The sequence below is a fragment of the Natrix helvetica genome, assembly GCF_964273705.1.
Source record: "Natrix helvetica genome assembly, chromosome: 2".
NCBI classification, from domain to species: Eukaryota; Metazoa; Chordata; class Lepidosauria; order Squamata; family Natricidae; genus Natrix; species Natrix helvetica.
In genome coordinates this window covers 75,379,350-75,451,438 of record NC_138552.1, presented here as the reverse complement: position 1 = coordinate 75,451,438, position 72,089 = coordinate 75,379,350, and the positions used below count along the sequence as shown (strand labels likewise).

At 42.7% G+C, this 72,089-nt stretch overlaps 1 protein-coding gene across 2 annotated transcripts; it reads right to left on the bottom strand.

Moving 5' to 3' along the window:
- Positions 1–37,703: 37,703 nt before the first annotated feature.
- VLDLR (very low density lipoprotein receptor) lies at positions 37,704–69,676 on the bottom strand. 2 transcript variants are annotated; one of them, XM_081942070.1, is made up of 19 exons: positions 69,455–69,676; positions 57,202–57,321; positions 54,324–54,446; positions 52,983–53,105; positions 51,717–52,097; positions 49,373–49,495; positions 47,837–47,959; positions 47,480–47,599; positions 47,269–47,394; positions 46,730–46,901; positions 45,140–45,364; positions 44,385–44,503; positions 43,835–43,974; positions 43,187–43,328; positions 42,163–42,312; positions 41,282–41,359; positions 40,097–40,177; positions 39,165–39,334; positions 37,704–38,304 (listed from the first exon to the last, which is right to left on the bottom strand). In XM_081942070.1, the coding sequence occupies exons 1-19, from the start codon at positions 69,531–69,533 to the stop codon at positions 38,269–38,271; spliced, it is 2,631 nt and encodes an 876-aa protein (XP_081798196.1). In that variant the 5' UTR covers positions 69,534–69,676; the 3' UTR covers positions 37,704–38,268. The 2 variants fall into 2 exon arrangements, with proteins under 2 accessions (XP_081798196.1, XP_081798197.1); XM_081942071.1 differs by lacking the exon at positions 41,282–41,359.
- Positions 69,677–72,089: the final 2,413 nt, after the last annotated feature.

The window sequence follows — 72,089 nt, the reverse complement described above, 5'->3', positions numbered from 1 at the left end:
TCTCACTCTTCATCTTGATGATGTGCGAACGGACAGGCAGGGGGGGGGGGAGGGAGCTGGAACTGCTTCTAAATGGCACTGTAGATTTGTGGAACCTCTTCTATAGAAGAGGTTAGAACTGGCAGGAACCCACCCCTGCCCTGAGGTCAGACACAACCCTGATGCAGCCTTCAATGAAATTGAGTTTGACCCACCCTGCCCTATAGCATTGGAAAAGCTGGTGGGAGAATATTGTTCAACTGCATTCCCACAGCTGTAGAGGGCTTTGCATAAAAAGAAATGGTTGGGATTAGGCAGTTTTCCTGTGCTTGGATTGGGCAAGCTGCGTTAGACAGATCTGAAGTAGAAAATCTACCCAGGGAAATGGCCTCAACAAGACAAGCACAATTAAGAGAGAAAGGCAACGGTACACAAACAGCAAAATGGACGGTGAAATATTGCACGAAGCAATATCAAGAGTTGCTCCTAAAATTTACACATGAGAATCAGAAGCTGTACTCATTAATGTATAGCACCAATAACTGTTCATGTACAATACTTTTCACATGGTAGGTCCTGGGACTCCATGCTATACACTCTTGATTGTATTTCACCAAGTAGGCTAGTCAGCAAAGCTAATGAGCGTAATTTATTCTGCAATCCTCTACGCACTTACCTAGTGGTAAGTTATTAATAATCATACATCCTTGGCCTAACACATCTCCATACAAAATTAGAAAGGCATTCCTTGAAGTCCTCTTTTTGGCTCAGTTATAGCTTCAGGAATCCTTCTAAAAACTCTTAACAATGTTTAAGCAATGTTTGGTGGCCAGGACATTTTAAATACATTTTATTTATTTAGTTTGTCAAACATGTATGAGATAACAGGTATAAGTATAAACATGGATATGAACACAGGAAATGCATACAAATAAATGGGGACAATAGGACAGGGACGAGAGGCACGCTGGTGCGCTTATGCACGCCCCTTTACAGGCCTCTTAGGAAAGGGGTGAGGTCCCCCTAGACAGTTTAAGGTTAAAGTTATGGGGAGTTGAGAATGTAACAACAGAGTCGGGTAGTGCATTCCAAGCATTGACCACTCTGTTGCTGAAGTCATATTTTCTGCTATAGAGATTGGATCGGTTTACTACGTTCAACCAGATTATCCTCTGAGATAATAAACTAACTCAAACACTTTTCTGCAGCACTGTTCATATTCAATACATTAGGAAACATTTGATCAGCATCCCAGCACCCCTCCTCCCCCAGACAGATCAGATCATCTGCTAAATTTCAAAACAATTGAGGCCTTAATGCACCAAAGTGCATATACAAAGGCTTTCTATATGAGATGATGCAAGAAAAGGTAGCAAATTTTTGCTGGCAAAAATAATTTGATTCACAGTTCTCATGGTGAAGAAGGTTATTTCCTTAAGAAGGACTGAAGAGCTACAATCCTGAGCTCATTTACTGAGAAACAAGACCTATTAAAATCAATAGAACTTTCTTAAAGTCACATGTATTGATTGAGCCACAGTGCAGAAATCAATTTGTATCGAAGCTGTTTTTTAATCAACTAAAAATCTTTTCTCCTGTTCCTTCAAGCTACAATATCCTTTATAACCAGTATAGCTAATACTTTTTTTGCAATATTCAATGAGGGTAAGCAGGATTTGGGATGAAGGAAGTCCTGCTGATATTTTACAGCAGGGAAACATACTGTACATTGCTCTTCACAAGAATTCATGCGGCCATCAGATTTATCTCCAAGGGAACTAGCAAGAATGACCAGGATGGCTGACAGGAAGAAAGGAGTAGCCGAGAGTAAGTGCATGAAGACTCTTAGAAGAAGCAAAATGTTATCCCGATAACATAATAACAGAATTGGAAGTCTAGTCCAACCTCCTGCTCAAGCAGGGGACCTTATATCACTCAGGGCAAAAGTCTATCTAGTCTCTTCTTTGCTTCTTGACCTACCTTCATGTACTTTGGAAAATCGGTTGACATCTCCCCCTTTTTTGTGACAGCTCTTTAGATATTGGAACACTGCTATCAGGTCACCTTTAGTCCTTCTTTTCATTAAACTAGACATACCCAATTCCACAAGCCATTAATCATAGGGTTTAGCCTCAAGTCCCCTAATCATCTTGGTTGCTCTTCTCTGCACTCTTTCTAGAGTGTCAACATCCTTTTTATATTGTGGTGACTAAAACTGGATGCAATATTCCCAGTGTGGTCTTACCAAGGCATTATAAACTAACACTGTTCTATTGAATAAAATTGGAAAGTTAAGAAAGTTTGTCTTCTCCTGCACTTGTTTAGTTTTAATTTTTTTAATTAATGGTATTTATAGACCATAGCAATGGTACAGAATGGTCTCCAAAATATCACCCAGCCCCACTCTACACCTTCATACACTTCAAGAGAGTTTCATAGGTATGCTGGCAATGCTCAATGTATTATTCTAGAACAGGGGTGTCAAACTCAATTTCATTGAGGACCCCATCAGAGTTGTGTTTGACTTCAGGGGGAGACAAGGGGGCATGGCCAGGGGGAATGGTCAGCTTGACGTCATTCATCAATGCTTCGTTTTTGATCATGATGGCCTCCTGCAGCCCACTGCCAGTGAAAACAGAGCTCAGGTGGGCCACATTGGTAGAGGCACTGTGGGCCGCTCCTTTGTTGTTTGCAGGGGAGGCCCACAGGCCAGATCTAAGTACCCTGTGGGTCAGATCTGGCCTGAAGTCTTTGAGTTTGACACCCCTGGTCTAGAAGCTGCCCCTCAACTGATAAGCAATCAAGAGGAATTTGGCAGTTCTTTTCCTAAAAGGCATACGTTTTTGTGAGTTGTAGTTCACTTAATCAGATTGTGTAGGAAAAAGCTGGTGTTTTGTAATAAAATGCATTAGTTAAAAAAGGTGCCACCAGATTTGTCCAGATAATTTTGCCACTAACGTGGCTCCCTTCTTCCGGTAACACCCCCATCTGATACTTTCCCTTTTCTTACTAACTCAAACAAACGGCTAATCCTCTAAGAAGACATTGTCCAAATAGCCTACTAATTCTTCCTTGACCTGACTGATTCCTAACACAAGTCTCACCTTCAACAGAATGTACCTGGGAAGACAAAAAAATAACCCTAAAAGGAAATAAATCTAGGAATGGCTTTAACCCGGGAGAAACAAGTGATCGAGATATACTGTTACACTTATCTGAAGTGTTCCATGAAAAGGCAGCATTGCTCCATTTCAGAAGGAAAATCTATTTGGCCACCTTGTGTTTCGGAGTATTTATGCCTTTGCTAATGAACTGCAAAAAAAGGGAAAAAAAGTTGTTATGTGGTGGGTTGCTTCTCTCTCTTAATTTGTTGTGCTGACTGTAAAATTCAATTACATTAACGGTTTGCTCTGTTTCTGAGATCTGAAGTACTCCAGCTAATTAATCACCCTAGAATTATACTGTACATAGAGCAATGAAACACTTAATGTGCTGATGAGACCCAACAGCTTTTTTCTCACCCAGGTTGACTGAGTAAATGTGGTGAGAGGAATTAATCGGGTGGGGAATTGAAATGTTCCTAGCTTTGAGGGGCAGGATGGAAGGGGAGGAGGAGAGCAATGGGGAAATTCTACTTCAAAATACCACTTGCGGTTTAGAATGGTAGAATGGCCCTGCTTTAGAGTTTTAAAACCTTTGGAGTAAATCAGTACTCGTCGTCCCTGACTTACAACTACTGGTATCTCTTTAGTGTCTGTTTGAAGATACAATGGCATTGAAAAAGTGACTTATGACTATTTTTCAAATTTATAACCACTGCAGCATCCCCATAGTTACATGATCAACATTTGGATGTTTGGCAACTGACATGTACTGTATTTTTCGGAGTATAAGATGCACCAAGATTTTGAAGAGGCAAATTTTTTAAAAAAGTATTTGCACTCTGCAGACCTCCCAAAAACAGCCCATTTTTCACGAAAATTGAGCCATTTTTTGTCCAAAAAAAAAGGGCATGCATAGCCTTTAGGAGGCTTAAAGAGTGCTCCTGGGCGCAGGGGGGGGGGCAAAAACGAGCAAAAATGGCCCATTTTCCGCTCATTTTTGCCCTCCTCAGCCCCAGGAGCACTCTGGAAGCCTCCTAAAGGCTATGCACGGCCATTTTTGCAAAGCGGGTGGGGTTTCAGGAGGCCAAAAATGCTGTATTCAGTGAATCAGATGCACCCAGATTTTCACCCTCTATTTTGTGGGGAAGAGGTGCATCTTATACTCTGAAAAATACAGTATTTGTGATGGTTGCAGTGTCCCAAGGCCATGGAATCAACCTTTTGCGGACCTCCTGATGAGCAAAGTCAATGGGAAATCCAGATTCACTTAACAACTGTGTTACTAACTTAACAACTACAGTCATTCACTTAACAACTGTGACACAAAAGGTTGTAAAACAAGGCAAAATTCACTTAATAACTGTCTCGCTTAGTCACAGGAATGTTGGGTTCAATTGCCGTCAAGGACTACCTATAAATCAGCATTATTATTGTTAGATATTCACTCTGTCTACCATGGTTTCCACCAAGGTCCTCTGTTCCGGCGGGAACAGAGGTTTAATCCTATTGGTTAAGAGGTCTGACAGCTCCCTATAAAAGGGCTGCTGTCAGACCAAGCAGTTGCTCGATTGTACATACTGTTACTTGTTAATAAAGAGCTATTGTTACGATAAGCCTGTGTCTGCCTTCTCAATACCCAATCTAACAATTATCATAGCTGATTTCTGTTATTCTCTTTTTTCTTGCTTCCCTCTGCTTGCTTCCTCTTCTTCCTCTCTTACAAATGATAAATGAACACATTATTATCATAGCGATTTTCTAAAGAGGAGACCACTACAATGACTTGACCAGTGACCAAGGGCTTACCAAACATCATTGTTTGAGAGCAAATTCTCTCTAGGTGGTTTCTTGGCTCTGTTAATTTTATTTGAGCCGAGTGAATGGCCCAATTTTGAGCAACAGAAGTACCACCTAGTTCTATATGAAGCAAGACTACCTCCGGTGCAAACCCTGCAAGAGAAAATGGAGAGAAATCACAAATGAGAATATTTGTGGATCTATTCAGGCTTGAGGTAAATGAAAGTAGATCCTGATTCCTCACAATTAATTTTTTTAGGGGTGGAAGAATATTCTAGAATTGTACACCTTGGAAAATGTTAAATGCTTTCCTTGAACTTCCAACCTAAGTCAACGTATGGTGTCATCCCTCTATTTATATGGTTCTAGCATACAGAAGCTATCAGAATCATCCCTACCTTAGACCCTAGACTAGAGCAAGGGTGGGCAACTATTTTACAACCTTAGGACTTCAACTCCCAGAATTCCTGAGCCAGCCATGTTGCCTTAGAGTCAGTGTTATTCTTCTGAAGTCATATTGGCAAATGACCTGGCTCAGCATAAGGCATTTTCTGATGGGCCTACTTGAAATATGCCTCTTGTTTCATTTTCACTGATATTTCAGACTTATAAATTGGTCTGCTTTTTATCAGGCTATGGTTTTCCCAGTTGCAATGAATGGCTGTGAAAGTTGGACCATAAGAAAGGCTGAGCTCCAAAGAATTGAGGCCTTTGAACTGGAGAAGACTCCGGCAAGTCCCTTGGACTACAAGGTGATCAAACCAGTCAGTCATAGAGGAGGTCAACCCTGACTGCTCTTTAGAAGGCCAGATCCTGAAGATGAAACTCAAAGACTTTGGCCACCAAATGAGAAGGAAAGACTCACTGGAGAAGAGCCTAATGCTGGGAAAGATGGAAGGCAAAAGAAGAAGGGAACAACAGAGTATGAGGTGGCTGGATGGAGTCACTGAAGCAGTAGGTATGAGTTTAAATGGACTCCGGGGGATGGTAGAGGACAGAAAGGCCTGGCGGAACATTGTCCATGGGGTCGCGATGGTTTGGACACGACTTTGCAACTAACAACAACAACCGTATGTAGCCAAGACACTGAAGTCTAAGAATCTCCAACTTATTTTCCATTTGATCATTATTTAAATGAGGAATCCATTTCTCTAGAATCGTTGAAATATTTGTTACGACAAACAAAGTTGCTGAATATGGAACAGACAGCAGATATAATCTGAAGCCAGACTTGCTACAGCGGCTTCTGAGGAACATTTGAAGAAAATGGGATATGTTCTGCATCCCTTAGGATATATGCGGTGACAAATGGCACCGTCATCTTTGAATCGCAGCGTTCTGAATTCAGCAGAGGCAAATTCTCAGGATCTACCTCTCATTCCACATGTCAAAATACCTGTTAGTTAATCTAACTAACACCTACGTGGAAGTTTGTTCAGCTCGGTTCTTGATTGCTTTAGAAACTGAATGATGCCTTTCAAATCAAAAGGATGCCCCACTTTTCTGGAAGCGTTGAAGAATTGAAATGCTTTCCCGGCACGCCCCCTGTTGAGAGACACCAAATGGATGTCTGCTCTCGTGGCTATAACACTGAGATTGTTAGAATTTAATGAACCGGAGAGGTTTATTCAAAGAGAAGGGAAGAAGCTCAGCAAATGCTCCTTTTAAGTGAAGGCTTAAAAGAAGCCAGGAAAAACAATGCTATATATGCAACATACTGTAGCTTGGTGGGACTGCATTGTTCAGTTTATTCACATATAAGTTACCCCAAATATCCCCACCAGGCACCCTTCCAGCTATTTAGCACTTCCATAGGGCACCAGACTACAAAAGGTCAAACCTGGGTTACGGAAGAAATAAAATTGTGATTGACGCTAAATTATTCAGGATGATGAATGAAACTTCAAGATGATCCCTCTGAATGAAGTGATGAAGCACAGGATTTTCATACTTCTTCGGACTTCGATCCACATCTGTGTGATTTCATATCCTCCTCTAGGATTTACCAGCTCAGCCAATTTATTTCAAGTGCAGATGCCAGATGTTTGAAAACAGAACAACATTTCAAGGTTTGTTTGAAATGCTGAAGTTCTGTGGAGCTTGTGGGCATTTGTCAGAATTCTAGCCTCCTTTCTCTCCCTCTCTCCCTCCCTCCCTCCCTCCCTCCCTCCCTCTTCCTTTTCCTTTCTCCTTTCTCCCTTTTACATTCTCCCTTTTCCTTTCTCCCTGCCCCTTCTCAAACAGAATAGTATTATTTCAACTACCTAGGATCTCTCTTAAGAGAGCATCTTAGGGAGATTCCCATCATAAATGGTGAGTTTTTTTGAAGATGGCTAGACAAAGACATGAAGCAAAACGGTGGATGGTGCATGCGTAAGTTATTTTATGTCCCTTTGTGTAAAATAGGGGTGAGGAATTATGATTGCTCCAAGACCTCTAGCAACTTAGAGAAAGGCAGTGTTTCTTGATTCTTATGCTCAATACTGAGGTCAGCAGAAGTGATATTAAATAAGTATAATGGCAATTTAAGTACAGCATAAGTTAACACTAATTGGGGCAAGAAAAATCACAGCTCCATATACTTAGAGTTGAGATCTGAAATAGCTCTGGGAATCCAGGAAGGAAACTTGGAGTATGTAAACAAATAAGCCACTTTTGAGAACTTATTCTTAGGAGGAATTATCAGTAATCAATAATAATAATAATAATAATAATAATAATAATAATAATAATAATAATAATAATAATAATAATAATAATAATAAATATTTATTTCTTAGCCACACCCTCTCCCGAAGGACTCGGGGCGGCGTACAACAAAACATAGGAAATAAATATATCGACATACATATAACAAAACATATACCAAGACATATATACGACATATACAAGGAGGAGGTGAACTGATAGATAAAAACAAGTAAAAACACAATGTTTAAAAACCCCTAAATAAATTGAATGCAATTAAAATACCCCAAATAAAAAACCCGTCAGGAGCGATATAGTTGGATCAAAGTTGAGCCAGGCCAGCAACTTGAAAAAGGTGGGTCTTGAGCTTTACACGAAAGGAGCGGAGGTCAGAGGTATTCCTAATATCCGGGGGGAGGTCATTCCACAGGGCTGGGCCCGCCACAGAGAAGGCTCTACTCCTAGGCGCCGCCCCTCGACACTGTCTGGTAGACGGCACCTGGAGGAGGCCCTCTCTGTGCGAGCGGATTGGTCGCAGGGATGTATGGGGCAGAATACGATCCCGCAAGTAACTAGGTCCTAAGCCATGGAGCGCTTTAAAGATTGTTATCAAAACCTTGAAACGCAATACATAAATATTACATAGAGCAATTAACCAATGGAAAGCTTGCCTTCAGAAGTTGTGGGAACTTCATCACTGGAAGTTTTCAAGAAGAGACTGGACTACCATCTGTCAGAAATGGTGTAGGATCTCCTGCTTGCTCGGGGTGGGGTGGGGTTGGACTAGATGACCTACAAGGTCCCATCCAACTCTGTTAATCTGTATCTGATCATGTGATGAGCCAGAGCTTAAACAGATGCAAATGAATGACCAAAATGATTATGGTTTTAAGAAAAGAATAATGAAAGGAGAATAGAATATATAGAACCACATTCTATTCTTTCAGTATTATAACTTAAAGTCTCACCATAGAATTGACGGCAAATGCAAAAGTGCCGTTTACAGACATATGAGAATATTTGGAGCTCAGGGTGTGGGATTCTTGGTGCCCTCTGTGCATGGTGGTTTTCTTGCAGACTTTTCATTACCTAGTTTCCTAAAAAAATGTCTCCAAGAAAATAACCAAGCTCAGAGAGCACCAAGGATCCCAAAGTGACATTTCACTAAAAAAAAAAAAAACCCACTCTCAAATAAATTTAGAATTAGCTGCTGTAAGCAGATGCAGTAAGTTGCTGCTTATGTTTTTGTAAGTTTGCTGTTTAATTGCTGAAGGGTCAGAAAACACATCTGCAGCCTGAAATGGCTCTTTAAAGATTCACTTTGTTGTTGAAACTAAATGGGGTTTATTCAGGACATTTTCTACATGATTTAAAAACCCTCACAGCCTAATATGCTTGTTTACATCTTGTGTTCAGGTATGAAAAGTACTGGTGGCTTCTCCTGATGAAAGGAAGAAACGGCAAGAGAGGTGGAAAATGACAAAGAATTTTAGGATAAATTGACAAAAGGTCTGAGATTTTTCCAGGTGGATCTGGTGTGGGATACCAGATTTGCAAAAAGAGAAAATCAGCATTACCAAACTTATTTCCATACATTTTGCCTTCATCCTGGATTTCTGGTCACTTCTCATTTATGTGATATGTGAGAGTAAGGTTCTACATTTAGGCAACAAAAATGGAATGCACAGGTACAATATAGGTGGTACCGTGCTCAATAGTAGTAACTGTGAGAGGGATCTTGGAGTTCTAGTGGACAACCATTTAAATATGAGTCAGCAGTGTGCAGCAGCTGCCAAAAAAGCCAACACAGTTCTAGGCTGCATCAACAGAGGGATAGAATCAAGATCACGCGAAATGTTAATACCACTTTATAATGCCTTGGTAAGGCTACACTTGGAATACTGCATTCAGTTCTGGTCGCCACGATGTAGAAAAGATGTGGAGACTCTAGAAAGAGTGCAGAGAAGAGCAACAAAGATGATTAGGGGGCTGGAGACTAAAACATATGAAGAACGGTTGCAGGAACTGGGTATGTTTAGCTTAAGAGAAAGAAGGACTAGGGGAGACATGATAGCAGTGTTCCAATATCTCAGGGGTTGCCACAAAGAAGAGGGAGTCAAACTATTCTCCAAGGCACCTGAGGGTAGAAAAAGAAGCAATGGGTGGAAACTAATCAAGGAGAGAAGCAACTTAGAACTGAGGAGAAATTTCCTGACAGTTAGAACAATTAATCAGTGGAACAGCTTGCCTCCAGAAGTTGTGAATGCCCCAACACTGGAAGTCTTTAAGAAGATGGTCCCTTCCAACTCTACTATTGTATTGTATTGTATTGTATTGTATTGCATTGTATTGTATTGTATTGTATTGTATTGTATTGTATTGTATTGTATTGATATATGCATAGATTCGATTCTGCAGTTGGGTTGAATGTTCATAAATTGGGAATATTACATCCGTTTTTCCTATTTATTTGATAAGCACATATTGGGTGAATATGGCTTCTGATTGCTTTCTACAGACTAGGCAATTTCACAGCTAATCATTCTATCTTCAGAATCTGTAAATATCAGGAACCAACAGCCCTTATATCCTATTTTTGGATATGAGAGAAGACAGCTGGATAATCATTAGTTAGATGATGATTTACTTTCTTTCATCTAATGTAGCATGCTTCGCTTTCTCCTCCTGTGGAAAAGCTATAATTTCCACCAAGTTTAAAAGCTACAATTTCCACCTGGCTTAGTGAACCATCTACCAAGAAAAAATATTGTTCTAAGCCTAACCCTACAGATCCTAAACATAAAAAATTAGTAACTGTTACACAGTGCTGCCTTACTTGAGCGGATGGCCAAGTTTGCTGCCATTCACTCAAGTAACAGCTACTATAAGGTTCAACTGAAGCGAATAGAGCTATGCAGCACTTCAGAATAATTTAGAAAAGGGTTTTGAAACACCTAGAAGCATGATCTGCAATCTGTTAAAGCAGCTGAATCTTAAAGCAGGGATTCTACTGGTGCCTCGGCATTTGATCTTGAAAAAAGATGTGGTTGCTTTTTAAGGGATTGTAGTGAGGTGCAGTATTATAGTTGCACCTTTGGGTATTTTGAAATGCCTTTTTGAAATCCTATCTGAAACACTGCAAAGCATGAATGCCCACCAGACCTAGCTTCTAAAACAGCATTCTGAGTGATTGTCTTCTTCCAATGGTTTCTATCCATCTCATTTGTTCCAGCAAGCTGAACATGTTATGGGTTCCATAAGCTACCAGAGTATTGGCAGGTGAAGACTAGAAGATGTGCCTTCTCTGCCCTCTGGAACATTCTTGCCTCAGAATTCAGGTTGATTCTAAGTCCATTGGCTTCTTGTAAGGCAAACTGAAGGCCCACGGGCCTGATCCAGCCCGCGGGGTGCTTGGATCTGGCCCAAGGGGCTGCCCTGGAAACAGTGAAGGACCACCCCCGCGTGCCTCTGCCAATAAAAATGGACCCCAGGAGGGCAACGCACGGCCCTTCCCAGCTTCATTTTCACTGGCAGAGTGCTCGGGCCACCACAGGTGCCAACATGATTTATGTCGAGCTGGCTGCCCCCCCCCCAGCCATGCCCCCCACCCCACTTCTTGAGGTCAAAGACAACCCTTATAAGGCCCTCAATGAAATCAAGTTTGACACTGTTGTAAGGCCTTGAAGACTTGGCTTTGTGTGAAGGGCTCTGCTTCAAGGCTACATTGGCAACTGTGATTACATTTTTTCATGGCTGTCATATCTATTTAATGTTGTACTATGTTGCAACAGTTTTTAATTGCTTCATAATTGTTCTCCACCCAGAGTCACTTCTTTGAGATCGGCGGCTGTAGAAATTGAATAAATAAATACATTTATTCAATTTCTCTGCATTTCCCTTCCAGACACAGATATTTGAACACAGAGGGGTGAATCCAGAATCCAACATTGGATCCTTCTTCTCTGATCTCTGATAGCATGTCAACAGGAGCTCTTTGGAATTGGGATATCCAAATAAAGCAAGCAGGCAAGAATTCAAGGAGGATCCTAAATCTTTTAATTCTTTGTCATATCATATTATAAGAAGACTTTTATCCCTAGCTTAAATTTTCTTCCACTTGAAATGACAGAAGGTATTCTTGTTGTTACAGTCAAATTAGTGTGGAGAGAAAATGCTGTTGCTGAAGCCAGCTGGACTTTAGTATTCATCTGAATTCTCAAATTTGGGACATCCAAATGGATAAATAGGATTGTTTTGCTAACTGAACAGCATTAAGGTTAATCTATTCCTAATGTTCATTATTTTATTTCCAAACTGGGTTCTATTCCCTTCTAATATAGCATAAAGAGGGGGGGGGAGGACAAATAAAGTACAAATTATAGTTTTGCATCACAGCAAATCTCACAATTCAGTGACATTTCTTTCATGAGTTGGTTTGAAGAACTAGTTGCCAATCCTTTCATTAAACTGGTCTTCAGTAAACTCTCAGGCCACCTCAGATTTAAACATGGAAGTTTAAGTAATCCATATGATACATACAATATAATAATTTCCCGAAGACTTAGCAGTGATCAGATAAAACAAACCAGGTTGTGCCATCTAGTGATGATGTACAGTCAAGGTTTGGAGACTCAAATGTATGAAGAGCTCAAATAGTGTAGGAGCTACATGACCCTACACACACATTGGAGAATATTTGCCAATTTTATGCTGCAGTACTTTTTTTTAGCTAATGCAAACCCCACATGATCCAAGTTTTATTAGAAAGTTAAAAAAAAGTTTTTTTTCTTTTTTAAAAAGCCAGTTTGATCTAGTGGTTAAGGCACCAGGCTAGAAACTGGAAGATTGTGAGTTTTGGTCCCGCCTTAGGCATGAATGATGGCTGGATGACTGAGAATCTCCACAGACAGATCCCTTGTCACTTTTTTCAGTGTAACTTCAAACTGTTACTAAATGAATGGTGGTTAAGCCGAAGACTACGTTTATACCCCCTGAGCACCTGATATGAAAGACTCCATCCAAAAGTAAAAATATAAATGGGTTAACAAATCTAGCAGGATGTTAGCCCATGTAGGCATAACTGGATGGGATGGGAGAGGCAGGAAATTATTATAAACTGCTCTGTGTCAATTATTTTAATCACTGGGTTGTGCACGAACAACTGAATGATTAAATCAAGCCTCTGACAAGTTAATCTGATCTTGTTTAATTGTACTTCCTCCACCCAAATATTGCACAATTTGCATGTGGTATGTAGGGATGATGGCGGCAATCCTCCTGTTCAATTTGATCACAGGCAGAAGGAGGAGGATCTGATACTGCTTACTGAATTGCTTATCGCTGTATCTCAAAGTTCTTGTAAACAATGAGAGAGAGATAGTAGGAACAAAAATAAAATCAGCTAAAGCCGATTATCTACATTTTGACTAGACTGGGTACACCTCTGGCTCCCAGATTGTTTTGGCAGATCGTTGTCTCCAGGTGATATTCTGACACTCAGGCAGATTTTTATGCACAGCCTTCTCCCCTTCCAGCTACCTCAGCTCGGTTTCATCCGTGTTATTTGTGTGTTTGAATTTTTCCCCTTTTCTAACAATTGAGCAGTGCTTTTATCCTTGTCCGAAGTGTTATAGAGTCTCCTGCTTCATTATTATTATTATTATTATTATTATTCATATTTATAGACCGCCCCCTCTCCCGAAAGGGACTCGGGGCGGTGTACAGTCACTAAAATACGTTATAAAATACATACAAAACAGTTAAATAATTAAATACGTAGGTGGAGGAGGTTGCAAGACTGTACATAGAATAATAAATATTAAATATAGTATATAGTGTATTAAAAACTTTTTAAAACCCCAAACCCAATTAAAATGAATAAATCCCCGGGAGGTAGAACTAAGAAAGTGCCAGGCCAGCTGATTGAAATAGGTGAGTCTTTAACTTTTGCCGGAAGGAACGGAGGTCGGTGGTAGTTCGAATGTCAGGGGGGAGGTCATTCCAGAGGGTTGGGCCCATCACAGAGAAGGATCTACTCCTAGGTGTCGCCCGCTGGCATTGACTAGCAGACGGCACCAGGAGGAGCCCCTCTCTGTGTGAGCGGATAGGTCGCAGGGACGTGTGTGGTAGGATGCGATCCTGCAGGTAACTAGGTCCACTGCCATGGAGCGCTTTAAAGATGGTGATCAATACCTTGAAACGCACCCGAAAGGCCACAGGTAGCCAGTGCAGCTCGCGCAGGAGAGGTGTTACGTGGGAGTAACGTGTACTTCCCATAATAACCCGCGCGGCTGCGTTCTGAACTAGCTGCAGTCTCCGGACGCGTCCCAAGGGAAGCCCCATGTAGAGAGCATTGCAGTAGTCCAGGCGAGACGTCACCAGCGCATGAGTGACCGTGCGCAGGGCACTCCGGTCCAGTAGGGGGCGCAATTGGCGCACCAGGCGAACCTGGTGGAACGCCCCCCTTGCCATGGCTGCCACATGGTCCTCCATTGACAGCCGGGCATCAAGGAGGACGCCCAAATTGCGCGCCCGCTCCACAGGGGACAATTGTTCGCCCCCTATGGCCAGCGATGGAGTCAGCTGGCTGAACCGAGGCGCCGGTAACCACAGCCACTCGGTCTTGGAGGGGTTGAGTTTAAGTCTGTTGTCCCCCATCCAGACCCCGACGGCTTCCAAACACCGGGACATCACTTCGACAGCCTCGTTGGGGTGGTTTGGGGTTGAAATATACAGCTGAGTATCATCAGCGTAAAGATGGTACTCAACCCCAAAACCACGGATGATCTCACCCAGCGGCTTCACATATGCGTTGAACAGGAGAGGCGAGAGGACCGACCCCTGTGGCACCCCACAAGTGAGTGGCCTCAGGGACGATCTCTGCCCCCCTGTCAACACACATTGCTTCCGGTCGGAGAGGTAGGAGCCGAACCACCGCAAAACGGTGCCTCCGACTCCCATCCCCTCCAACCGGCGCAATAGGATACCATGGTCGATGGTATCAAAAGCCGCCGAGAGGTCTAATAGGACCAGGATAGAGGAGCAACCCCTATCTCTGGCCCTCCAGAGATCATCGACCAACGCGACCAAGGCTGTCTCAGTGCTGTGCCCGGGTCGGAAGCCGGACTGGCGTGGGTCTAGATAGTCGGATTCGTCTAGGTGTCGCGGGAGCTGCTGCGCCACCACATTCTCGACAACCTTCGCCAGAAAGGGGAGGTTGGAGACTGGACGATAGTTAGCTAGCTCCATTGGGTCGAGCGCAGGCCTCTTGAGCAAGGGTCTCACCACCGCCTCTTTCAAGGCGGTTGGTAAGTATCCCTCACTCAGTGAGGCGCTCACCAGGCCCAGGAGCCAGCCTCGTGTCACCTCCCAGGCTGCCAGTACCAGCCAGGAGGGGCACGGGTCCGTTAAACAAGTGGTGGGTCGCAGCCGTCCACGCAGCCTGTCCAAATCCTCGGGGGCAACAGAGTCAAACTCCTTCAAGGTCCCATCCTATTTATTTTGTTATTCAGTTTATCTGTTCTATACACCTTGTTCAACACATGAAGCTCACTCCCTGGGAAGACAGATCAGGAGAGAGAGGGAGGGGGAGAGAGGGGGAGAGAGGGAGAGGGAGAAGGAAAGGGAGAGGGGGAGACAGAGGGGGTGACAGAGGGAGAGAGGGAAAGAGATAGAGATGGAGAGCGAAGGGGAGAGAGAGGGAGGGAGGGAGGGACGGAGGGAGAGAAAGGGGGGAAGAGGGAAGAAATCCCAGTTTTGGTACTCCAAGAGTTATCATGGGCCAAAAGTCACAATGCTGAGTCAAGTTTGAGCAATCTCAACTGACCTTTTGCGGCTTTTGCTGCGAGCAAAGCAAACACACACACCAAGCGGGTAAAGGACGCCCCAGAATGAAATGGCTACAAGAAAAGGTGCCATTATGGGAGTCCACAGAAAAACACCTGAGTAGTTTTGGCTGCAGGATTTTCTTTGGTATCTGTAGGACTCTTGAAGGAAAGAACCCCAGTTGTGAAAATGATTGATGCTGAGAAGTTTGTGGGAAGAGTTAACAGTTGACGGATTGAGTTTAGTCTGGGAAAAGGGATGCCCTCAAGAACACCTGGCTTGGAGTCATGCTGGCTATAACCTTTCACCTTCAGCGGATCCCCTTCACCTGACATAGTCCAGACATTTCCCAGAAAATTCTCTCTGCAATCAACTCCCAGAAGAATACAAGTAGGTGGGATTAAAGGAAGGAGACTTCAAGCTTCAATGGGAAGGTTGCTGCATTTGCTGAACAAATTGTTCCATTCGATGGCCAACAAGTGGGTGGAAATATGCATTTACAAGAAAAGTGTTGCCATTATTAGGTGGCTTTTGGAGCAAACCCTATAGGTGCAAATGGTATAGAAAAGCATACTTCGTTTGCGAACCTTTATTGTTTGTTCATTACGTTTTTATGCTGCCCATCTCCCTTGTAAGGCGACTCTGGGCCTTAATAATTAAAATATGAATTATTAAAATGTAAATTAAAAATGTAAAACTACACAAAACACCAACACTAAGAGACAGATGACAGATGACTCCCCTGTAAGCCGCCTCCAGCATTGAGTGTCCCCCTTGAGACTCCAAGCCAACTGGCAGAGCCAAATTTTAATACCTTTCCTGAAGGTCCAAAGGGCGGGGCCATTTCTCACCTCTGGTGGTGGAAGGTTGCACAAAGTTGGGGCCAAGGATGGGGCCACAGCAGAAAAGTCTCTTCTCCTTGTGTTGTGTACCGGTGAGCCTGGCCAGCAGAGGGCAGTCGAGAATAGGGATCCTCTGATTGGCCCAGGCGCACCAGCCAGCCGGCGGGAGAAATACTTTATCCCTATTGGTTCGTCGTCTGACAGCTCCTGGTATAAATAGCTGTCAGACGACTCGTTGTGTTGTTCCTGTCAGTTTATTCAATAAACAACAGTTGTATTATATTCGCCTCCGTCTCCTCATTCGAGAGGTTTCTACACTGGCGACGAGGACGGGCGACGTGGAACCCTATACAGTGCCGCAAATGGCTTCAAATGCTGCCTTTTCGCCGTTCCGGCCAGAGGCTGAGGCTTGGGAAGCGTTCCTCGAGAGGTTCGACTGCTTCCTCGTAGCGCACGATCTCGTCAGCCTCACCCAGGAACGAAAGCGCGGAATCTTCCTGAACTACTGCGGGAGGGAGATGTTCGCCACTGCAAGGGCTCTCGCTGCTCCCGATCCTGCCAATTCGCTGCCCTGGGACGAACTCCTGGCTCGCCTCAAGCAACACTACGAGCCCGCCCCGTCTCGTTTTGCCCGGCGGCAATATTTCCGCCGGTGCATTCAAAAGGAGGGCCAAACCATTGCCCAGTACGTGGCCGCTCTCCGCGCTGAGGCAAGTCTCTGTGAATTTAGTGACTTGGAAGACGCGTTGCTCGAACAATTTATCTATGGGCTACGAGACATAAAACTCCATCGCCGCATCCTAGCTCGCCCTGAGTTAACTCTAAAGATTGCGGTAGATGATGCCAGGGCTTATGAAATGGCTGATCAATCCACACCGGATTTCAGCCACCTCAGTCAGCACCCGCATGCCGCTTACTTGCCGCCATCTCCCTACGCGGCACCTTCTTCTGCCTACGCTCCATCTACCGCTTCTACCTTTCATGCTGAGGTAGACCAAACTGCCGATCGCCTTCAAACCCTCTCCACCCGGGATGGACGGCAGTGCCTCAGTTGTGGCGGCCGCCACCAACGCTCCCAGTGCAGGTTCCGGCAAGCCCTGTGCCACCAATGCGGCAGGAAAGGCCACCTCGCTGCAGTTTGCCGTTCCGGCCAACAGAACCGCCGCAGCCCTCTGCCGCAACCTCCTCCAGCCCGTCAGCCACCTTCTACGTCTTCCCGCCGTCAGCACTCCCTCTCCGTGGGGGACCCAGCTGAAGCCTACCCTGAATGGCTTGTAGACTCGGCCTCCTCAACTTTGGAGGGCCGAGGTAAGCTGCACCTCCTAATCTCCATTGAGGGGGTGCCCTGCCCTATGGAAGTGGACACAGGGTCGGCCCGATCCGTTATGTCATGGGCCACCCTTAACTCCTTACTGCCTTGGGTTAAACTTCACCATCTACAACCCCCTGATTGCCGCTTACGCGACTATCAGGGAAATGTCATAGACCTATTGGGCTGCCGACCCTTTAACATCTCTTTGGGTTCTCGCAAGGCAAAGCTTCCCTTGCTAATTGTAAAAAACCCCCTCGCTTCCCTTCTAGGACTGGACTGGTTTAAGGCCCTCGGCCTTTCTATTGCTGGGGTTAACTCACTTTCACCCCTCCCTCCTGTTACCCCGCCCTCTATCTCCTCCCTCCTTTCCGACTTCTCCGATGTTTTCTCCCCCTCTTTAGGCTGCTATACCGGCTCTCCTATCTCCCTCAACCTCGACCCGTCAGTTCCTCCAATCCGCTTGAAGGCCCGCCGACTTCCCTTTGCTTTAAAAGCAAAAGTCGACGCCGAACTGGACAAACTAATCGGCCAGGGCATCTTAGAACCCGTTGATTTCTCCCCCTGGGAGACTCCCATAGTCGTGCCTTTGAAGTCCGACGGATCTATTAGGATCTGCGCGGACTTCAAATCAACACTTAACAAAGCCCTCCAATCACACCCCTACCCTGTGCCGGTGGTGCAGCACGTCCTGCACACTCTGGGCCAGGGTCGCATATTCGCAAAGCTGGACCTCGCGCAGGCGTACCAGCAACTGCCTGTCGACGAGTCGACCGCGCTTGCGCAAACAATCGTCACACACCGCGGCGCTTTCAAATGTCGCCGCCTTCAGTTTGGCGTGAGCGTGGCCCCCGGCATTTTCCAGGGACTCATGGAGCGGTTGCTCCATGGCATTCCCGGGGTCACCCCCTATTTTGATGATGTTCTGATTGCCGCCCCCAACCAATCAGAACTCATCAAAACCCTACGTCTGGTCCTACAAAAATTCCGTTCCGCCGGCTTGCACCTCAAACCTTCAAAATGCCAGCTCGGCGTTCCCTCTGTCACCTTCCTCGGCTTCCTCATCGATGCCAACGGCATCCACCCTGACCCATCAAAGGTCGAAGCCATTCTCTCCGCCCCCACTCCTTCCAACAAAGTGGAGCTCCAAGCCTTCCTTGGCCTCCTTAATTTCTATTCCTCCTTTATTCCCCACAAAGCTTCCCTGGCCGAACCCCTTCACCGTTTACTAGACTCTTCCACCCCATGGGTCTGGTCCAGCCGCGAAGCGCATGCGCTCGCGGCTGTCAAGCGCTCACTCACTGCCCCACCAGTCCTCGCCCAGTATGACGAGCGTTTACCTCTAACCCTGGCCTGTGACGCTTCCCCCTTTGGGGTCGGGGCTGTTCTTAGCCATTCGTACCCTGATGGCTCTGAAGCGCCCATAGCTTTTTACTCCCGCACCTTATCCAGAACTGAGCGAAATTACAGCCAGCTGGATAAGGAGGCTCTTGCTGCCGTTGCGGGAGTAAAACGTTTTCATTATTACTTATATGGCCGCCCCTTCTCCCTGATCACCGATCACAAGCCCCTACTGGGCATTATTGCAGGGGACCGTCCCACACCCCCCATTCTATCCCCCCGCATGTCCCGTTGGGCAGAATTCCTATCGTCCTACTCCTACACATTGTCCTACCGGCCTGGCGGCCACATTGCTCACGCTGACGCGTTGAGCCGCTGCCCTCTGCCTCTTCCTGTCACTGATCCAGCCCCTGTCCACTCTATTAACCTCCTGGCCGACCTCTCCCTACCGATGTCCGTTTTGGACATCGCGCAGGCCTCCCGAACTGACCCCATCCTGCACCGTGCAATGACCGCTGTCTCCCGGGGCTGGTCTGCAGTCTCCAATGATCCCCAACTCTCCCCTTTTTTCCGCCGCCGCCTGGAGCTTTCCATCATGCAGGATTGCCTCCTGTGGGGAAACCGCGTGGTTGTCCCCTCTTCCCTGCGGCCAGCTGTCCTGTCTCGCCTCCATGACGGCCACCCTGGCATAGTCAGGATGAAAAGCCTCGGCCGCGGCTATGTCTGGTGGCCGTCCATGGATGCGGACATCGCCGCCTACGTCCAACGCTGCACCCCTTGCCAGCAGGTGCGCTCCGCGCCGCCTTCTTCCCCGCCTAGGGAGTGGGAACTCCCCATGGGCCCATGGAGCCGACTCCACGTCGACTTCATGGGGCCCATTGAGGGCCGCCTATTCTTCCTTCTGGTGGATGCCTGGTCGAAGTGGGTTGAGCTGTTTCCTATGCCCAGCTCAACCTCTTCGGCCACTATCCGCATCCTTGACTCCCTATTTAACACCCATGGTCTTCCGGACGTTATCGTTTCCGATAACGGTCCCCAATTTTCCTCCACCGAATTCCAGTCCTACCTTGCCTCCTTGGGCATCCGACATGCCCCGATTGCCCCCTACCACCCTGCGGGCAACGGCCTGGCCGAACGAGCGGTTCGCTCCGCTAAGGAAGCCCTGGCCCGTATGGCCACCCTTCCCTGGCCACTCCGCATCTCCACCTACCTCCGTTCCCAGCACTCCACCCCTTGCCCCGCTACGGGCAAAAGCCCAGCGGAACTATTGCTGGGTCGCCGTATTCGTTCCCTGCTAGACCGATTCCACCCTCTCTACCACCCTTCTTTTCCTGTCCTTCCTTCCCCTCCCAGGTCTTTTCTGGTGGGTGAGGGGGTATTCGCTCGCAACTACACCGGCGAGCCGAAGTGGCTACCTGGCAAAGTGACTGACATCACGGGGCCCTGTTCTTACAGGGTCCTCCTCGATGATGGCAGACATTGGCGGCGGCATATAAGCCAGTTGCGTCGGCGACCAGAGGGACCTGAACACAACACACCTGCAGAAAAGCAACCAGGCCCTAACGACGCCGCCTGCCGGCTCGACCGTCCAAACGCCACTAGCTCCGACCTCGCAACAGCCCCCCCCGGTGCGCTGGCTCACTTACCATTGGCCGTCGGTGCATTGCCGGGAGGAAGACCCATCCAGGACGCTGCCAGGCCTGTTCGCCACAAGAGCGGAGCCGACACTCCACCTTCCCTGGGCGAGGCGCCATCTTCTTTGAGACGCTCTCAGCGCGTGCGCAGGCGTCCGTCGTACTTAGACGATTACGCCTGCGCAATCCAGGGGAAAGGGGTGTTGTGTACCGGTGAGCCTGGCCAGCAGAGGGCAGTCGAGAATAGGGATCCTCTGATTGGCCCAGGCGCACCAGCCAGCCGGCGGGAGAAATACTTTATCCCTATTGGTTCGTCGTCTGACAGCTCCTGGTATAAATAGCTGTCAGACGACTCGTTGTGTTGTTCCTGTCAGTTTATTCAATAAACAACAGTTGTATTATATTCGCCTCCGTCTCCTCATTCGAGAGGTTTCTACACCTTGAACCCCGATATAGAACTGCAGTGAACTCAGGGGGCTTGAGAAAATGATGGCGAACAGAGAGCTATATCCCAAAATATCAAACAAGCAACTTTGAGGATGCTTCTTATCTTTCCCTGGATATAAATACAATTCCTATACCTGTGATGGCGAACCTATGGCACACGTGCCACAGGTGGCACGTGGAGCCCTCTCTGTGGGCAAGCGAGCCATCGCCCAGCTCAGCTCTACTACGCATGCGTTTGCGCCTTCCGCCGGCCAGTTGATTTTCAAGTCTCTGCCATGCAGGTGGGAGACGCGCGCGCATGCGCAGGGAGTGGGAGGATCATCCCTGCATGTGTGGGGGATGGGGGAGCATGGGGGTGCCCCGTTTTTGGTCCCAGGAGGCTTCAGGGAGGCCTGCTAGGGCAAAGATGGGGCATGGGGGTGTTGCATGCATGTGAGGGCGGGAGCATGATAGGGTCATGAGCGCATGGGCAGGGGTGAGGTCGCATTGCATTATGGGTGTGGGCACGCACGATTTTGGCACGTGATGAGAAACAGATTATTCATCACTGTCCTATACAGTAATTTTCCAACCACCACTATTGCAATATTCTGAGAGTTACCGTTCTAGTCCAGTAAAAGCCATTCTTAACCTTTTCATTACTCTCTGCTCACATCTATTCATTTGCTATTCCCTAATGCATGCTTTCACTTTATATCTTTCATTATACCCCTGATGTGGATGCTGCTCTGTCAGCAGTGAAGGTTTGCCCCAGAAATCTTCTAACTTGCTCCCCCCCACTCCAAAAAGGAACATTGAATATGTGCAAGTTGTGGTTAGCCAAAAGAGACTGGTGGAAAAAATCCTGTTATTTTACTTCCCCAGCCACAGTTAAACCTTGGAAACCTTGGTTTCATTAACCCATTTTGTTCTCTGCTGGAAGCTTAATGCCAGGACAAACTGCTGAAGCAATCACTCTGCAAAATGTGTGTGTGTGTGTGTGTATGTGTGTGTGTGTACGTACATGTACATATACATACACACATAGGTAGTCCTCAACTTATGACCACAATTAAGCCCAACATTTGTTGCTAAGCGAGACAGTTGTTAAGTGAATTTTTTTTGCTCCATTTTGCGGCCTTTCTTGCCACAGTTGTTAAGTGAATCACTGGAGTTGTTAAGTCAGTAACACAATTGTAAAGTGAATCTGGCTTCCTTATCGACGTTGCTCGTCAGAAGGACGCAAAAAGGGGATCACGTGACCTCAGGACATTGGGACTGTCATCAATGTGAGTCAATTAGCCAGCTTCTGAATTTGGATCACCTGACCATGGGGATTCTGCAACGGTCACAAGTGTGAAAAAACAGTCATAAGTCAGTGTGTGTGTGTGTGTGTGTGTGTGTGTGTTTCTATACATATTACACCATTTCAGGAATTGGAGTGATAGGCTCGGGTTGATTAGGTTATCGCTCCGTTTCTTGAAATAGTGTAAAAATGGGTTGATTTACAGGAAAGATAAAAACTCTGCCCAGACTGCATTTTATCAATATCTTTATGGCTTTACAATACACTATTGGGAGGTAATCAGGCTCTGATTATGCAAGAAAAAAGATTATCGGTAACTTAATTACTGGCTGGAGTGCCAATGCCACAGACAGATTGAGTGATTATATTCCTCTTGGTGCTCAGTTGCTTTTTAAAAATATTTTTATTATTATCGATGTATGCTAAATAAATAAAAATACATCAGTGACTATACAGTAAAGTAACCATATCTCACAGTAATGGGAAAAAGCAGAAAGGAGGGGGAGGGGGGGGCAGAGAAAGAAGGAAAAAGAAGAGAAAAAACCCCTATGTAATATCAATATACAGTATAAAATCTTAAAATATGTCATTAAATCTGCAGTATACCAAAAGGGATTCAGTTTTTGAAATATGTTTCTAGAATATATATTGATCCTGCAAATACAAGTAGTCCTCAACTTACAACAGTTTGTTTAGCGACCGTTCAAAGTTACGATGACACTGAACGAATGACTTAGGAACATTTTTCAGTTACAACTTTTGCAGCCTCCCGATGGTCATGCGATCAAAGTTCAGAGGCTTGGCAACTGACTCATATTTATGACCGTTGCTGTGCCCCAAGATCATGTAATCCCTTTTTTGCAAACTTCTGACAAGCAAAGTCAATGGGGAAGCCAGATTCACTTAACAACTGGGTTACTAACTTATCCACTGCATCAATTCGCTTAACAGCCGGGGCAAGAAAGGTCGTAAAAGGGACAAAACTCATTTAAGAAATATCTCACTTAATAATAACAAACGTTTGGGCTCAATTGTGGTCATAAGTCGAGAACTACCTGTACAGTATGTCATGACGCATGCCCATTTCATTGCTTTTAGGTGCTTTCAACTGTTCTTTGGTTATTGATTTTTTTTTTATTGGGGATGGATTGTTTCCTGCCTGGGGGCCAAAAGTGGTATTCAGCCAGTTCGGTTCAGGCGAACCGGTAGCGGCGGCTGCAGGAGGCTCCACCTACCCGCCCCAACATAATGCGCGAGCACTGCGCATGCCCAGAAGGCGATGCACAGACAAGGTGCATGCAAGCGAAGTGTGCGTGTGCACTCGCTCACTCACATTTGTGAAATGGTAGGGAAGGTAAGTGAATCTCACCTCTGCTGGGGGCACAATATTAATAAGTCATGTTTGTTTTGTGTGTTATGCAAAGGGTCCCAGCCTGCAGGCATCCCGGATAATTGCTCCTCTTCATCCAAGGTTGCATGAGGCAAGATGGTCAGAAGGATTCTTTATCATTGAATAAGATGGAAAGCTTGTGCGGTAAAACTGAACGGACATTTTAACAACTGATTTTATAATCCAAGGGGATGTGTTGTCATTCTTCGGACGGTGAGGATCTTATTTGCATCATATCTCTTTTGTAGAAATTTATACTCACAAGGTTTTAGGCCATCTGGGACACCATTATTCCAAAAAGCACACAGTTACCAGAAAGGAACTTGGTGAGATTGATTCAAGTTGAATTGTTTAGAGGTCAGCATTCTGGAGATCACAACCAACAATGTTCAAAAAAAGGAAGATATATATATTTCGTAGATTTTCACGGGTGTAGGTATGCATAAGCTCCGATCCCATTTTAAGCCCAAGCCTGAAGATGGCAAGTGAGATATTGCCGAAACGTTGCAAAGACAATCTCAATCTTACACGGGAAAAGACCCGAATACAACAAAACCAGCATATATATATATGTCTATGGCATAGACATGCCGTGTATATCTATGAGAGCAGCAAATACATGAATGTTATGCTGATAGTTATGACGTTAACCATGCAGGCTTGCAAGAGATCAAGATAGTGTCTCATCTCCAGAAACACAAGGGAATGTCCTCCGTCAAGGATATGGACGCCAAGATCTAAAACAAGAAATGAACATAAGCAAAGCATCCAGGAGAGAAATGCAGGGATTTCAAGGCAACAACTTTTAACACTATAGCATGCCTTTTCTTAGTAAATACATTGTGAAACCCAAACCTACAGATAAAGGTGAGCAACCTGTCCTATTCCAAATATTGCTGGTTCCAATGACCAATGACTCTCTCTCTCTCCCTCTCTCTCTCTCTCTCTCTCTCTCTCTTCTATCTATCTATCATCTATCTATCTATCTATCTATCTATCTATCTATCTATCTATCTATCTATCTATTCTTACCATCTATCATTGTCTGTCTGTCTGTCTATCTGTCTGTCTATCATCTATCAAACAATTAAGCATCAATATGTATATAAAATTAACAGCTGACAGATGATCAGAGTAAATAGTATATGGGATGTTTGGAATTGTTAGAGTGGTATACAGCAGAAGTCAGGGGGGTGGGTTTGTGTGGGAGGTGGGGGAGGGTTAGGGTGGAGGGCGGGGCAATATATATGTATGAATAAATTAGAAGATGGGATTAACGAAACATTGTTATGCTAGGAGAAATTTATATTAAGAGTTATAGATGTTAAATTAGCTTAGAAAATGGGATTAATGTGTTATTATTAATCTAAGAGAAATTTATATTGTGTTTGTTGGGAGGAGAGGGGCTACACTACGAGTAATTTACTTTAAGACGGGGGGAGGGGAGGGGGCAAAGTATTTGGTATAATATTTGAATGTGAATTTTTGCGGGGGGGTTGGGGGGGCATAGCATTTGTATGAGATTTACATTGTATGGCGGGGGGGGGTGAAAAGGGGGAAAATCTGTTTGTACAAAACTCTTTTAATAAAAAAAAAAAAGATAGTGTCTCATCTCCAGAAACACAAGGGAGTGTCCTCCGTCAAGGATATGGACGCCAAGATCTAAAACAAGAAATGAATACAAGCAAAGCATCCAGGAGAGAAATGCAGGGATTTCAAGGCAACAACTTTTAACACTATAGCATGCCTTTTCTTAGTAAATACATTGCGAAACCCAAACCGACAGATAAAGGTGAGCAACCTGTCCTATTCCAAATATTGCTGGTTCCAATGAGCAATGACTCCCCCCCTCTCTTCTTTCTTTCTTTCATCTATCTATCTATCTATCTATCTATCTATCTATCTATCTATCTATCTATCTATCTATCTATCTATCATCTATCTATCTATCTATCTATCTATCTATCTATCTATCATCTATCTATCTATCTATCTATCTATCTATCTATCCTTACCATCTATCATTGTCTGTCTGTCTGTCTGTCTATCTGTCTGTCTGTCTCTCTCTCTATCATCTATCAAACAATTAAACATCAATATGTATATAAAATTAACAGCTGTCAGGTGAGAGAGCATTTTAGGGTCCGGGGTATGTGTGTCAGCAAAAGGCAATGATGTAGTTTGGTCCTTCTACAGATGCAATAGGATTTAGTAAAAAGGCAGGGAGGCAACTTGTGCCAAATTTTCTTTACCCTGCAATCCCAACCAAGCTGTTGACTCCTTTAATCCTCCAGCTCTCCAGAAAAGATTTCTTAGAGAAATAGATGAGTCACTCTGAGTTAATGGTAGAGTACATCTACTTGCTCGAAATACTTGAAAATGTCTTGCTTCTTTGTCCAGGGGAGACTGACGGAAAAATAAGCAGCACTTGATAAAATATTGAACAGCTTCATATCGTATCACAGGGCTGCACACTCATCATGGCCTAGATAAATCTGAGAATGCAAATGTGCCACAAATATGCACCTTTAGTCCATCTAGACTGGTTCTTTTTTCTGGAAATGCTGTTCCCTCACCCACGCTATTCAACCGCTGGATGAAATTTCTTGAATTAGGGTTTAGATAAAGAACCTTTAATATTATACAATACAATAGTAGAGTTGGAAGGGACCTTGGAGGTCTTCTAGTCCAACCCCCTGACTAGGCAGGAAACCCTATACCGTTCCAGACAAATGGCTATCCAACATCTTCTTAAAGACTTCCAGTGTTGGGGCATTCACAACTTCTGGAGGCAAGCTGTTCCTCTGATTAATTGTTCTAACTGTCAGGAAGTTTCTCCTCAGTTCTAAGCTGCTTCTCTCCTTGATTAGTTTCCACCCATTTCCACCCATTGCTTCTTGTTCTTCTTAGTTTCCACCCATTGCTTCTTAGTTCTTCTTAGTTCTTAGTTCTTCTTAGTTTCCACCCATTGCTTCTTGTTCTTCTTGTTCCACCCATTGCTTCTTGTTCCACCCATTGCTTCTTGTTCTGTCTTCAGGTGCCTTGGAGAATAGCTTGACTCCCTCTTCTTTGTGGCAACCCCTGAGATATTGGAAGACTGCTATCAACACTGCTATCATATTTCAGCTGGCCAGTTAACTAACTACCCCACCCTTGCTAAGCCTCCAAGTGGAGTTGTTGGTGCTCTCTGAGCTTAGTGTTTTTCTTTTTTAAAGACATTTCATTACCAAAGTAGGCATACCAAATCTGTGGAGGGCTGAATTTGTCTAAATTTGTGAAAATTTTCACAAATGCAGATGGCAATCTCAACTATCGTTTCAACTGGGAAACCGTGAACATCCTAAAATCAAGCCAAGCCCAAGAACGTCAAAGATGGCACTCAGACAAATTGGCCATCAATAGGCACATAGAGATAAACAACATCTACATACCACTCAAAAGAGATAATCAAAAAGCCCAAGGGCAAACAAAAAGACCAAAACCCACCCTCACCAGCAATCAACACCCTTATGAACAGAGATCAACACCAAGATTAATAAGAAATCAAGTCAACAGATATCCTAGTGAAGAAACTAACAATGCAGACTAACAAACAGTAAACAACTGCCTAATCAAGGAACCACCAAGATACACTCCACCAATACTGGCAACTAGTATATAAAAATAAGAGCAAACCCCACTACCTTTTAGCGTTGATGTTGTTACCAAGCTTGTTAATGAAATGTCTGCAAGGAAACATTCAAACTCAGACAGTTCAACCATGAGATGCAAATATTCTCTTCTATCAAAGTCTCTAAGTCAGGGGTGTCCAAACTTGGGAACTTTAAGACTTGTGGACTTCAACTCCCAGAATTCCCCAGCCAGCCGGTGATATGCCCACAAGGAAATACATTGAAATGTTTTATTCCAAAAATGTGGCTTAATTTAATTGAAATAATAATAGTGATCAGTGTATTATCTTGATCCGTGTAACATATTCCTGCTGAGCTCAGGCCTTACATTAGCCCTAAATATACTAATGCAATTATGATGCAATCTATAGCTGCATAGCAGTCATGCCTAATATTCTGTTAAGTTCCTAACTGAATGAATGATAAATTGCACTCTAATTATACTGTCAAGAGCATGTCTGTTGATTATTAAAACAGTGACTTCAAACAACACTTAACATAATACAGTATTATCCCATAAAGCATTTTCAATGATTTCTTTATAATGGTTATTTACAAATGTCATTTATCAAAGGTCCCGTACATTTCTAATTAGTAGCTTCCTGCTTAAAGATTTTGTCTCTTTATTGGTTTCCTGTTTAGCCCAACTGGGATATTATCGTTACATCATCCTTAAGCAGTTTTCATTGCCATAAAGAATTTAATTACTTTTTAACTTCCCTGTCTTTTTGTGTTGTAACAAAATAGCAGCTTTTTGCTGTAAAGAGAATATAAAGAAAAGCAGCAACTAAGCCGTTCAATATTTTTATTATTGATTTTCTTTCTCAGGAAGAACAGACTGAGTAAGGGTAATGAAAAATCAGTAAAGGAGCGCTAGTGATGAAAAAGGAGTGAATATGACAAAAGAAAGCTTTTAACTAATTAAATAAAAATATTCCTTCAGTCGGCCATTAAAAACACCAACAGATTCTGATGCCGAAATTAATTTTTCAGTCGGGAACATAAAAACAAATCAGGTTTGAAACAGAATCAAAAATTATTTCACTTTCTTCGTGAATGATGTTGGGGACTCCAATAAAAAAGCATACTTTTTCTCAAGCAGGCATATCTAATATTACAGCTTTCAAACAATGAACCCACACAGGTGGGTCCATATAATTATGAGCTATATGGGTTGCAGAAATCTAGAACTCTTTGCTTTCTCTAATGTGGTTTAGATTTTCACAACCTGGTTCTGATAGCCCTAGATTCAAAATGGGGTCGAAATGCTCATACCGTGTTTCTTTTTTCTTTTGACTCCCGGAATGAGAGCTTGGCTTTATTTTCGGGGAGGTCTTATTTTTGAGGTGCAGGAGGCGGCAAGCATGGTCACCTCATGGCTGCTGCTATGTTACAATATTTTCAGGGAGGGCTTATTTTCAGGGAGGGCTTATTTTATTTATTTATTTATTATTAGCGTTTATATACCGCCCCCTCTCCCGAAAGGGACTCGGGGCGGTGTACAGTCCGTATTAAAATACAACAGATTAAAACGTAGAAATAACTATATAAATACATGTATAAGAGGAGGGTAAAATATGCCAAACTGTACAGCTAATAAATCAATCAATACAAAAGTTTAAAATATCAAGTTAAATTTAAAACAATATCCCTCTAAAAACCAGTAAGAATGTGTATGCCAGGAGGTAGACGTTAAAATTATGCCAAACCAGCCAGTCGGAACAGGTGTGTCTTCAGTTTCTGTCGGAAGGAGCGGAGGTCAGTAGTGGTTCTAATATCGGGGGGGAGGTCATTCCAGAGGGTTGGGCCCATCACAGAGAAGGCCCTACTCCTTGGTGTCGCCCGTTGGCATTGCCTCGTGGACAGCACCAGGAGAAGGCCCTCCCTGTGAGAGCGGATTGGCCGCAGGGATGTATGTGGGAGGATGCGATCCCGCAGGTAACTAGGCCCTATGCCATGGAGCGCTTTAAAGATGGTGATCAGAACCTTGAAACGCACCCGAAAGACCACAGGTAGCCAGTGCAGCTCGCGCAGGAGAGGTGTTACGTGGGAGTACCTAGTACTCCCCTGACTACCCGCGCGGCTGCGTTCTGGACTAGCTGCAGTCTTCGGGCGCGTCCCAAGGGAAGCCCCATGTAGAGAGCGTTACAGTAGTCCAGGCGAGACGTCACCAGTGCATGAGTGACTGTGCGTAGGGCATCACGGTCCAGAAGGGGGCGCAATTGGCGCACCAGGCGAACCTGGTGGAACGCCCCCCTTGCCACGGCTGCCACATGATCATCCATTGACAGCCGGGCATCTAGGAGGACGCCCAAATTGCGCGCCCGTTCCACAGGGGGCAATTGTTCGCCCCCTATGGCCAGTGATGGAATCAACTGGCTGAACCGAGGCGCCGGTAGCCACAGCCACTCAGTCTTGGAGGGGTTGAGTTTGAGTCTGTTGTCCCCCATCCAGACCCCGACGGCTTCCAAACACCGGGACATCACTTCGACAGCCTCGTTGGGGTGGCTTGGGGTTGAGATGTACAACTGAGTATCATCAGCGTACAGATGGTACTCAACCCCAAAACCACGGATGATCTCACCCAGCGGCTTCACGTATGCGTTGAACAGAAGGGGCGAGAGGACCGACCCCTGCGGCACCCCACAAGAGAGTGGCCTCGGGGTTGACCTCTGCCCCCCAGTCAACACATATTGCATCCGGCCGGAGAGGTAGGAGCCGAACCACCGTAAAACGGTGCCTCCGACTCCCATCCCCTCCAGCGGGCGCAGTAGGATACCATGGTCGATGGTATCAAAAGCCGCTGAGAGGTCTAATAGGACCAGGATAGAGGAGCAACCTCTATCTCTGGCCCTCCAGAGATCATCCACCAACGCGACCAAGGCTGTCTCGGTGCTGTGCCCGGGTCGGAAGCCGGACTGGCGTGGGTCTAGATATACGGATTCGTCGAGGTGACGTGGAAATTGCTGCGCCACCACATTCTCAACAACCTTCGCTAAAAAGGGGAGGTTGGAGACTGGACGATAATTAGCTAGCTCCGTTGGGTCAAGTGAAGGCCTCTTGAGCAGGGGCCTCACCACCGCCTCTTTCAAGGCAGTAGGTAAGGAACCCTCGCTCAATGAGGCGTTCACCAGGCCCAGAAGCCAGCCTCGCGTCACCTCCCAGGATGCCAGTACCAACCAGGAGGGGCACGGGTCCATTGAACATGTGGTGGGTCGCAGCCGTCCACGCAACCCGTCTAAATCCTTGGGGGCAACAGAGTCAAACTCCTCCCAGAGTGGGCTCACAAGACTCACTGATGTCGGCTCGTCCGGTCCACTGAGGGGGGCCCATCCGCTCCGGATCTGAGCGACTTTGTCTTGCAGATATTCCCCAAACTCCTCTGCTCTTCCCTGCAAGGGTGCCTCCTGCGTCTCCTGCGACAGGAGAGAGCGGGTCACCCTAAACAGGGCGGCAGGGCGGTTATCCGCAGACGCAATGAGAGCGGCACAATGTCTACGTTTGGCCGCTCTCAATGCCACAAGGTAGGTCCGTAAATAGGCTCTTACCTGTGTTCGGTCAGATTCGGAGCGTGAGGACCTCCACCTGCTCTCTAGATGTCTCCTATGGCGCTTCATCACCCTAAGCTCCTCGGTATACCAGGGAGCCCGGGTGGGTCGTTGCCGTAGGAGAGGTCGCAGAGGCACAACCCGGTCCAAGGCCCCCGCCGTCGCCCTATTCCAGGCGTCGACTAGGTCCTCCGACCGAGCACGGGTCAGGGCTACAGGTAAAGGCCCAAGCTCCGTCTGGAACCTGTCCGGTTCCATCAAGTGCTTGGGGCGGTACCAGCTTGAACAAACTGGCTCCGCCTCCTCGCGGTGGAGGGTAGCGCCAGGGAAGTCCAGCCGGAGACATGAGTGATCTGACCATGACAGGGGCGTAATCTCTAAATCCCCTATTCCCAGATCACTCGTCCACTGCTCAGATACAAAGATAAAGTCCAGTGTGTGGCCTCCTTCGTGTGTGGGGCCCTGAATTAGTTGGGTCAGGCCCATGGCTGTCATGGAAGCCATGAACTCCCGAGCCACCTCGGACGCTGCTCCCGTCGACGGCAGGTTGAAATCCCCCATAACCAGAAGTTTGGGTATCTCAACCGCCGTCTCCGAGACCAGCTCGAGGAGCTCGGGCAGGGCCGCTGACGTATAGCGAGGAGCCAAGTATACAATCAGCAGACCCCACTGCCTCCCTGGGCCCCATTTCATACCCAGCGACTCACACCCTTATTTTCAGGGGAGGGCTTATTTTAGCGCATGCTCTTAAAAGCCTGATTGGGTTTATTATCCGGGAATGTCTTATTTTGGGGGAAACAGTAGATTTTTTTAAAAAAATATTCAAACGTTCAATGCGACATTCCCTCAGAACATTCCCAAGAGCATCCCTGAACATTTTATTTAATTGGAAACCTGAGAATAAACAGAAGAGATCTTACAGCAGCAGATCATACCAAAATCTGAATCTATAAATTGAAGTAGGGGGAGGCAGATGTGGCAATGAAAAACTGCTTTTCTGTCAGTGTTAATCACAAGAAAGTGAGTTGCTATTTCTGCATTTAGCCCCGTATTAACTGCGGTGTTGTAAAAATTGAGAGTGAATGAACAGAAGAGACCCCTGTGGAAGGGAAGGAGGTTATACAGAAATCAACTAGATTCATTAAAATGGTTTTCTGACAACCTTTGTGCACTTTAAAATGCTCCCTTTTAGAGCACGCTTGTAGTTTTATATTGGAAAGAAAGAATGTTAGATTGTGCAGCATAAAGGTACAAAGTAGAATTCTCAACAATGGAGTTGTAAAATCAATGTGAAAAGAATGCATGGTTTTTAACCCCAATAATCATTTCATTGGAATTCTCAATAAAAAATGCATTGATATAATAGTCTCTTCCTGACCTTCCTTTGCATCACTACTTTGCCAAAATGTTCTTAGCCACAAACTAACAAATGAGGTACTTTAGATATTTCGGGACATACTGCTGACTGATAGTACTAGTGACAATAATAAACAGATGGTGAGAAAGATGAAAATCCATTTATCCTGCTGCATCACGCAGAAACATTGTGGCTTTACATTAATGTTAAATCAATGATCTGGCTCCCAGCTTTTTAATCTCATGCTAAATCCAAAATAATCTTAAATTCAGGCGGGTGTGTTTTACTCTCTCTGGTGGCCTTTGCTTTATTCTAGGTACCCCTGCCTGTGGCTGGAGGGTGTGAAACTTAGGAGGTTACAGAGCTGAACAAACATCTGTCGAATCTCCAGTGTTGGTTCTGTACCCTTCAAGCTCATTTTCCTTTGGAACGACCAATGAAACTATCCACCTAGAACACGCCATCTGGATCATTTTGTGATGAGAAATGAATTTGCTGCAAGCATCTGTTCACCCAGGGAGAAGGAGATGAATGCTACCCTCTACTAGGTATCTTGCCCACTGTTCCTGTTTATTCAACTTAGACTTGACGCAGCTAATAGCAAGCAATAAAGCTTAGACAGTTAAGATCTGATTAAACCCAGTCCAAGCAATCGTTGCTTTAAACGTTTCAAGGTGTTGACTATCATCTTTAAAGCGCTCCATGGCACAGGACCTAGGTATCTGTGGGATCGCATCCTACCCCATACATCCCTGCGGCCGATTCGCTCTCACAGAGAGGGACTCCTCCGGGTGCCGTCCACTAGGTAGTGCCAGCGGGCGACGCCCAGGAGTAGGGCCTTCTCTGTGATGCGCCCGACCCTCTGGAATGACCTCCCCCCCGACATCAGAATAACCACCGATCTCCGCTCCTTCCGCAAGAAACTTAAGACCCACCTGTTCAACTTAGCTGGCCTGGCCTAACCATAGTTTTAATCTTTCTAGCCTGTATTTTAAATTTTTAGGGGTAGGCTTTTTAGGTTGTTTTTTTAATTTTTATTACTGTACAGCCTAACATTTAATCTGATTTTAGGGGTATTTAAGATTATTTACTTTGTATATGGTTTTTATCTTGTTGTCTGTACACCGCCCCGAGTCCCTTCGGGGAGAGGGGGCAGTCTACAAATTCAATAAATTCAATTCAATTCAAACTAAAAACCCACTTAAAGAGGAAGGTCTGGGCTCAGGGCCGGATTTAGATGAAAAGAGGCCCTAGGCTATTCCACTTATGGGGCCCTTTCACCTCCCATTTTTAAGTTTGTAAATTACATGAGAGATAATAAAATACATCATTACTGTGATATATATCAATATATTAAATGAAACATGTTGTAATTGGTACTAACCTTTATAAAAAATATGGCACGGATAATAAATAAAAATAAAGCCCCCTCTTGATCTTGAGGCCTTAGGCTGAAGCCTAGTTAGCCTATAGGAAAATCCAGCCCTGTCTGGGCTCTTTGTTCATGAAAAGGAGAGAATGAGACTTGAGCACAACCCCAGAGGGAGCACATTCCATAACTCTTATTTGTAAGGCTAGCAAATATATCCCCCATCTCCCAACACACACACCCTATCACAGTTGTTGACTGCTTTTCAGGGGTGCCTCATCTGTTTACGGGGGTCCCATCTGATTGCAGGGAGTTGCGTCTGCACTGTTCTCAGAAACAGGGGATTGTGAGTTTTAGTCCCACTTTGTGCATGAAAGACAGCTGAGTGACTTTGGGCCAATCAACAGGAGATGGAGAGTTCTAGTCCTGCCTTAAGTATGAAAGACAGCCAGTCATCCCTATCAGCCCAACCCACCTCACAGGGTTGTTGTTCTGGAGAAACTAGGAGGAGGAAGGAGCATTAGGTTTGGTCACCACCTCGAGTTACTTATAAAAAAAGTAAATGCTGGATTAAAAGCTTTATATAGCAAAAAGCCCATCATGTTGCTTAAAAGTCTGATGCAGTTTTCTGTCCAAAAAGGTCTTGTATCCTTGCTTATTATTGCATTTGAAGGCACAAAGTACGTATTAGTCACTTCTCATACTTTGGAGACATGTTTCATCCTGCAGCTTTTTGGGTTGGCTCAAAGGTGTATGTTTTCTAAATCTGGTAGAACTTTTGTACACTTGTTTCTAAGAATATAAATTAGATGGAATTTATTGATAAAAAGACTACAATCCTGTTTAAGGTAAATAATACGATCTCGTAAGGCCAAGAATTTCCGTCTAATGCTTGAATTTAGAATACTTCCACTTTTTTTTTTTTTTACTTGGGCCAACTGATGCAGAGTTAGACTTGGTGAATACTTGGATGTAGGCTAGATTGGGAGTTGAAATGAAATTGGGAAAGAAGCAAAATACTACTATGATTGCCAAAGTCTGGGTAATCAAAGGAGTTAAATGGGATTTGAAGGCGTCTTTGCTTTTATATATCTTGCCATTACAGCTTATGCTTTCAACAGGTCAAACACCAGTATGAAGTCATTGAAAGCTAACACCACGGTATTCTTATTTCCTGACAGACTAAGAAATTGTCCCCTAATGCCAGGCTATGAATACATGGCAAGGGAGAGTTTTGAAGGTTAAGAGCCTTTGTGTTTGCCAACCATCATGAAAATATACACATGTAACAGATTATTCCTTTTTTTGTGTCTAAACAGCAAGTTTTATAAACCCTTAATAACGTGAGGTTTTGTTGACTCAAAATATATTTCTTATACTTAGGCAAATATGACAATAACTTTTCTGTAGCTGAATGAATGCTTCATTCACAAAGGAATTAGCAGGGGCGCCTGGTTTTTAAAAGCCAAAAGGAAATCGATGCATGGCATCAAAGAATCCTGTTCTCGATGCTCCTTTTTTTCATTCAGCTGTAGCCACTTAATATCTGAACTCAGCCAAGGAAGAAAAACACAAGTGGAAAAAAAAACAGGGACGATTCATCTGCAGTCATTCACCTGTCTTGTGTTCTTAGAATTAGCTTCTGAGTCATAAATATATCTCCAAGCTGGCTGTTTTTGAGGTTACATGAGGGGTATCCAACCTCGGCAACTTTATGACTTGTGGACTTCAAGTTCCAGAATTCCCCAGCCAGCTTTGCTCCACAAGTCCTCAAGTCTTAAAGTCCACAAGTCTTAAAGTTGCCAAGGTAGGACACCCCTGGATTACATGCTGGGGAGCATGGCCTGACATGCCACATGTACTTGTGTTAATGGCACACCACATTGAGGAAGATAATTCAAGCTAGATTTGCAATCCTGGAATGTCTTGTTCTCTCTAAACACTTTTCTGGTATTTTGTAGAGTAAATCCTGAATTGACTGACTCTCCTTTCAATTACAGACCTAAAACAAATACTGTATCACTTTTCATTGGAATTGAAACACTGCAATTCACCAAGGCAGATTTCACAATAGAATGGCATTTTCTATTTATGCATATTATTTTGAGAATAACTACTCAATACTTTTGTGAACAAGGGATGCATGTTACCTAAGTAACAATTAATGGAAGGTTAATTATCTATTATTTGGCTCGAAATTCAACCAATTAAGGAAAATATTCAATGTAAATGAAAGATACAATTTATTTGAAAAAGATTTCAATATAATCAAAGAATTCCACAGGTATTATATTTTCCAGTATCAGTTTTATAAAAGAAAAATGCTCAATTAAACCAAAAGTTGGTAAGAAACTGGGAGCCCAGGGCAGAGGCTTCCAATCTGAATTCCAAGCCAAAACATTTTTGGAGTTGAAGTCCCCAAATCTTGAAAGTTGCCAAGGTTAGACACTCCTGGGTTACATGCCGGGGAAGTATAGCCTGATTAAAGGTAGAAATCCTTTATAATGTTTGCCAAATTATAAATTTTAATGTAGCTGAAAACATTAAATGACTGGAGAACAATGAGATTGCCCATTTTAAATTTTAATTAAATGTGAAAGGAAATCAATGTTTTTCTCCTGGGTTAGGCTTAGATTTGAGATTGCTGCTCTACAGCATACCATCAAAGATGAAGAAAAAAGCCATGGGAAAAAGGACATGGGAGGCCTGGTTTAGATTATGTGGGTACCAGCAATTGAATCAGAAATGGTGTAGGGTCTCCTGCCTGGGCGGGGCGTTGGACTAGATGACCTACAAAGTCCCTTCCAACTCTGTTAATCTGAATCCAGAAAAGCAAAGCAAACTTTTCAATTATCTCCCTATTGGCTACTTGGGTGAGCCTGTTGCTAAATATTTTTCTGCAGCACCCCTTGAGCAATTCCTCCATTCTGATGTCCATCAGATGCAGTTTCCATCAATGGTCAGCATGAAACTGTTAGGATCCTTAGTGCTCTCTGAACCTGGTTGTATTCTTTCAGACATTTCATTACACGATTAGGTAACATCAGTGCTAGGGAACTGTTAGTCAGAATGGCTGAAGATCTAGAAGGCATCAAGTCTGAAAAAATTATTGCTTTGTCAACGCCTTTTCTCTCCTCACTCACACTTAAACCAATTTATATAAGCATCTGCTTATATGCATGCACAATGTCCCAGGATTAACCCCATATTAATTTGCCTAAAGAATATTTACACAACACCAGGGAACAATAACGAGATTTCTATCTCTTTTCTACTATCAAGTACCTTATCTTTTCACCCGTTTGGAGCAAGATAAATGTGTTTACACTGCAGTGTTTTATTGCAGGAGTTGTTTGCTCAGTTATGCTCTTTGTAACTTTGTGTAAAAATATTAACTGAGTTCAAGCACTCAGTGTTCAGTTTGTTTGTTTGTTTGCCTGCCTTCTGGAAGCATTGTAAGTTTCCTGTTGAGGTTTTTCACAAGACAAAATGCTGTGAGCGATTTTTTTGTGTTAACCTGTCAAAAAGGTTAGCAGGCAGATCACATGTATACTAAAAATCTCTGCATCCTCCAAATAGCAGAACATCTTTATATTTGAAGTCAAATGCAACAGTGGGCAATCCCTTAATAATAATGAGATTACGGAAGTTAAGATTTCAAGCACCTTTTCTCATTACCATGGTACCTTACTATCCATTATTAATTGGTTCTGGTAGATGCAAAAACGAGTACCAAATTATTTCCATATGGAATAATGTAATGAGTCATAAGGCAGTAGACAAAATGACAAGTTCTAACTTGTGCATTGAACACCAAACAAATGATGAGTACCGGGACATAATTTTTGTGTCAAAATGTATTGAATACCAATTTGGATGTTTCAAACCAACTGAGTACCATCCTACAGGGTACCACTGTATATAAGGTTTGGTGACTGATTAGTGATATGGAGGCCATTTCTTTAAGAAGTTAGATATGATACTTAAAAGTCGGGTATAGATATATCAGAGTCCGTTATGGGAATGGAGTTTAATTTTGCCTTGTTGCTAAGATCAGCTCAATTGAAGTTCCACCCATGTACCAAGCGATCTTAAGAAGAATGAGTCAAGTCATAATACAGAGTTTTGCCTCTTTCATTTCAGTGTTGAAATTTACAGTGATTTCTGATACAGAGCAGTTGTCCTCTGCACACCCCTGTAGGTGGTTCAGGGAGGACAAATTCACAATTCATACAAAAGTTAGTTTACAAATTTTTGGCAATTAAACTTGAGTAACCCGTTTTATCCTATTGCCATTTTCCGAACATTGAAAAAATTATACAATAATTTACATTGAAATGTTATTCCAAGGTGCTTAATAAACTATCTCCTCCCCGGATGATTTACAATTGGGCCTGTACAATTATTTACAGCTAGTACTTCTGAAGCACTTACTATAATATGGCTTCTCGGAAGGTGCTTTATACATAGCCAGTGGTGGGAATACTTAGTTTATTCAAGGGTTACAGGTAAGTAAGAACCATTGAAAGTTGATAGTGAACACAGATCTTTATAACTTTGTATGAAAGTGGTGTTTGTTTATTTTTTGTGAACTTGTTCCACCTGTGCCTTCATTCATCAAGGATCTCTTCAGCCACTCTCTGGCTACCATGCAAAAGTGTAGAATGCAAGTGTAGACTAGATTCATGATAAATCATCCTCTGTGCTTACAACTGATATCTGTGGAGAAAAGAAAAGTTATATCCAAAATGAATGCACCTGTGTTTCAGGCAGGTAAGGTTTAGGGATCAGCTGTTTATTGCTGAGGGTAAACTGAAACCTCCAAGTTTCCATTACATTTCAGTAATGTGCATCCCTTCATTTGAAGACAAAAGCACCTAAAAACTGCGTTCTAAATGCAACTGTGGCTTAACAAACTGACCAGTCCACCCAGTGCTGCAACATATTCACAGGGAAAAAAAAACATTCCCTATCCAGAACTGCACGGTCTGCTCACTTTCTTCCAAATGTGAAATGTGGCCCATGCCACTGGGAATCTCTCCTCCACCCCACACCTGCAGACTATATGAACATAAGCTTGTCTGTGACATCAGTTCTCATTGACACACCCCCATGTATCCTTTTAACCAAGGAGTGGAGCTGACGAAATAACTGCTGAAGCTCTGATTGTTTTACACCAACTGCCATTGTTAAGCTTTAAACATGTAAATTCTAATATGTTGATTAAGTGTCCTAAAGCCTTCAATTGAAAAGCAGTTCTTGGCAGAAACAGGTTGGGATTTTGAAACTTATTGACTGATTATAGGCTCATTGTTGATTCTTAGTGACCGTATAGATAGATCTTCTCCATGACAATCTATCCCAAGTGTCAGGACCTATTTGAGATTTGGATTAATCTTTAAAAATCCATATCCTGGAATAAATACAGACTACAACGGTTGTTGGGAATCCCTAATCAAATGCTGTGAAAAGCTTTTCATGATTTTCCAAAAATCACTCTTTATATTTTGGGTACCAAGTAGAATCGCCTGCTTTAACTCTATCAGTGACTTGATAGAAAATAGTAGGAGTTCACTTACTGCTGGATACGTATGCCCAACTGTGCTGCTGTGTCTTCCAATATCTATAGAGAGATCTTCCTCTGTGGTTTTCAGATATACCGGGTTGTCAAAGTTCATGCTTTTCATATTCTTCTGTTGCCAGTTGCGCCACATGAAGTAGCCTCCTGCTGCTGCTGTTACTAACAGTACTATGAGAAATTGTGAGATTTTAAAAATTCAGCTGGAGTGCCTATTCGGTTTTAAGTAGGACTTAAAGACTAAGATTTCATTGCTTGTATTATGCCTTTTCCTCAAGAATCTCATGATGGTCTCTCCTTCTATTTTGTTTCTTCAGAATAATCATGTGAGGCAAGTTAGGCTGAGAAAGGGAGATGAGGGGAAGACTACCCATTGGGCATTACTACCAAGTCAGGATCTAGATGTGGTTTCTTCCAACATTATTTGGGCAGGGATGGGCTTCAAAATTTTTAGCAAGGGTTCTCTGCCCAGTTGCTGATTGGGTGTGGCCATGGTGGGTGTGGCCTAGTCAGCCTCCTGCACCATGGCGGGGGAGTTTTTGCCCTTCCCAGGCTCCGGAGGCGCTCTGAACTTCCGGTAGGCCCATTTTTCTCCCTCCCCGAGCCTCTGCACGAGCCCAGCACTTACCTGCATCCAGAACAGGCCACATGGGGACTCCTGGAAGGGGTGGGTGGGGCCAGCCAGGAGTGGGATTTGGGGGTTCTTCAAATTGCACAGAATCTCAGCTAAAGGTTCTCCCGAACCCCTGCAAACCCCCAGCAACCCACCCCTATTTTTCGGCCCTCTGACCACTATGTCCTTCCTGTTACCTCTATATATTGCTTTTTTCAAAAATAATTTTATATCCCAAAGGAAAATATGGTGGAGGTGAAAAAAACCCCATGCTGAAAATGTTGTTTTCTCCTGATTTCAGGGCACTGCCTCATACTTACAGATAGGAAGAATAGCCCATGCTGCTGACGTACTTCTGGAGGAAGCCAGTTCTTCTGATACTGGACTGCTCTGATTTTGACCTAAGGAAAGAAAACAATTATAATAGGTTTGCAATGTACGACTTACTGTACAATACATTTATCATTAAGGATAGTCTGATCAAGTTTGCTATCTAAAACATTGCCCAGTAAAGAAACTACATATATCAGGAAATGGCCTTGATTTATATCAACTCAGAGAATCACTTCATTCTCTGTTCAAAAATATTTCATCACTCTTCTGACATGACCATCTTCCTTGCTATGACAACAACAGATTGGACCAACAGGGATAGACGGACATTGCAGGACAGCTGAGCTCCACCCAATGAGCATCCACAAATACTGTTAAAAAGAACTGAAATCCCAGACAATATGAAATTGGATGTTCTAGTCTCAGCAGTAAGTAATGAGCCTTTGATGTGACTGAAGAATCATCTTAGGTTTGCACCCTGAGATTATTTTTAGACCCAGCCTTGTTTTGGGATTATCAGAACTTGGAGTGCCCACATAGCTATTATATGACTCACAGAATCCTAGCAGCTCTACCTGAACTGCGTACAGGTAATTCAGCAGCTGCATTGCTCATTTGTTTCAGAGTTTAAGTTGGGTTTTGCTTTTAAATCTGAAGGACGAAATACTTAGGACCATAAAGCTGCTCAACCTCTTGCAAAGATCTAGCCAAGCATTGCTCCACATCCCATGGCTGAAGGAAGCCTAACTAGATGTGACTTTGCTTCCAAGGTATTAAAACTTCCTACTGAAATTGGTCTGCTTTAAGTTAAAAAAACTGTTGATTCTAACTTGGGGCCTTTTTCTGCAGGAACGTATTTTTTTCCCTCCTGCTTTTTGTTCCTTTTGGATTGCTAAAATGGTTTCTTTTAACTAGCTGCTTTGAATGTTTTATCTAGGCAGTGAAGAACACTGCAAACAAGGCTTCAGGTACAACTTTACCAGAGGTTTCACTAGGTATTCTTTAAGAACTTAAATGGTTTGCAAAATCAAGTCACTCTAACTCCACATTCCTCGAAATAATCCCAGCAAGACTAACAGCTGCTCATTCCTGCTTCCACGGTCAAAGCTTTGGCTTAATTTATCCTGTTTTACCACCAACTCTTTTGAGCTGCCTTGGATCAGGACCAATACCTCCAGAAAGTGGTCCAGGTGGTTTGTCTGTTCTGCTGCTCTCTTTTGTCTCAGTGAAAGCCACAGCAGTTCCTGTACCTGAAATTACAGATCGGTAACTTTGAAGCTCTGCATTGGCTCTTTTTTTCATTTTTCTCCCCATTTTTGGGGTGGATGTGGAATACCCACAGCAGATGAGTATGGTCATGCAGGCTTAGTTAATCTGGCCCTGAAAGGTGTTAGATTGATTGTGCTATGAAGATGCAGCCAACAGGCAAGGATATCATTATGGTCAGGTATCATAATGCTAGGAATCACTTCTTAGCCAGTTCGGGTAAGCAGAATCATCGCGGAAAACAAAGCAAGGATTGCAGTTTCAATTCAACAGAATGGAAAGATCTACTCAATCAAGGGTTACCATAAGTTTGTTTGAATCAAGCTGCAAATCTATCACCACCAGCACACAAGTGTCCTTTAGCGTACCTTAGCTGACTTGCATATTATTGTGCTTTTATATTCAAATCAGAATGCCCTCTGCAATTATGCAATCCAAGACCCTGGATTAGTATTTACATAGAATTTGAATTATTCAAAACATCTTGCCTCTTTATGGATTACAATTATATATTGCCAATTGGAGGTTTGAGGCAAGGAGCTTATGAACCCCTGGCAGAGAAGCAGCTTTTTATGGCTTGTATCCAGGTACATCACGGCTGATAATTAAATCAGGCTGATGTTCAGATTTAATGTTCTACACAGCATGCAGTATCCATGAAATGCAGGAGCTAGGCAGTCGGGATGCTGTTTAATGGCCAAACTTTAATACTTTAGCAGGAGTTGTATGCATGAGATGGCAAAACGGAAGCGCTTCCTACACAACCCCAATGAGTCACAGAATATACCTTTGCATTTCAAGCCATTGTCTTGCAGGGCATCTCCATCGGGACACATGCAAGTATACTTTGGGGAACGACTGTTTATCTGGGGTGCAGGCAGGCAAAGGTATTCACAGCCTCCGTTTGTCATGTTCTCGTCTTCGCACCAGTTTTTCCCTGTGGGTGGAAAAGTTTTTAACATAGGTCTCCTAGGATGGAAGACCACGATTTCTAACGAAGCAGCAAAGGTTGCGGCCTACTTAATATTTGAAACAATTGCGATGTCATACTTGGCTTTCCACTTCAAATCAGGTTGAGAAGGCTCTACAGGAGTGCTGTACCCACTACCCCTTCCAGGATATCCAGTGCACAAGATGAGTTACCCAATCTTTTATGTTACAAAGCAGGCGGGGGAAACTATGGCAAATTTGTGACCTATGGACTTCAAGTTGCCATAGCTGCCCACCTAAAGGCACTATTTCTATTTTCAATACTAGATGGCATTTGCAAGGCACTTTGAAATGATGATACCAAAAGGGCAAAAGGAGTGGACAGATTGAAATCATCCAAAAGCTTTACTCCTCAGGGAGTAAACAATATAGGCAGTCCTTGGCTTACGATTGGTTGCTTAACAACCAAAGTTACAACGGACATCCCATTTATGATCTGGATGTGAACTTCTAATGGCCGCCCTCAGTCATGTGATCACATGTATGGCTGTTTGCAGCATCCTGCAGTCACGTGACTATGATTTATATATGCATTTTTGTTGGAAACCAGTGTTTCCTTCCAATTACTAGCAAAAAACATCCATTGAAGACAATGGATTCACTTAAAAACTGTGGCATTTTATGATCACCATAAAAAAAGTCAGAAAATCAGAAGCACTCACTGGTGATCCACCTAAGACAAACATGATTTACAACCATAATTCCAGGCTCAGCTATGGTTGTAAGTGGAGGGACTACCTGTACTGTGTTTTTATCCCACCTGTACTTGAGAACTCAAAGAGTTTTTGCTTGGAATTTTACACCTGTGCCCCTGCTATTACCTGACTGCTGAACAAGTTCATGATACACAATGATGTCTCGAGCATCATAGAGATTGTTTACTACTGTTTGCAGCTCGGATCCTGTAAATTTGTTGGCGCTGTAGACGGCTTCGTTTTCCCAGTCTGTCCAGTAAACCGTGTCCTAGGAAGAAAAGAGTGATTATTCCAAACTGAAGGATTATTTTTTAACTTCCTCATATTTTAGTAGTGGAATGTACACTAAAGAAACCTCTTCCAAATGAACTCATCTTTCTTATACATTAGCTACCTTTTTGTGACCAGGATCATTCTTTGTCTCCCATACTTTGTTTCCTGCCCCACCCAGACCAACCCTAAAGGTTGCAGGAAATACAGCAACAATATCATAAAAAGAGACAGGACAGAAGGCTATATTTTTGGATGCGTGTTTTTTTTTAAAAAGAAAAATACCTACACTAAGTCTAGCTTCTCCAACTTCTTTTCCTTGAAATTCTTATGTGAAAAAAAAGTAAGATTATGATGCCAGGATTTCACATATGTCTATTAAATTTTAGCAATGCAATTTCCCCACCCCTCAAAAGAACTAGAGGCAGCTGACTAGTAGAATTACCCCTTCCATATGATCTTGCAACCTCTCAAAATACATATCTGCAAACTTTTGATTCTTACCTCAAATATTGTCAAACTAAGAGGATGAGCAAGAAATTCGTGGGATGCAAATATAATCCTGCGGTCTTGCCCATTCATATCCACACTGGAAAGCTTATGCAGTTTGGAGTCAACCCAGTAAACACGGTTTTTTACACGATCTAAACAAAAACACATGTCAGTAATTAGGGCAGAAGAACCATGATTTAGCAACTTCCTCACTTGCTTCAACTCTCTTTAAACCTGGAGGTCTGGGGAAGTTATGAAGTAGCATTCCTGACTACACAATGGGTAAATAAAAGCCATGACAAACAGTGATTGAAAGAATTCTTATCACAGCCAGAAGAAGATGGCCGCGGCCATTCAGAAGCCAAGATACAGGTAGGTCAATGCCACCTAGCTAGGCATTAGTGATATTTTGGGTGGGAAGGAAAGAGAACATTTTAACATGGAATTTCATTACAGAAGGTCACTTGCCTTCAACCCTTAATATACTAGTCTAGTTTAACCAATAACTCCAAGAATTCCTTAAGAAAGGAACTCCAACGAGGTATGAATAACATTAATATACCTAGTGCAATCCCATTGGGCCTTTCAATATCTGTTGTCACAAGTTGCTGCCTGTCAAGTCCATTCATCCCTGCTTTCTCAATTTTGGCTGGTTCACCCCAATCAGACCAATACATGAAGCTGTAAGAGAAACCAGGTAAGAGCTGTCATCAGTCTACTCTTGTGAGACAGTTATTTTATTTCTACCGTCTCCTTCCAAACATGTTTCTTCTTCAACTGAATCTTAAATTTGGGCCACCTCCCCCTCCAATACATTATTTATCCTTAGGGCTCAAATATCACTTATAGAAACTGAATGACAAAGTTCATTTCTCTTAAGGCTTTCTATTGTGTGGGTGCATTGTTCTATGTTCTGAAGAAACACAGTGCTTTCTCAGCAGCTATTAATAGAGACACTCAAGTAAGATGTGTAAGCATCACTGGCAAGTATCTAATATTACAAACTAGCAATTCTTGCTATGCCACCTCCTGCTATATCTTTGTCAACATTGCTTCTGGTGTTAGCACAGCTGTGAAAGAGATTCTGAAGTGAAATTACAATCACTTTAGGATTTCTTCTGAGCTGCATGGGTCCTCCCCCAGAAGGCCCTCCAATATCACTCCTCAAATTATGTGATTCGGGACTCACAGGAATCCAGGAGTGTTTAATTTCAGGAGGCTGCCTATTAGTGAAGGACAATTCTACTAAAGAGGCTTAAAGATTCTCAGAATTAATGCTCAGATACTTCCATATTAAGTATGTAAATATGGGCTTACCCAGAAAGTGGATCCACAGCCACACACGCTGGCTCCCTTAAGTCAGTGTTAAATAAGACTTTCCTTTTAATGCCATCAAAGCTGGCCACCAAAACGGACTTTAGGGAGGAATCGGTCCAATAGATGTTCTTATAAATCCAATCAACAGCGATTCCTCCAGGACTTAGTACATTGTCTACAATCCGGCGATGTCGCACTGGTTTGTTACTAGAAGTAATTGAGGCACTAGGGAGAAACATTTCATTAAATGCAGTCACCAGGGAACATCCTATATTTAAGCATATGTAAGCATATGGCAAAGGCACAAAGAACAGGTCATGTCTGGTTCTAAGTTAATCCTAGATCTTGCCTGGAAGTTTAGCTTCAGCTACTGTTCTATTTTTATCTACCTTTTAAAATGTTTTTCCACCAAAACTGCTTCCTACAACATTCAGATAGTTGTGTTCAAACAAGGCTTTTTGGGATAAAATCTGTCAGGAATATGGTTGGCCAAGTGCTTCTATGGTGCTTTCAAAGTTTGCCTGGACAATTATTACAGCTAGAGTTCTCCTAGATCAGCGTAAAGAGCTTATCTATCATAACAGCAATTGAAATAAGGCATATTGTTAATTTTTTATTTTAGTGATGGCTGGTTAATGCAAAAGACATTTGGCAGGGTAGAAAGCAAGATTTTAGGAGAAAGCAAGGAGAACATTGCAGATGTTTCTATTTAGATCAGGTGTGTCCAACCTCCAAACCTTGGGAGGTATGTGGCCCTAGACAGTTAGTAATATGGCCCCACAAGATCATAAACCTTTAACATTATTTTGTGCGTTTATATCCGTTAACTATATTACATGTTTTATATGCAGCCCAAGACAATTCGTCTTCACTCAATGCAGCCCAGGCAAGCCAAAAGGCTGAACATGCCTGATTTAGATTAACCCAACTGCTAGCAGATAAGAGCCAAGCATGTCATTTTCCACAGAACTATTTAGATCCTGTCCCACCAGTAGCAGCTGCCTTCACTCCACTGCCAAGAAGAAACCAAAACGTTACCCTCTCTGCTTGGACCTATAAAAACTAGAGCTATAAATGAATTACATAGGCCACTTCAGACTACTGACCAGACCTAGGTACAGATCAGATGTTGTACAGTGTCCATAAACCTTTAAAGACTGGCAGGAATTCGTTCCTGTTTAGAGATTGAATTAAGAAATATATTCCAAGGCAAAGCAGTGAAGGTGGAAGGATCAATTTCTTTAGTCCTTTTTAAATTGGGAGAGGAACTTTGACTTACTCCCTCTACTCAAAATAGGTGCTTTAAGCTATTGGAAGTTTGATGTGCTTACTTTTATGAACATTATTCCCCTTTAAAAAGAAAAGAAAAATTGTGTTGTAAAGATTGAAAACGTGTTACTAAATTTCAGTAGGAAGAGCTTGGGGAAGTCCAAGGGTTAGCCCAAGGGAAGCAAGAAGGTTGTATGTTAAGCATGAATCAGAAGCATTTTATCATAAAGAACTGACACCCACAGATTAGATTGGTTTGTAAGATACAGCAGATATGTTACGTTTTTACCATCACACAGAAAGAGATTACAGTTAGTTTACCTGAGGATTGCATTTGGTCCAACGTCAGCCCAAAAGATTTTGTGGTCAGCCATGTCGGCATCCAGAGCAACCACATTTCTTAGGTCTCCTATGAGCTGGGTGTAGTCCTGCCTTTCAAGAGCAAACTGCCTGATGTTCCAACGATTTGTAAAAAGCAGACTTGGTTCTCCTCCTGCAAGAGTAAATTCATGTAAAGCTAGGCATAAAAACCTACAGTCAGTTGCTGAAGAAACAGCTCTTCCCAAAAGCTCTTGAAATAAAGTTGCAAGCCTCATACAGGCGTGGGCTTAACCATCCATGTATTCAGCCACCTTAACTGGAACTGCGTATTCAAGAGTCCAAATGCTGATAAAGCTCCAGAGGGAGTCAGCAATGCAAATTTAACATGTTAGCCTGGATGGGACTCTCACATTTCAATAGATCTAGACTGGGCAAACAGACCTATTTGATCAACAGTTATCAGTATAAGAAGTGTTAGTCATGCCTTTCTAAGACCCTGTGACAGAATTTGAGTTGGGTATTTGTTTCCAATTACTTACCAATTGCTTTGCATACTCCTGTTTGTGGATCCATTCGGTAGCCCCGACTACATTCACATTTATAGCCCAGTTTGGTATTGACGCAAATCTGACTGCAGATACCTGGATTCTGGCATTCATCAATGTCTAGGAGGGAAAAAGATACTCATGGCTGCAACATACCATAAACAAAGGGTAACTTCAGAAATGTTTTCTTTTTCAGTATCTTTACCTCCACATGTTTTTCTGTCTATCAACTCAAAGCCAGCTGGACAATCACATTCGTAACGTAAAACCAGATCTCTGCAGATGTGAGAGCAGCCTCCATTGTTCAACAAACATTCATTTACATCTGAAAAGGAGAAGAATTAGTAATGCCATTCAAGTTGTTATTTATTTGGATGAATCAGCGATGCAAATATTTCAAAAGAGGGAAAACTGTAAAACTCTGTGCAACTATAGAGCTTCCGGATTGGAATTGGGGCCTATGACAATAGGTGCTGCATTATTCCTTGAGATGAGAAATTGTTTCATTAGAACCAGATGAAAACATTTTTACTTATAGTTGGCTTTCTTAACTACAACTTACTGCATTCGGTGAGAGGCTCATCACTCCAGTCCCTGCAGTCCTGTTTCTGGTTGCACACTTTGTTGAAATCTATGCACTCACCACTACTACACAAGAATTTTCCAGGTCCAGTGCACTGATTAACTGGAGGATGGAAAGAAAAGCCACAATTAAATAAATAGCTCCATGCTCAATTTAATGCCTCCTGCAGCATAACACAATTATCCATTTCAGGGAATCATATTTTTCGGGATATAAGACGCACTGGAGGATAAGATGCACCAAGATTTTGAAGAGGCAAATTTTAAAAAAAAAGTTTTTGCACTCTGCAGACCTCACAAAAATGGCCAGTTTTTTGTGAAAACGGGCCCATTTTTTGTCAAAAAAAAAAAGACCATGCATAGCCTTTAGGAGGCTTGTAGAGTGCTCCTAAGGGCTGGTGGGGGGTGGGGGGAAACAAGCAAAAAATGGTCTGTTTTTTGCTCATTTTTGCCCTCCCTAGCCCCCAGGAGCACTCTGGAAGCCTCCTAAAGGCTATGCATGGCCATTTTGATGAAGGGGTGGGGTTTCGGGAGGCCAAAAATGATGTATTCAGTATATAAGACACACCCAGATTTTCACCCTCTTTTTTATACTCCGAAAAATATGGTATTTTATGATAAATCAGGAAAGTAACACTGAGCTGCAGTAATATAAAAGTCTCAAAGGGTATGATCCAAGAAGCAAATATAACCAACTGAAGAAATCTCTCGTGGAAATTACCACAAGATTCTCTAGAACATACAATACAATACAATACAATACAATAGTAGAGTTGGAAGGGACCTTGGAGGTCTTCTAGTCCAACCCCCTGCCTAGGCAGGAAACCCTATATCGTTTCAGACAAATAGCTATCCAACATCTTCTTAAAGACTTCCAGTGTTGGGGAATTCACAACTTCTGGAGGCAAGCTGTTCCACTGATTAATTGTTCTTACTGTCAGGAAATTTCTCCTCAGTTCTAAGTTGCTTCTCTCCTTGATTAGTTTCCACCCATTGCTTCTTGTTCTACCCTCAGGTGCTTTGGAGAATAGTTTGCCTCCCTCTTCTTTGTGGCAACCTCTGAGATATTGGAACAATGCTATCATGTCTCCCCTAGTCCTTCTTTCTCTTAAGCTAAACATACCCAGTTCCTGCAACCCTTCTTCATATGTTTTAGTCTCCAGTCCCCTAATCATCTTTGTTGCTCTTCTCTGCACTCTTTCGAGAGTCTCCACATCTTTTTTACATCGTGGGGACCAGAACTGAATGCAGTATTCCAAGTGTGGCCTTACCAAAGCATTATAAAGTGGTATTAACACTTCATGTGATCTTGATTCTATCCCTCTGTTAATGCAGCCTAGAACTGTGTTGGCTTTTTTGGCAGCTGCTGCACACTGCTGGCTCATATTTAAATGGTTGTCCACTAGGACTCCAATGGCGTAAGAAATATGGCTCCTACATGGCATAAGAAATATGGCTCCTACATATTCAGGTTACATACTGAAATGTGCAAACTCTTAAAGTTCTTGTTGCTTACCAGCATGACAGTTCACTTCATCAGTCCCATCTATGCAATCTCGTACACCATTACACTGTCTAGTTCCATGAATACAGTTGCCATCCTCACATCTGAATTGGTCAGGTCTGCAGGTCCGAGAAGCTGAATAGAGGACATACCATTTAAGGACAATGCTTCTATCAAATAAGTATTGATGATCAGCTATTCATGCCAATAGTTTTAACTGAAACAATTCTTTCATTAGAAAATTAAATGTCTTCTATGTGCTAATGTGAAATTCCTTAGGCTCAGTGAAGTGACATTTATATCTGACAAGAAATTAATATCTATTATCTCAAGTACACATTTAAAAGCGTTCCATCATTCTGCAGAACCTTGGAAATGGTATAAACACCAGTGCCTGGTTTTTTATCTCCTTTTCCAAGGACTTGAATTTTAAGGACAAGGATATTGACTACACACAATGGGAAGAAAATTAATTGCCTAGTTACTTGCGGGATCGCATCCTCCCACATACATCCCTGCGGCCAATACGCTCACACAGGGAGGGACTTCTCCTGGTGCCGTCCACTAGGCAATGCCAGCGGGCGACACCGAGGAGTAGGGCCTTCTCTGTGATGGGCCCAACCCTCTGGAATGACCTCCCCCCCGACATTAGAACCACTTCTGACCTCCGCTCCTTCCGGCAAAAACTGAAGACCCACCTGTTCCGATTAGCAGGCCTGGCATAATTCAACTGTCCCTCCTGGCAAATGTATTATATCTGGTTATTTTAGGGGTTTTTTAATTTACTGTATTTGTTTTTAGGGGTTTGAATTTATTTTATATCTGCTTTGTACAGTTCTTTTAACTACATTTTAACCTCCTCCATGTCAATTGTCAACTGTACATATTTAATTTTATTGTATCTTGTTATATTTTGTATGAACTGTACACCGCCCCGAGTCCCTTTCGGGAGAGGGGGCGGTCTAGAAGCATTAAATATTATTATTATTATTAATTTTGTGGAATTAAAAGATTGAACAATAAGTGAAAACCTACTAAATATATTTTTTTCAAAAAGAATGATTATCAATACCAACTGAGTTCCAAATAGGCCAGGTTTGATCATTCCTTCATAAAATAACTATGTCTCTTCAATTCAAACCATTAAGAAAATATGAATAGTATATCTCTACTTAATTTTTACTAAGAAAGGAACCTTTCTTAAAATTAATCTTTTTTTCTTAGATAACTACAAAATATCGGAAAATACATACTTTTAGCTATACCCCACGAACACAGATATAACCATAATTGTTGGACTGATAAATATCACAAAACATCTTTAAAGTTAAGGTTTTCAAATATACATACATACATACATACATACATACACACACACACACATAAAAACAAAGGAAACTTTTCAAAATGATGTAACACTTTTATACAATATTTGAATGTTAAAACATTCTTGGAAGATTATTTTGATTTGAATGCGATGAATCTCATCCCAGAATTCATTTTAAATGTTTTATGATAATCAGAACTGATTATGGAGATTTTTGATAGGTAACACCAGTTCTATAATTACCCAACATAAATTGTACTATTCCAGATAGTATTAACCAAAAGACAAGCAAATTGTTATACTTTGCCATCTTTAATGATAAAACCAAATTAGTCAAGCCTTTTTATTTGTTTAACTGGAAAAACCAACCACCAATAATGATTCATGCTGCTTATAAACTGTCCTTCAATTATATAAATTGATTTTACATACAAACTTACTCAATTCCTGGTATTAGCTACTAGGTTTATTATCACAAAACTCTGGAAAATCAAAATACAAGTCAGTGATATTTACAAAGACTTCTGAAAACTACAATAAATAAATGCATTCAAAGTATAACTCTTTGTGGATCCATTGAATTTTTTGCCCCAATAGGTTATTTGGTTTTTCTGTAGAAATCCATTCTGTACCAAAATATTGAAGAGAGATGTTTTAAATGTTTGTACTTCTCAAGATCAATGCATAGAAGCAATAACATTTTTATTCAGAGCCTTATGATTCTGTCACTATTTACTTTTTTGTTTAAACTCTGTTTTAGGGTGAAAATAGTGAGCACTGTCTAAGGTGTGGATCTGGCTGGTAAGTCCTTAATCATAGTTCTGTCTCCATGAAAGTTTATAAGGAACTCTTAAACAAATTACTATCCCTACCCAGATGATCTAATAAGGTTGTTGCAGGTCAAAAAAGATGCTATGTACTTTGCCTTAAGCTTCTGAAGGAAAAGTAGGAAACAAGTTTAATAAATTTTAAAAAATCATTTTGGTTTCCAATAAAACCTCTGCTGCCAAGGGACAGCTTCTTACTTACGGCAATTGATTTCATCGCTTCCATCCTTACAGTCCGTATCGCCATCGCAGCGCCATTTCTTGTGAAAACACTCATCCCCCGAATCGCAAAGCATTTCACTGTCCCCACACTTCGCCGTTTGGATAGGCTGATGGCCACACTGTTCCGGAGATTCATCTGACCTGTCGGTGCAGTCGGCTTCCCCATCGCACACCCAGTTAATTGGGATGCAGATGTCGCTTTCGCTTGTGCACTGGAAGTCCCCTGATCCACAGGTAGAAGTGGCGCAGCCCTCCTCATCGGTCCCATCACTGCAGTCCTCCTGCCCATTACAGGCAAAGTATTTTGAGATGCACTGCCCATTAGCACATGTGAATTCTTCAGGGTTACATGTTATGTTGGCTAAAGGAATAGTTGAAATAATTTGATTTAGCAAACAGTGCTGCTTCTTGGGAAGCCAGTAAGAAATGTAAACAGAATATTGCTATCCTGGTGAGATTAATTTCTAGGTCTGTGCCCAAACTGCCATTTAATCTAGCATTCCAACATTTTAGCAATCAGGGCTTAGCAAGGGTAAAGCTGCTAGACTGGGAGAACTGTATGCAACACAGAAACTGCATGACCGATGAAACTACCTAATTTATGTTCTGTCTGTCCTATACAGTGAAAATGTCCGTTTTTATGACAGCTTAACCTACCATAAAATAGCATTTTGAAAGAACTATTTCTAATGGAAATAGTATTGTGTTTTAGTTTTCTTTCAAGTGATTTAGGCCTCGTTACAGAAGGCCCAATTTTTACATAATATTTAAGCTAACGTCCTTGCTATATTAGGCACTAATGCCTTAAGATGTCACAGTTTCTCAAAACAATAATGGGACTTTGGCAAAACAATAATTACACTCTTAGCTAGTTTAATGTAGTGGTTATGGCAGGAGGGTAAAAACTGAAGAGACTGAGTTCTAGTCCCACTGCCTTAAGCACAGAACCAGCTGGCTGACTATGAGCCAGTCATTCTCTTTCAGCTCTAGGAAGGAGGCAGTGACAAACCACTTCTGAAATATTGCCGAGTAAACTGCAGGGCCTAGTTCGAGAGTTAACATTGACTCAAGGGAACCAAAGCAACGTTTACTTTTAGGAGATACAGGAACTAGAGAAGGGGGAATGATATCTCTGTTCAGAATCTATTAGTATGACTAAACACTTACTAATTTTTATGGGGAAATTATGGCACAGCCTAATTAGCAAAAAAAAAAAAAACTTTCATGCCCAATAACTATGGCTTACCACAGCCTTCTTCATCGGTACCATCAGCACAGTCATTTTCCCCATCACATTTCCAGGATACAGGAATGCATTGAGTTGATAGAGGACCACAGCTGATTTCACCTATCGTACATTTTCTTCTATCTATTGAAAAGTGATTAAGAGTTTGCTTAGGTGCTTTTTGAAGACAGTTCAGTCTGAAGAGTCAGGACATTTCTTCAAATCAAGGGTGACCTATATGCAGAGCCAAAAACCCTTTTCTCAAACTCCCTAGAGCCCCATCTGCCACAACTGTTTGGAAGTTGCAGCAGCTTCTCACATTTTAGATATGTTCTACAGGTATGTTTGGCCCCAGAATTCTGGGGCCAAACATATCTGTAAAATATGCCTAAAATGTTTCGTAGAGTCCCCAAATTTACCTCAACCTTTGTATATTCCATCCCCAGACATTTTGTCCTACTAGTCTACCTCCAAAGTATTAAATGTTACCTTCAATCCCCAAAAGGTTTCCCCTCCTTCATTTAGATGGCGATGTTTGCGTCTTCTTTACAGTTTTAAGCATGAAAGCAAAGCTACACAATGACATGCGTATTATCTGCTACAGAAGTGCAGGTATTGCCCACCCAGAGGCAAATAAGCCATGTAGCATTACACTAACTATTTCAGGATACCTTGGGATAATCTCTATGGTGAGAACATATCTTCATTTAATACAGTATTGTATGGATCTATTTGAAATGTGTGGTGCTCTATAGACATTTAAAATAATAAGCTATCAAAACTAATTATACTAAGATTCTCTTCAGGCCCGTCAGTTTGTTAGGTTATTAAAGTTTATATATAATATATATTTAGTGGTTGTTTTTATCTCTATCATAAAACAAAATATCATATTACTATGGCCTCTCCCATTAAGTTCAAAGTTCTCAAATACTATTTTCAGCCTGGTCCCTTCCAATTCTGTGAATGAGATGGGCAGTCTCGAAGTTTGATAGTGAAATAAACAAACAAAATTTGCATAACCAAGTAATCTGAAGAACATTAGAATGGTGAAGCTGTACTTTCAATTGAAAGAAAGTATTTTGAATGAATAATGTCATAGAAGCTTGAACCTGAAATTATTTCGGGCCTACTTATCTGTTATCTATGGGCCAGCTCAATCTGAAGAATGTTTTGGAGTGCAAAATTTTAGAGGCATGTGTGAATATTGAAGGACAGGAGGGACATAAATCTAACAATAGATCTTTACTGACGGCCTACTTTATACAAATGAATTATGTATTGATGCATAGGCAGTTTAGTTCTCTCTTTAAAAGGGAAGATGGTGCAGTTGATCTTCAGCATAGATGTCAGCCTACTCACAGCAAATCTCAGATCCTTCATCGGAGCCATCTTCACAGTCAGGATCTCCATCACACTGCCACCTGTTTGGTATACACTGCCCATTCTGGCAAACAAAATCTGTTGCAGAACATGTCTTCTTCACTGTATAAGAGTAGCATTTTGTTAAATTTGCCTAAAATACAGGAAAAACTCTGCTGCATAGTTTCAAATGCTCTGCTTAAAAGTTATTTCAAATTTTCCCTTCCAGAATTGTTCAAAGCCTATTTGATAGCATAGCAGACCTACTTGTTTTCAAACAAGTAACAGTCAGCTTTTTTAAAAATAATAATTGCTGGAACTGCTTCATTTCTCAGAAAGTCACGTAGCCAATTTTATCCTAGTTACTACACAGGAGTCTGATAGCACTTTTAAAAACAGATTTAACACTTTCAACAGATATTATTAAAAGGCATAAGTTTCTATGAGCTAAAATTTACATAATCAGATTTACAGAATGGCTAAACTGATGTAGGATTTAAACTAGGGTGAGTTACGGAGCACAGATTGGTTATGAAGATACAGATTACATATGAGAGCTGGTTTGGCGTAGTTGTTAAGGCACCAGGCTAGACACTGGGAGATTGTGAGTTCTAGTCCTGCTGTAGTCATAAAAGCAAACTAGATGACTTTGGGTCAGCCACTCTGTTTCAGCCTAACTCACCTCAGAGGACTGTTGTTGTGGGAAAAATAGGAGAAAAATATGTTGGATATATTCACTGCCTTGAACTTATTTGTAAAAAAATAATAAAGGCAGGATAAAAATAAACATGAAACAGATACACTATATTGCCAGAAGTATTCGCTCACCTGCCTTTACTCGCATATGAATTTACTGTAAGTGACATCCCATTCCTAATCCATAGGGTTCAACATGACGTCAGTCCACCCTTTGCAGCTATAACAGCTTCAACTCTTCTGGGAAGGCTGTCCACAAGGTTTAGGAGTGTGTATGGGAATTTGTGACCATTCTTCCAGAAGCGCATTTGTGAGGTCACACAATGATGTTGGAGAGAAGGCCTGGCTCTCAGTCTCTGCTCTAATTCATCCCAAAGGTGTTCTATCGGGTTGAGGTCAGGACTTTGTGCAGGCCAGTCAAGTTCATCCACACCAGACTCTTGTCATCCATGTCTTTATGGACCTTGCTTTGTGCACTTGTGCACAGTCATGCTGGAAGAGGAAGGGGCAAGCTCCAAGCTGTTCACACAAAGTTGGGAGCATGGAATTGTCCAAAATGACTTGGTATGCTGAAGCATTCAGAGTTCCTTTCACTGGAACTAAGGGAGCAAGCTCAGCTCCTGACAAACAACCCCACACCATAATCCCTCCACCACCAAACGTTACACTTGGCACAATGCAGTCAGACAAGTATCATTCTCATGGCAACCGCCTAACCCAGACTTGTCCATCAGATTGCCAGATGGAGAAGCGCGATTTGTCACTCCAGAGAACGCGTCTCCACTGCTCTAGAGTCCAGTGGCGGCGTGCTTTACACCACTGCATTCGACGCTTTGCATTATTATGGCTGGATTTGTTGCACAGGTGGCATCCTATCACAGTTCCACCCTGGAATTCACTGAGCTCCTGAGAGCAACTCATTCTTTCACAAATGTTTGTAAAAACAGTCTGCATGCCTAGGTACTTGATTTTATACACCTGTGGCCATGGAAGTGATTGGAACACCTGGTTCTGATTATTTGGATGGGTGAGCAAATACTTTTGGCAATATAGCGTATATAAGTGCCTATTCCATTAACAATTTATTCAAAGCCCATTTTTTGTTGAGACTTTTAGCAATAGCCTGAAACCTTTGTTGCCTATGAGTACAGCAAATTCTCACTCAATATTGTTGCTAAATCTTTTAACCACAGCTCATGAGGTTATATCTTTAAATATTACTTGTTAGTTGGAAAAGGCATTGTCAAAATCTAGTTTTTAGCTCCTATAGACTAATATAATTATTCTCCTTCAATGTTTAGATAACACAGCCAGAGTTGTGTATGCTAGATATTAGATAATATTATAACAAGAGTCTTAACAGTATCATGGAAAAGCAACTGTGCGGAATAGGAACATCTATGACCCTTTTTAAAAAGGAGGTGCATGTTCAATTCTTCTATCTACAATGAGAAGGAAATCATACTCCTTCAATATCCTGCATTTCCAGCCGCATCCTGGAAAATGGTAAGAGCAGAACTAAGATAGCCTCAACTCATTACACAGAACCCTTTTTAATTAGATCTCAGATCTGAGAAGCAAAGACACTAAGAAGGAAAGACGTTTTTCTAGCAATTGGGAGTAGATTTCTAGATGTCTGCTCTTTCTGTCTAACTCAGGTCAAAGAAATGGCATTGCAAGAAGCCCAGTTCTGCTTGTAGGCTTCAATACCAAGGTCAATATGAAACTCTTGATATAACTAGCATTCCTATTCTAAACTATTCAGATTATGGCTACTATTCTCACAGTTGCTTTACATGGTTAGATGCTTTGATAACCCGTCTTAAAGTTTGAACCACTATTGTTGTTGTTTTATAATTGTTGTTCTTTCTGGTTGGCTGTCAGAGCCATGCTGAATTATTTATAAGAATATCTTGCTAGTAGGATTGAGCCAGTTCAGTGTAGTGATTAGTGTGAGTCATAGTCCCACCTCAGGCACAAAGCCAACTGAGTGACCTTGGGTCAGTCACTTTCTCTCTCTCTGTCCTAGGAAGGAGGAAATGGCAAACCACTTCTGAAAAACCTTGCCAAGAAAACTGCAGGGGCTTGTCCAGGAAGTCATCAGAGTTAAGATGACTCAAAGACATATAAAAAACCAAACCCTACTACTAAGAGACTGGGTCAGTGGCCATGTTAAGCTTACCGCAAGCCAGTTCATCACTGCCATCAGAGCAATCTTCATCCCCATCACATCGCCACACAAGAGTTATGCAGCGGCCATTGTGACATTGAAATTGTGATTCATCACATGTTACCCTTGTACCTTAAATTAAGAAACAGATTACAATTAGATCCAACAGACTTTGAAGCAGCAGAACATGTCGAAGTTTAAGAATGACAATTCCAGTCATCTAGGAACTAACGTTTTTCAAGTGATTATGAAGTGATCACTCCTAAAATGCCATTCTTCATGCATCTCAGTTAATACTGCAGTTTTAAAAAAGGAGCAGCTCTGGTACATTATTTATTACTATTATTTATTAGGCTTGATTTAGGCTAAGATTGACATAGCTATTTCTAAAAGCTAGTAGAATCAATATGTTGGGCAAATAATCAGTGAGATAATATAAGGAAATTTGGAAAGACTTTTTAATGCATTTTTATAAAACAGCATCACATATGGATGGAGGCATATGTACATACTTCTATTTATTTATCTATACAGCAATTCTAGATCACCCCATTTCCAAGAGAAGATACCTAAATACTTTAAAAATGAATTAGGTGAGGTATTAATCTATTAAGGAATCTTACACGCAACACTGGGGAAGAAATCTATGGACTATTTGGAGAAGTAGCTTAGCTTTTTCCAAATCAAATACTATTTTCTTTCTAAATTCTAAACTTGTATATACAGTACAAAGAACACTTAGCACCCAGTCTCAAAACTTGATAAAACTTCCAGAGCTGAGAAAGTGACATGTCATTTAAGGGGAAAGGTTTTAATTACCTTGGAGAAACTTTATAAAACATAGTTGTATTTTGGCTGATCATTGACCAAATAAACATTACAATTATGGATTTGTAAAAAATGCAGAGAATATCTGAAAATACTGTAAATAACATTTGAGTAAGAGAAGAAAATTAGAGTTAATTATGAATGAACCATTTGAATCAAGCAAAATCTGATTCAAATAATCTTTATTTCAAATTGGAAAATTGATCTTATTCAGAAAATCAGTCTTATTCAGATATTCAAGTTAAATCATTCATTTCCACATCAATCAAGAAAAAGCTATTTCAGAACATAAACCAAATCATCATCCAAAGGACAAATAGCAAATCTAAATATATCTTCTGCCTACTCCTGGGTTTTAAGAAGATTTATATTCTATAAAGTACCCCATTCATTCTGATGAAGATAACAAATTATTGAAGGTTTTAAAAAATAGTTTTTTCTTTCCTCAGCAATGGGAAAGAAAGTTGAGGAACAAGTAAGGAATCCAGTAACATAATTTGTCAGTGATTGGTACAAAAATGGAGAAACTGTTTTGCAAAATTGTACTCCAAGTGTACTCTAGCAGGAAGTACTAAAAACTAAGAAGTCATTTTGAAAGATTAAACAGAAAAGTGTTTAAGAACTTATCTTTTGATGCTGAAAGCACACTACCCCGGAGGAAAAAAATATAGCTGCAACACTGTTGTGCAAATATAAATTGGACATCAAATATATTGTCTTGGCAAACTTAAGAACTGTTCCCTTCTTTGATCTTGAAAGAGATGCTTTCCCCCTTTTTTCAGATTTTAATTACAGAGATATCCACATACTATCCATCTTAGACCTAGAAACTCATGAAAATTCAAAGGAAACATCTGCATCCTCCATATATGTCTAGATATGGAAGATGCATAACACTTATGAGAGGTGCCAACAACTTGCTTTTTCTGGCATTATGTTTTGGGGTTGATAGCACTTACAGTATTTGACAGACTGGTTTTTAGAAACTTTGCTTTAGTGTAAGAACTACTAACTCCTCCCTTTCCCTCATCACCCCCCTCCAAAAATATCCCAACACCTTGGAACCAAGCTCATGGGGAATCTAAATAAAATCCAACTTCATATTATCACCATAAAACTAACACAATGAGATGTGCGTGTAAGGTATTGGTTAAAGTGAAGATTGTCTTTGTATTTTATCACTGTCTACAAAAATATGGTCTATGCTATAGAAGGATATGGAAGAGGGCTATAATAGGAAGCATAGGATATTATGATAAAAATGCCTTATCAGGGAAATGGATGGACTATAAGTTTAATAAATATATACATACACATATACACTACTGCTATAGGGAAAAACCCAAATACTATTATTTATAAGATATGATAGAATAATAACTGGAAAAGGACTGATTCAGTTCCCATCTTCAAAAAAGAAAAAAAAATGGATCCAGGAAACTACAGACCTATCAGCCTGACATCAATACCTGGGAAGATTCTGGAAAAAGAAAATCAAGAACAAATCTGCGAACACCTAGTGGCAAAGAAAGTCATAACCAGAAGCCAATATGGATTTGCCAAAAATAAATCATGTTAGACAAGTCTATTGCATTTTTTGACAAAGTGACAAAATCAGCGAACCAGATAAATGTTATGGATGTAGTTTACTTGGCCTTCAGAAAGGCATTTGATAAAATAGACCACAACCTACTACTTGATAAGATAGGATAATGTGGATTAGACAGTATCACACCACCAGACTGGTGACAAACTGCACTCAACATGTAATCCTTAATGGAACTTCATCTACTATATCAAGGGACGTATACAGTGGGGTAACCCAAGGCTCTGCTTTAGGCGCAGTACTCCAATATCTTCATCAATAATTTAGATGAGGGGATAGATGGGAACTCATCAAATTTGCAGAAGAAGCCAAGCTAGCAGGAATAGGCAACCCTCCAGAAGATGGGCTTAAGATAAAGAAGGATCTTGACAGACTTGAATGCTGAGCCCTATCTAACAAAATAAAATTTAATGGTAAAAAAGTACGGTTCTGCATTTAGGCAAGAAAAAATAAACACACAGGTATACCGTGTTTCCCCGAAAATACAACCTGTCCCGAAACTAAACCCATGCCACATTTTTCGCGTGGGGAAAAATATAAGCCCACCCCTGAAAATAACCCCCCCCTCCGGCCAGGCAGAGCACCGCTCACCGACCTAGCGTTATTCCGAAAGCGCCAAGTCGCAGGAGCCGGGGGGGTTGCTTGCCGCCTTCGGGATACCGCTAGGCCGGGGAGCGGCGCTCTGCCTGGCCGAAGGGGAGAGTTGCCGGGCGGCTGCTCCCCTGTGAACTGGCTCCCGAAGAGCCGAGCACAGCCCCAGCGGCGAAGCAGCCACGAGGCAACCATGCCCACGAGCAGCCACCCGGCAAATCCCCTCCCCAGCCGGAAAGAGCGCCACCCACCGACCCAGGGGGCAATCCCCAAGGTGCCAAGCCACGCGGCGCTCCGCCCGCCCTCCAGCCCCCGTGGCTCCGCACACCCGGGACACCCCCCAGGTCAGCGCATTGAGCTCTGCCCGGCCGGAGAAGCGGGCTGCGTGAGCGCCCGCTCCGCCCGCAGCCCCACCAAGCACCTGCGCAGCTCTCCCAGGCCACCGCCGCCGCCTGCTGCCGCCCGGCAGCCCCAAAACAATAAGCCCTCCCTGATAATAAACCCAAGGGCATATTTCGTGGGGCAAAAGAAAATAAGCCCCTGGCGTATTTTCGGGGAAACACGGTAGTAGATGGTACTTGGCTCAATACTAGCAACTGCGAGAGGGATCATGGAGTCTTGGTGGACAATCACTTAAATATGAGCCAGCAGCTGCCAAAAAAGCCAATGCAATCCTAGGCTGCATTAACAGATGGATAAGATCAAGATCATGTGAAGTGTTAGTACCACTTTATAATGCCTTGATAAGACTTGAAAAGACCACATTTGCACTATTGCATACAGTTTTGGTTGCCATGGTGTAAAAAAGATGCATGCGCATGCTGGCCAGCTGAGTTCACCCTTTTTTAAAGCCATTTTTCGCCCTCCCCAGGCTCCAGAGGCTTTATAGGAGCCTGGGGAGGGCGAAAAGAGCTCCCCACATCCCCCAGAGGCCCTCCGGAGGTTTCATGAGCTTCCCTGAAGCCTCCGGAGCGCAAAAAATTAGCCCTATGGGCAAACCGGAAGTTCGGGAACGCACTTCCGGTTTGCTCGGAGGGTTGTTTTGAGCACTCCAAAGGCTTCAGGGAAGCCTCTTAACAGTCCCTAAAGCCTTCGGAGCGCTTAAAACGACCCTCCAAGCAAACCAGAAGTGACTTCCGGTTTGCTCGGAGGATCGTTTTGACTGCTTCGGAGGCTTCAGGGAAGCCTCCTGAAGGTCCCTGAAGCCTCCAGAGGGCTTCCCAGGGGGCGGGCGAGGCTGTTTTCGCCCTCCCCAGGCTCCTATAAAGGCTCTGGAGCCTGGGGAGGGTGAAAAAAGCATGCAAAAATGGGAGGGTCGCGCCTGTAGTGCGCGCATGCACACTGGGAGGTCGCGCATTGCATTATGGGTGCGGCATGCCTGCACACGACCCCCCTGCACTCCCCCCACTTATGGCACGCGAGCCAAAAAAGGTTCTCCATCGCTGCTCTAGAAAGAGTGCAGAGAAGAGAAAAGAAAAGAAAAAAGTTAGAGGACTGGAGGCTAAAATATAGGAAGAACAGTTGAAGCAACTGGGCATAGCATTTAATGAAAAGAAGGACAAGGGGGTGACATGATAGCAGTGTTCTAATATCTGAAGGGCTGCCACAAAGAAGAGGGGGGTTAACCTATTCTCCAAAGCACCTGAAAGTATAACAAGAAGCAAAGGATGGAAACTAATCAAGAAGAAAATCAATCTAAAACTAAGGAGAAATTTCTCGACTGAACAATTAAATCAATGGAATGACTTGCCTCCAGAAGTTGTGAGTGCTCCAACACTGAAGGATTTAAAGAAGGAATTGGACAACCATCTGTTTGAAATGGTATAGAGTTCCCTGCCTGAGCAGTGATTGAACAAGAAGACCTCCAGGGTCCCTTCCAACTCTGATATTCTGTTAATAAGAGCACAATTCCACAGCACATGGATGCTTGATATCTGCCACAACACAAGCTTGTTGTTTCATCATACATAAGAATAAGAGAAAATTGCCTTAGCAATTTTAGATCACTGATTAGTGATCTCAAACTGGCAGCAGTTTTACAGAATCTCTTATGACAAAACTTCCCATTCCATATGAAGATACCAGAGATTAAATTGAGACATCTCACAGATAAAATTGAAGCATGTATCCACTATAGAGGCAACAGTCCTTCCAATATAGCAAAATTACGAGTTTCATTTCCTTGGGGCGGAAGAGCTACTGCTTGCTCATATCTTACCTATACAGCACTGGCAGAAAAAGAGCTACCTAGTGTGTAATCCATAAAAAGTGAAATAATACCACCTTGGGAAGGCCTTGATAGGTGGATAAAAATGTCAAACCCAGTCTAAACATCTGGCTGGCTGTGCGACAAACAATATTACAATTCAAGCAGAGGAGCACCTGCCACACAATTGCCCAAACTGTCAATAAAAAAAGAAAAAATAGTCCGGATATTGGACATGGCAGTTCTCGCAGACCGCAGAAGAGAAGAGAAATAACTAGAGAAAAAAAAAATACAAAAAACCTGCAAATAGAAATAGAACAACTATGGAAAAAGAAAGCAAAGATAATGGTAACAGGTACCTTGCCTTGGATGCAATCTCAAAATATCTGGAGCGTGACTTGAACACTATTGATATTGACAAAATCACCATCAATTGCAAAAGGTAGCTGTATTTGGAACAACTTATATCCTGCAACAATATCTGTAACACCATCAAACATCAACATTTGACTATCTCAAGTCCTTGGGAAGAATTCAGTAAGTAGGTAAAAATGCCAAGTCCAGTCTAAACCCTTTGGCTAACTGGGCAACTAACTAACCATAATAAAAGTATCATTTTTTAATAGTGAAACTTAGAATGGATTTGTGCTTGGGCTTTCTACACCCAGGGCATAAGTACCATGTTTCCCCGAAAATAAGACAGGGTCTTATTTTCTTTTGACCCCCGAAATAAGTGCTTAGCCTTATTTTCGAGGGGGTCTTATTATTTTTGAGCTGCAGGAGGCGGCGAGTGTGGTTACCTCATGGCCGCTGCTGTGCTGCAATATTTTGGGGGAGGGCTTATTTTCGGGGGGGGACAGCTTATTTTAGCACATGCGCTCAAAAGCCCAATTGGGCTTATTATCTGGGGAGGTCTTATTTTCGGGGAAACAGGGTAAGAACTATTATACCATACCTCATCCCCTATTAAGATGATCTGAATGAAATACAGTAAGACATGGTTTTCACAGTCAGGTTTATCTGTCTGGAATTCCTTGACATTTAATATTTTAAAGGCCAAGGAAGTACACAGCATGATGCAAGCCTTTCCTAATTTGTTGCATCATGTAGATATTTACTTTTTTCACCTGAAGGTTATCGAGGCTGCATTTGTTTTTAGCACTCACTAAAACAGCAAGTTGTCTTTAAGCGGATTTTTGGCAAGGTCCAGCTTCAGATTCTTCTACTTTTCTTGCACACCAAGTATTTAACAAAAGGTCAATATACATTGTACAAATGGCAATCATGTGATCCCAGGATGCTGCAACTATTGTAAGTATATGCCCATTATCAAATGTTCATATTTTGATCACATGGCCATGGGAATATTACTTTGGTCATAAGTTGAGGACTAGTCAAAATAATTTTCAGTATCATTGTAACTTTGAACTGTTACAAGATGCAAGTTAAGGATTACTTGTGGTTATTTCCCAGAACTGAAGGATGGAGATTTGGGGAAAGTTATACTGGACAAATCCCACCTCATGAGACCCAAGATTAAGGAGTTTTGAAAGTTTTAAAACATTAGAAGTTTAGACTTTTAAAACATTGGCAACGTCTCTTGAGTAAAGCATTAGGTAGATGCGATTAAAATTCAAGTTAAGGCATTCACACAAGCATAGACATCTTTTGTCACAATACATAAGCTTGTTTCAAAATTGATTATTATTAAAGCTGTGAGCTAGATCTCTGCTTCTCCCTGAACAGAAAACCAATGAATACATTAATCTCCACAATTTAAATAGCTTTTCTTAAATGCCACTCTTGTGGAATGTGCTTGTCAAAACCAAATTTAAATTACAAAAACTGCTAGAAGAAAGTCAATAAGTGTTTATATATGCTGAGTAGCAAATATAAGGACCTAGTCTTGATCTTCCTTCCCCTGTAAAGCTCTGAATGTGTAATTAATTGGAATAATCCCAACAAGCAGACAGAAAGTTTTGCTAAGTGCACAATCCTCACTTTAACTTCACTTGTTTCAGAGTACAGTGCTATGAATAAGTACAGCTGGCAATGTGAGATGAAACTATGAGGTGGTTTTCATTTCTCTCTCTGAAAATCTCCTGTCAAAAGGGAAGTGAACAATTACCAGTACAATGGTAGAAATGCAAGGAAATGGGTGAATTTGTATACCTTTAGAGAATGAGGGAGGGATTCTAAGCAGTGTTTTTCAAACTCCCAGAATTCCCCAACCAGCATGCTGAGCAATTCTCCCTGGAGAATTCTGGGAGTTGAAGGCCACATAACTGAAACTTGCCAAGTTTGAAAAACTTTGTTCTAAATCCTGAAAAAGTCTAGTAAAAAGCTACTTGTAAAATATGGTTTATTGTGAGGAATGAATTAAACTTGAAAGAACTGAAAATATGTAGACATACATGAAAACAAGTGTATGCCCACCTTGTTATATAAAGTATTGTCTATGTATACGTTTAGAGTATATAGATGTGTAAGGATGACAAATACATACATGAAGAAAAATGGCTTGCAAGGAAAGGAAAAACCAAGAAAGTCATGATTGGAGAAAGTTGATGATTCTCAAAAAAAAAAAAAAAAGATAACCTTAAAGTACAAAGCAATGCATTAGTATATGGGTATAGTGGAAGCAAGGATAGTCATACATGGCAAGATAAACACAATGGAGTACTTTAGTAAGATTTTATTTGTTCTTCTTTTCCTTTAGTTTCTTTTGCTTACTGGCTACTCTTTCAGCATTTTTAGTATCATTTACTTTGTAAGGAAATAGCATGACAAACATATAACATGTATGAAAGGCTTCTGCAGCTCATATGGTTTTGGACATCACAAAAATTAAAGATGGCTGATACCCAATTCAAAGGTTCATGCCAAATCTAATGCTAAACTGACACTTTAGCTCATGATATTCGATGCTGCAAAGGGCAATCAACTCTTGTATTCCAAATTTAGTCACAAGCAGGACAGCTGTTTAAATATGTTTTTACCTACTTACTATATTTCACTTCATTAGTTTACTGTGATTGGTGGTAGGTCTGGTCAAGATGGCTGTGTTGAACTTATCAAAGAGTGCCAAAACTATCTTGACTCCACTATAATACAATACAATACAATACAATAGCAGAGTTGGAAGGGACCTTGGAAGCCTTCTAGTCCAACCCCCTCCCTAGGCAGGAAACCTTATATAATTTCAGACAAATGGCTATCCAACATCTTCTTAAAGACTTCTAGTGTTGGGGCATTCACAACTTCTGGAGGCAAGCTGTTCCACTGATTAATTGTTCCAACTGTCAGGAAATTTCTCCTCAGTTCTAAGTTGCTTCTCTCCTTGATTAATTTTCACCCATTGCTTCTTGTTCTACCCTCAGGTGCCTTGGAGAATAGTTTGACTCCCTCTTCTTTGTGGCAACCCCTGAGATATTGGAACACTGCTATCATGTCTGCCCTAGTCCTTCTTTTCATTAAACTAGACATACCCAGTTCCTGCAACAGTTCTTCATATGTTTTAGTCTCTAGTCCCCTAATCATCTTTGTTGCTCTTCTCTGCACTCTTTCTAGAGTCTCCACATCTTTTCTACATTGTGGCAACCAAAACTGAATTCAGTATTCCAAGTGTGGCCTTACCAAGGCATTATAAAGTGGCATTAACACTTCACATGATCTTGATTCTATCCCTGTTTATGCAGCCTAGAACTGTGTTGGCTTTTTTGGCAGCTGCTGCACACTGCTGGCTCATAGTTAAATGGTTGTCCACTAGGACTCCAAGGTCCCTCTCACAGTTACTACTATTGAGCAAGGTACCACCTATACTGTACCTGTGTATTTTGCTTTTCTTGCCTAAATGTAGAACCTTACTCTTTTCACCACTGAATTTCATTTTATTAGATAGTGCCCAATGTTCAAGTTTGTCAAGATCCTTCTGCATCTTTAGCCTATCTTCTGCAGTGTTGGCTTTTCTTGCCAGCTTGGTATCATCTGCAAATTTGATGAGTTCCCCATTTATTCCCTCATCCAAATCATTGAAGAAGATGTTGAAGAGTACTGGGCCCAAAACAGAGCCTTGGGGTACTCCGCTGGATACTTCCCTCCGTGAAGATGCAGTTCCACTGAGGACTACACGTTGAGTGTGGTTGGTCAGCCAGTTATGACTCCATCTGGTGGTGATGCTGTCTAACCCACATTCTTCTACTTTATCTAGTAGTAGGTTATGGTCTACCTTATCAAAAGCCTTACTGAAGTCCAAGTAAACTATATCAACGGCATTCCTCTGGTCTACTAATGTTGTCACATTATCAAAGAATGCAATAAGATTAGTCTGGCATGATCTGTTTTTGACAATAGGTATTCCAACTTTAAAACACCACATTTGAGGTCTTGAAACTTTTCAGTACATGTAGTCCTCAAAGGTATCTCAATGGAACCCAACATTTCCATTGCTAAGTAAGGCGATTAAGTGAGCTTGCCCCATTTTACAACATTTTTTAGCCAAAATTATTAAGTATGGTAAATGATGCAGTTGTTAAAGGAAGCTTCCCACATTGACTTTGCTGGAAGTCAGATGGGAAGGTCACAGATGGTGATGACATGACTCCAGGATAGTATAACTGCCATAAGTACATGCTTGTTGCTAAGCACCCAAATTTTTATCATGTGACTATGTAGATGCTGCAATGGTAACAAATGTGAAAACTGGTCATAAGTCACTTTTTTCAGTGCTGTTGTAACTTTGGTACTAAACAAATGGTTGTAAATCGAGGGTTACATCTATGGTTAAAATACCATCACAATTATGGAAAACTGGAATAACCATTTTGAACAGAGTTTTGAACACATCCAATATTTTCATATCCAATATTTTCTTTTACATTAACAAATACACTAAAACAAAGATGAGGAACCATAATTTTTATTATCTTCTGATCATTATCTATGCTTACTGTAATCCTGTGGGTTTTCCATGTTAGGGCTAGAACTATATTAAAAAGGACTGCTTGTCCTTTCCACTGATAGCAATGCAGTACATATGGACACCTACTCTAATGCCTTTGGAAGAAACACATGTAACTTGGTATTGACACTACTTGGCCTTGAAACTTAAGTTTCTTGGCCAAATTACTAATGCTTGAAAAAGAAGAAAGTTCTTAAGTGGCATGATGTGGAAAGCTTGCTTCAGTAGGAACTGTAGATATTTAAAAACCACCACAAAGAAAACTTATCAATGTATATTTGATTTCCAGTGAAGCAGGGATTAAAAAAAACACAAGGAAACAAATATAATGTAAGATTCCATTCCTTTCTCTATCTGATGGAAGACTATAGTCTAGAAATGTTTACACCACAGTCAGGTATTGTAAGTTTTACAAGTATTGTAAGTTTTACACACATAGCATGTTTACAATGGAATAATTGGCAGGGAAGGAGGATTACCATTTTGGTGGATTGGCATTTTGCTTCTCAAGCGCTAAAGTTTAAAGGTTACTCAAGTTAGACCTATAGAAAGGAAGCAAACCAGTGATGTGGCCATTACTGCATATCCATCTGCAATAATCCTAGTCATAATGTAGCTGAATCCAAAGAATTTGTTCTAATAAACTAAACAATCTCACCTACATGTTCCTATTTAAGACAACCTGGAATTTTAGCTTGGCTTTAAATGGCCTCCCCCACCATAAAAACAACATTTGCCACCAACTATTGCAAGTCACCATCCTACAGCACTTGAAGTGCAATCCTATTCGTGATAATTGTCTTGCATAGACTTAACAGTATTAGGAATTAGCAGAACTATGAAGGATTGGGAAGTTCTTAATTGTGTGTGGGAGTTTCTCCCAGTTTTTATCTTCTCCAGCTGCTCAAGCAGTTCAAGAAAGTTAGGCAAGGAGAGAAAAGCAGACCAGGATTATTATTTAAGGGAGTAGCTATTTCATGATTAAACCACTCAAACACATCTTCAAGCATTAATTAAAAACATCACTGGCCTTCAAAGCCAGCTCCATATGCCAACTAAAATACTGCCGAGAACAATGCGTTGTGTGTCTCTGGTCCCTGCAGGCCATGCAACATTGCCCAAACTATGTTCCCAGGATCTATCACTAGTATCTACTATCTGCATTTTTCATTTGGAGTACTTCCCTGACTTCTTTTTAGCATTCTCAGCATCTGTTACTATAGCCTTCCTCTTCTGTGTAACACCACTGACCCCCCCCCACACACACTTGGGAGCCCAATGCTGTCTGCCCCAGCCATCAAGTCACAGTTACAGTTATAAATGCCATTAAACCACAGTTTACAGTTCCTGAATAGAAGGACACAGGAAAAGCACATAAGCATTTTGCACTACAATGTCCTCAATATGGTGCGCCACGGAACTCTTCAAGGGCCTGCCCCCCCACCCCAGGCAGATGGAAAGTTCTGCGACCAACATTCCTTGGTCCCTTCAGATGTACCAAACCACGGGAAAGGGGGGGAGCAGGGGAGCACTTGAGGAGCTTCCCCTTTGAGCAAAAGGTCTCAACTTCAGGGTCAAGGTTACGTCGGAGACCACAACAGCTGTCAGAACAAAGAAAGGCCGGGACACCCTCCGCAGGAGGCCAGGTTGCACCTCTCACCACGCACTCTCTCTCTGGCTTCCCACGACTGCCACCCGAGACCAAGTGGAAAGCGGCAGCAGCAACAGCACCCCCTCCCCGCCCGCCGCCGCCTTCCTACCCGGCGTCTCGGCAAGGCGGACGGGCAAGAAGGGGGAAAAAAGGGATTTTGACTACGAGCGCAAGGGCACGTAGCCGTTCGTGCGTGTGTGTGCGTGTGGGGGGTTAGAATTCCTGCTCTTCGGGAGGCATTTCTGGAGAAACGAGGGAGTCCGCCGCTCCCCAGAGGCAAAGCCACCGCGCCGGCTCGCTCGCGTGCCGCGTCCCTCCCCGCCGCCCTCGCCCCGCCGCCTACCCGGTTGCCAGGCGTCCCCGGGGAAGAGACCCGGGAGCCGCGGCAGCTTCCGAAGCCTTAACGGCAACCCCCTTACTCACCACGCGCTCCTCGCAGGCAACCCAGCGCCAAGAGCAGCAGCAGCCCCGGCCTCAGTCCCCGCCGCCAGAACGTGTCCATCGTGCAAGCGCCCGCGGCGCCTCCTCACTGTACAAGTTCGGGGCAGAAGGCGGGCGGGGAGGGGGGGACTCTTTCCTCGCTGCCCTCCCCTTTCGGAGAAATTTAAAGAGCCTCCTCGGGAGGGGGGGGGGGCAAGGCTCCAGGTAGGGCGGCCAGAAGCAGACAATGCAGCGGCGATGCGAAGAGGCAATTCCAGTCCGAGGCAAAAGCGCGCGCGGCGGGGGGGGGGGGGGAGAGGGAAGGTTGCGGGCGCGGCGGGGGGGGGGGGGAGGTTGTAGAAGCAGAAATCCAGGCGGTTTCGGGCAAGGCGACGCGCGTGCACCCGCGCACGCACACACCGGTGGTGCCGGTGAAGGAAGAGCCGAAGAAGAACGTACACAAAGGGGAGGGCAGCTCGGCGCCGCTCTTATAACCAGCCTCCCCGCTCCGCTCTCCTTGCGCGCCGGTGACTCACGGACTCCTGGGCGGCCTCTGGTTGGCTCGCGAGCGCCTCCAATCCCAACCGGCTGCCCTAATTTCCTGATCCACGCAACCTGCCGCCGCAGCTGGGAGAGCGTTTCGCCCGGCAACCAGACGCTGCCTGCGCTCGATCCCTCGGCCGAACCAGCGGCGCCGCCCCTGTGGACCAGCTGAGGAGGATGAGGAGGCTATTGATGGTGAGGCGCGCAGGTGAGGTGTCTGATCTGCCGCCTCCTGCGTGCTGTTTGCGGCTGTTTCTTGGGGCTGGGCATGATGGCACTAGGGGCAGGATCTTAATGGTATGTGCCGCTGGTATTAATGTCGGCGTAACGCTGCCAACGCTGGAGGGGTCCGATGCGGGTTTCCAGGGAAGCGATTTCCAACCCGTCTTGTTTTTACTTCCTGGTGAGTATTGCACAGGATTGCTGCTACGCAAGTGCGCGATGCTTCGAGTATTTTCTCCGAGGAGAATCTTGCCCACTGCACTGGGGCGTAATTCCCCTTGGGAATGCGATGGCGACCTTACTAGGAATCCTGTAAGTCTTTTCTATTTTAGCCTTACTTAGAAGGTGGTTTACTTAAAAGTCAAGTCTCAGCAACTGAATCGTTAAAATTAAAGGGCAGTTTCTGTTGGTAGTAAATCTCTTGAATTCAGCTTAGATGGGGGGGGGGAGTTCATAGGATTGTTCTCTTTTAGACAGGGAATGGCTGTGGAGTAAGATTCTGGAGTTTGGTAAGCCATTGATTGTCACCTATAGACTTCAGCAATTTAGGTCCTTATGGGTTAAGCATGAGCCTGAAATTCGGGAGAAAATGCTGTGATGGAAAATTGCAAAATTTCCCTCTCCTTTTAATGGAATTTTTCAGCTGACTGTTTTTTGCAGACAGAGATTGGCACGTGTTTATTCTGTACTCCATTAACTGAGTTGACATAATACAATATGCCAAATTGTGATTTTTCAGAGTAACAGCCTTGAAGTCTTCTAGTCCAACTCCCTGCTTAAGCAGGAGACCGTACAGATAAATGCCTATCCAATCTCTTAAAAACTTCCAGTGATGGAGCACTCACAACTTCTGGAGGCAAGGCGTTCCACTGGTTAATTGTTCTGTAAGGTTTGTCAATCAGCAAGTTGTCTAAACCCACCCGTTGTCTGAAAATAATGGATTTCTGGTGTACTGTGTGAAAGTAATTGTGGCTGATGTAGTAAACCATGACTAAACAAACTATAATTTAGTATATCATTTAAACACAGCCTCGGTATTTTGTGTTGGCAAATTCTGAACTTATTAAAGGGTTGGAAAATATAGAATGAATATGCCTTACCATTGCATTGTTAGTGTCTTACTCCTAAGGCATATAATAGAAGAACCACTGAGTTTTATTAAGGCATATAGAAAAGCACAAAATTAAAGTTTGAAGTGATTTTGCTAAATTATATTGACTAAGTCTGGTCTTTACATATTAGGTGGAATTAGATTCCACTATACTCTGAATTAGGGACTTGGTGGCTCAGTGGCTAAGACCCTGAGCTTGTCAATCAGAAAGGTTGGCAGTTTGGTGGTTCAAATCCCTAGTGCGTTAGGTAGTGAGTTCCTGTTACTTGTCCCAACTTCTGCCAACCTAGCAGTTTGAAAGCACATACAAATGCAAGTATAAAAATAGGGACCACCTTTGGTGGGAAGGTAACAGTGTTCTGTGTGCCTTTGGCGTTTAGTCATGCCGGCCACATGATCATGGAGGCATCTTCAGACAGTGCTGGCTCTTCGGCTTTGAAGTGGAGATGAGCTCTGCCCCCTAGAGTTGGGAATCACTAGCACATATGTACAGGGGGAACCTTTCACCTTTATACTCTGAATTAGAGGCACACTGTACTTGCACAACCATTCTGTGCTAGAGCTACAATGCCAGTGTACTTTAATAAATTCATGTAATACATGAAAGAGCCAAACATCTTCAAAAATTCAAGAATAACCAGTCACCTCCTTTGATGTGTCTTAACTGCATGTTTATAGATAACTTTATACTTGCTTGTTTATAGCCAGTAATTAGATGTGATCAGTAAAGCAGTTATTGGCATCACAATGCATAAAGTGCAA

Coding starts and splice junctions, on each gene's coding strand:
- VLDLR (XM_081942070.1), bottom strand. CDS start 69,533: ATGGACACGTTCTGGCGGCGGGGACTGAGGCCGGGGCTGCTGCTGCTC. Junction 43,329..43,834: donor TTAGTTTGACAATATTTGAG/GTAAGAATCAAA, acceptor TTTTCTTCCTAG/GACACGGTTTACTGGACAGA. Junction 40,178..41,281: donor ACCTGGACCACTTTCTGGAG/GTATTGGTCCTG, acceptor TTCTTTCCTTAG/GTCAAAATCAGAGCAGTCCA.